Source organism: Molossus molossus, unplaced genomic scaffold, assembly GCF_014108415.1.
Source record: "Molossus molossus isolate mMolMol1 unplaced genomic scaffold, mMolMol1.p scaffold_m16_p_9, whole genome shotgun sequence".
Classification (NCBI taxonomy): Eukaryota; Metazoa; Chordata; class Mammalia; order Chiroptera; family Molossidae; genus Molossus; species Molossus molossus.
In genome coordinates, this window is record NW_023425403.1 from 41,381,985 (window position 1) to 41,454,073 (window position 72,089).

Genomic DNA, 72,089 nt, shown 5'->3' on the forward strand with positions numbered 1-72,089 from the left:
ACAACAACAGTAATGTAGTAATAAAGTATCAATGGTTCAGCATATTTTCTTCCTTGAGTTTATTTCTCTGACTGAATTAGAATTTATAAAAGTTGCTATGCAAATCAAAAGTAAAATGAAATGTTTAAAATTGATTTATCAAAATTATTACTAAATGGGTCATTTCTTTTGATAGATTCATTAAAAAGTAAAATGGAAAAGAAATGACTTGAATAAAAGTTTATCTGAAGAGTGCTCTTTATTAATTTTATTTTTTCAAAAATCTGTTTTCTCTAAGATATAATCAAAGCTTTTTTTAGAACTTTTAATTAAAGTAATGTTGAGCAGAAGTAACCTTACTAAGCATTAAGGCTTCAAATTTCAAAAGGTAGAAAAATAGAATTTATCTATACCACATAAATGCAAATGCCAGGAAAGATGACAACATTCTGTGCCTTATGCAAGAGAGAACACTGCTTAGTCAGAAGTATTGTTGGCATAAAATGCATGTCTTAACTTTCTTCTATGCTCTATGTGAAACTACATGCCAATCTATATTTTGTTGTCTAAATATTTATATACATTCTGTCCATGTATATTTGTTAATCTTTAACAATTGAACACTTTCTCTGTCATCAATGTCAAACATTAAAAAATCTCATATAATTTATTATAAATTAACTGAAAAATTAAAATGCTTGTATTGTACAATATGCATACATAAATATATATTAATATATGTATGTTAGGAAGCATAATAATAAAATGAAATCATGGAACTACTGTTCGGATTAGAATTATATTATAAAAACTATGGTTTTTAATTTGGGGCTGTACTTTACTCAATTATTTTGCCTGACTCAACAGGCAACCACTATATTAAATTTTGTACTTGTCATTATCTTCCTTTATATTTATTTATCATAATGTATGCATCTTCACACAATATAGTGTTTAGCTCAGATTATTTTTGAACTTTATATTAACCTTTTTCACATTTATGCAAATCATTTGTTCATGCAACATTAAATTTAACAGATGTGTCCACATTACTGTACAGTGTTTCATTATACAATGATCCTCCTTAACCACAGTTTCCCTTTCCATGGTTTTAGTTAGTCATAGTCAGTGTCAGTCTAAAAATATTAAGTAGCATATTCCAGAAATAAACAATTTATATATTGTAAATTGTGCTTTATTCTGAGTAGTTTGAGACACTGTCCTGTACTGTGCCACGCAGGTCTTGAATCATTTCTTTGTCCAGAGTATCCATTCATTAGTTACTTAGTAGCTTTCTTGGTCATCAGATTGACTGCCCTAGCATCTCAAGGCTAGTGTGCAACTAACCTTCATTTTAATTAATAATGAGGCCAAAATGCAAAAGAAGTGATGCTGGCAATTCAGATATGCCAAAGAGAAGCGGTAAAGTGTTTCCTTTAAAAGAAAAAGTGAATATAATACAAAAGATATTCTGAAAAAGAGAGAGACCACATTCACATAACTTTTATTACAGTATATTTTTATAATTATTCTGGTTTATTATTAGTTATTGTTGACAATCTCTTACTGTGCCTAATTTATTAATTAAACTTAATTACTGGTATGTATGCACAGGATAAGAACATAGTACATACAGGGTTTAGTAGATTGTGGTTTCAGGTATCCACTGGGAGTACTGGATGTATCTCCCATGAATAAGGGAGTCTACTGCTGTAGCTCATGCTTTCTTGGCCTGCATATTTTAAGCTCATCAGAGTTACCTCATTTATTTAGATACACCTCTAAATTTTCTCATGACATAACTACTTTTTTTTCCCCACTAGAACTTCTCAATAATAGTTTGAATAATTTAGCTTTCAGAATTTCAGCACATTTAAACACATAATCTTTTAAAATGCTTTTGGCTGTCAGCGGCATAACTATGCTTTACCAGAAATGTTGAAAATTAACTTTGATAATCATTTGTGATTACATTTTTTTCTTCCTAAAATCTTCATGTGTTTTCCCCTTGGGCTCTTCTAAAATCTTACATGTCAAGATTAGTACTACAGATATTTATTTTTCTTTTCTTAGGCCAAAGGGTTCATCTTTTTGGTTGTAAACAAACCAATAAAGTAAATCCAATATCACTCTCTAACTTCTCAGAGGTAGAAGATAAAATTATATTTGAGCAGATTCCCTCATTTTAGCTAAATGATACTTCCCTTAGCTATCTGTCTTTGGTATTGATGCCTACCAACAAGAACTCTGCATCTTATAGATTCTGTCAAAAAAAAAAAAAAAAAAATCAATCTGTTCTTCTACCTAGCTTGGAGATCAGTAAAATATCCACATAACATGGAATTTTTATTTTATCCTCTTTCATCTTCACGAAACAATTTCAAAAGGTTTCTAGAGCATGAATAGGAAGTAACACTTCTTGAGCACGGATTGAATATTATGATAACAAGACAAACTTCATAGACTATTTTAAGACAAAAAAATAAAAATTTAAAAAGACCCAACTGAGCCCTGGCTGATGTGGCTCAGTTAGTTGAAGCATCATTCCATGCACTGAAAGGTCATGGGTTCTATTTCTGGCCAGGGCACATACCCAAGGGTTGGGGTGCACATGAGAGGCAATAGATTGATTTTTTTCTCTCACATTGATGTCTCTCTCTCTCTCCCTCTCCCTTCCTCTCTCTCTAGAATCAATAAAAAGCATATCCTCAGGTGAGGATTAAAATAATAATAATAATAATAAATGAATAAAAAGACCTGACTTTACTATAGGTGAATGATTGCTTTTTATTTCTATGCACATAGGCATTTGCTGATGTTGCTCTAACACTTGAAAAAAGAGTGAATTAAGTCTCACCTTTTGCAGACTCTGCCTGCTTGTAAGTATAATCGAGAGTATTTTATTAGTTCCTCTTAATTTACTTTTTTCTGAAAGAGTTGATAATTGTTTTTAAAAAATTATTCATTAAATATGTTAGTCTGACATTCTTGGAACAAAAAGTCTTCTATAAATTTAAACTTTATTTTATTTTCATAGTGTAAATTCATCTAAAAACAATCAAATAATGTGAATACTTATAAACATTGGAATAATATATTTACATCTAAACTTTTTAATCATACTGTTTATGTCTTAAGAAAAAAAACAGGAGTAGTTTGGAAAACATTATATAAGTAAAATTTTTAAACAATATTTTTTACTAATTTTTAAAAAGTGATATTTAGAACATCGCTCATATTTTATATTTACAAATAATCAGAATAAAATGTACTGGATTTGTGACTCTCAGGTTTTTTTATGTAAACTTTCTCCATTTTTGAAGTTCAAGATGCAAAGCCTAACTAAATCCATGAAGCATTGTAGATGGCAAGTGTGAACCCAGAGGGGGAAAAACAGATGTCTATGAAGAAGGGTTTCAGTGGCTAACTGGGCTCAAATTATTTTTTAAAAAAAAAGAGAGCCTAGCCACCATTTCTGCACAAGGGTTTCTCACATAAACTGCACTTTAGGAGAAGCCTGAAACAAACTTCCTGACATTGCACTGAACTAGCAACCTGCACCGTGTTTCTGCCATCTGAGCCAGCCTTTAGAGTTCTCTGGAATAATATTTCAACCAATAAGATTGAGTCTTTTACCAACCATTCTGAGTTGGGAAGCTCTGACCAATCAGAGCAGCTCTAGTCTGAACAATCAGGTCAGGTCCTTTTGGGGCAATCATACTATGAGGATTCAGAGTCCTCATTTGCACAAGATGTGATTGCTTAATTATCAACATCAATATTTTAATTACATCTGACAATGCACAAGGCTACACAAAATTAATGTTGATAAGGAAAGAGATTGGCCATTTTCTATACATATCAGGGCAGGGCATAAATAGTTCAGCTACACTTTTTAATAAAGGCTATTGAAATGTTATTTCCAAGGGGGGGGAAAAAAAGCAACAACAAAAATCCCATCTAAACTGTTGTAATTCCAATAGAAAATTATTTTAATTGTAATTGTAATTTTATGAGGTATCACCACTTAATTTGTTGACTGTTTAATATGTTTTAAAGATATGCATAAATTCCCCAAGAGTTTGTTCTATTTGTATATACCAAATATATGTAAAATAAACAATTTTTTTGCTATTTTTCTTGTCCTTGAAACAGAATGCATATATTTATAGCTTTTTTATTCTGGTACATTTTAATATTTTCATATTATTTTACCCAATATACAGATAAATGTATTTAATATTGTGGAACTGATTTAAGTTACTAACATTGAAGGGGTATGTGCTAATTAAATATAAGGTCACACTATTATTGTGTCCTCTTACTTTATGACATATTTCATCAACTTTCCCAGGTGAAGATTGATCTGTATCCTCTTACTGCCATCTAGATTGTCAGATATATAGTTTTATTAGGATTGACCTGTCAACCATGAGATGTTGTCAGCTATAACCCTGGAAAATAAAAATAGTTTGTATTTTTTCAGAGCTCTATAAAGTGCTGAGGCAAATCTTCTAGTATGTATGCTCCATTAAAAGGAATCCTTAAATAGCCATTCATTTTAGCTCAAGGCCAAGACCCTTAAATTAAAATGATTGTTTGTGATGCATCATATTTGGCAGGTGAGCAGAAATGTGGTTAAATGTAAAAAGACTTCCTCTAGAATATAAGATGCTATATATCACTGTAGATAACTCATATGTGATAAAAGTTCCATTGTGAGAATAATTACTCTGATAATTTATAATATATATTTTTAGAAGTTTTTAGACCTTGTAGAAATCATTATTTGTATTTGATGAAAAATTCCCTAGTTCTTATATTTCCAGGCTTACCATTGGATTGCTTTACTGCTAAGGAAATTAGTTATTATATTGCTATGATATGAAAGTAGTAATGCTAGACATTGTGAGATTAAATAATTAAAGTGATAAATGAAGTAGAATCCCTGCTCATGGAGCTCATAACTTAATAAGTATGTATTTCCCCAAGGCTTCTTAAATCTATCTTGTAAGAACTGATTTTTCAAACATCTGTCCCGTGTAATGACAAGCATCAAACAAGGATATAGTGGTGTTTTTCAAAGGCTAAAACTGAATCCTATTACCTTGTCCTACCTCCTATTGTGTTTTCTAATTCCTTTCTGATATTTTTAACATCCAATTTCTTTCTATGCACAGAATGGCACATATTTGACCTATGCCTAATGCAGTTCCAATTCCTTCACTTTGATTTTTACTGAGCAGCCAGATGGTGTCAGGTCCTCAATCGTTCCTAATGCCCAAGTAAGCACAGCCCTGGTCCTCATCCAAACCCAAACTTTTGGTTGTTATGCTAAAAGGTATCATAGTAACGGAGCAAAAAGAATAGGACCCTTACAACCCATTTGATTAAAAATCAACCTTTCCTAATAATTTCCATTAGTTTTCAGGACCCTATGAGAATTATAGAATACTTTGTACTCACAAGAATATGTTACTAAAAGTTTTTTTTTCCTCCAAATTCACCAATTCTATTTATCTTCTTTCTTTTATAATTTAATCTACTGTATTTAATTCATATAAAAAAAATCCCAACTGCACTATATAATTTGTGTTCATGTATTGGGTAGGAGTCCTTTATTTTTTATCTTTACCTGAGGACATTTTTTCATTTTTTTTGTTCAGATAGAGTGGGAGGGAGAGAGAAAAAGAAACATCGACGTGAAAGGGACACATCAAGTGGTTGCCACCCGCACAACCCAACCAGGGCAGGGACACACTGCAACCAAGGTACGTGCCCTTAGAGCGAACCGAACCCAGAACTCTTCTGGATTGCAGGCCGATGCTCTAACCGCTGAACCAAACCGGCCAGGGCGGGTAGGAGTCCTTTTTAAAAGTGAATTTGGAAGTCTGCAGCATTAGGGCATCATCAGTGAAAGTCAGGTGTTTAAAAAGAAGTAATGACTGAGCAATGAGAGTTTGTTTTGCATTTATTGTTTAAAATAATTATATCTCATTTGAAGAAAGGTGGGATGTAATAGTCATGATGTAGCCTTTGCCTATTTTTCCAGCTTCTTATTTTGCTGCCTTTTACTACCTTCTACCCATCCTTACACACAAATTTGCATTCTTAGATTATCAGGTTACTAACACTCCCCCAAAGGCATTATAAAATTTCCCATCTGACTGTGATATATTTACTTTGCCACTTAACCAGGAGCTCTTCTTATTCTTTTAGTCTAAGGACCTATTTAGGCTATAAGCTTAGTTCAGAAAGCTTTTTATGCAGCTTTGTTGTTACAGTTTCCACCTTAATGCACACCCATTACAGTAACTATATATATATTATATATATAATTTATCTAGTTCTTATGCTATATTGGAGCTCCTTTGAAACCTGAAATTTTGTTTTATTTAACAATCTATCCTCACTTAATAGAAAATATGCATAAGATGCTCAATTTTATTTGATTATCAGTAACTGACTGACTGAAAAATAAATAGTTGGTAGTTCCCAGAAGTATGTTCCTATAGGTTGGAAAAATCATCATTCTTGTCTTCTACCCTATGGGACTACCATAGGTAAGGTCAAGAAGAAAGAGTAATTAAATCCTGTGTTCACCTCCTCCCATGGACACACTAAAACTATAACCAAAACCACAGAATACTAAGAATAATAAGTGAATACTACAAACAATTATACACCAACAAATTGGACAACTTAGACAAAACGGATAAATTCCTAGAATCATGCAATTATCTGAGAAGGAATCAGAAATAAATGGAAAATATAAACAGGCTGATTACTACTAACAAAATGAAATTACTTATCAAAAAACTCCCAACAAAGTGTGTAAGATCATATGGCTTCACAAGTGAATTCTACCAAATATTTAAGAAGAAATAATACCTATACTTCTTAAACTATGCCAAATAATAGAAAAGAAGGACACATTTTTAAATTAATTCTAAAAGAACAGCATTACACTGATAACAAAATAAGAAAAAGACACTACAAAAAAAATAAAATTACAGTCTAACATCCCTGATGAAAATAGAAGAAAAAATTTCAACAAAATATTAGCAAACCAAACTCAGCATTACATTGAACTGACCATACAGCATGATCAAGTGGAATTTATTCCAGGTATACAAAGATGGTTTAATAACCACAAATATACCACATTTACAAACAAGAGATAAAAATCATATGATCTCAATAGATCAAGAAAAGGCATTTGATAAAATACCTCATCCATTTATGATAAAAACTCTCGACAGAGTGAGACTACAGGGAACATATCTCAATAAAACAAAGGCCATATGAGACAAATCCATAACTAGTATCATACTCAATGGTGAAAAAGCTAAAATTTTTTCTCCTAAAATTAGAATGTGCACTCACTACTTTTATTCAATGTAGTATTAGAAGTTCTAGCCACATAAATCAGAATAATAAAAGTAAATAAAATGGATCCAAAGTGGAAATTAAAAAGTAAAATTGTTATTATTTGCACTTGATATGATACTGTATACAGAAAATACTAAAGGCTCCACCAAAATTTATTAAAACTAATAAATTCAGTAAAATTACAGAATACAAAATTAATATACAAAAACAAGTAATGCTTTTATACACTATTAACTATCAGAAAAAGAAATAAAGAAAACAATGCATTTATAATTGTATCAAAAAACATAGTATACATAAGAATACATTAACCAAGGAGACATAAGTTGTGTACTCTGTAAACTATAAAACATTGATGAAAGAAATTGAAGACAAAACAAATAAATGTAAGGATATATCATACTCATGAACTGGGAGAAATAATAAAATGCCCCTCATACTCAAATAACTGTACATTGAGCTCAATACCTATCTAAATAATAATGCCATTTTTCACTGAACTAAAACAACTAATCCTAAAATTCTTATGTAACCATACCAGACCCCAAATAGCCAAAGCAATCTTGAGAAACAAGAACAGAGCTGGAAGTATCACACTCCCTGATTTCAAACGAAACTACAATGATCTAGAACCAAAACACTATTTTAATGGTACAGGGACAGACATGTGGATCAATGAAACAGAATAGAATTCCAGAAATTAATTCACACTTATATATTTAATCTATGACAACGGAGACAGGGATAGATAATGGGAATAGACAGTCTCTTCAATATGGCATTTGAAAAACTGGACAAATACGTCCAAAAAATAAAGCTGGACCACTTTCTTACACCACATATAAAAATAAACACAAAATGGATTAGAAATTAAATGTAAGATTTGACAACATAAAAATTCTAGAAGAAAACATAGGCAGTAAACTCTCTGACTTTGGTGTTATCATATTTTTAAAAATCTGTTTCCTCAGGCAAGGGCAACTAAAGTAAATAAACAAATGGAACTACATCAAACTAAAAAGCTTTTGCACAGCAAAGGAAATCATCAGTAAAATGAAAAGACAACCTATTAAATGGGAGAAGACATTTGCAAATAATATATTTGATACAGGGTTCAAACCCAAAATATATAAAGAAAACAAACGGACATCAAAAGAAACAATCCAATTAAATAATGGTCAGAGGATCTGAGTAGACATTTCTCCAAAAAAGACATACAGATGGCCAACAGATATATTAAAAGATGCTCCACATCACTAATCATTAGGGAAATGGAAATTAAACCCATATTGAAATATCACCTCACATCTTTCAGAATGGCTACTATCAAAAGATAACAAAGAATATGTGTTGGTGAGTATGTGGAGGAAAGAAAACCCTCGTGCACAGTTTATGGAATTGTAAACTGGTCTAGCCACTATAGAAAACAGTGTGGTTTTTCTTTAAAATGTTAAAAATAGAACTACCATACAATTCAGCTATTCCATTTATGGGTATTAGCCAAAAGAAATGAAACCACTAATTTGGAGATATAAGCACTCTATGCATACTGCATCTTATTTACTATAGCCAAGATATGAAAGCAACCTGTGTGTGTGTGTGTGTGTGTGTGTGTGTGTGTGTGTGTAATAAAATATTACTCAGCCATAAATCTTACCATTTGCAACAATATAGATGGAGCTAGAGAGTATTATGCTAAGTCAAATAAATCAGAAAGACAAGGGCAAATGCTGTGATTTCACTTTTACATGGAATCTAAACAAACAAAACAAAACAGAAACAGACTCACAGATACAGAGAACAAACTGACGGCTGCCAGAGAGGAGAATGTTTGAGGGGATGGGTGAAAATGACAAAGGAGAATAAGGTACACATTTTCACTTATAAAATAAATAAATCACAGGAAATAACGTAAGCATAGATAAAACAGTCAATAATATAATAATGTGTGTGGTAAAAGAGGGTCACTAGACTTACGGTTGTGATCACATTGTTAAATATATAAATGTACAATCCCTATGTACTAAAACTAAAACTAATATAATATGGCATGTCAAAAAATAAATTTAGCCCTGATCAGTTTGGGTCAGCAATTAGAGCGTCGGCCTGAGGTCCTGAGAGACCCGGGTTCGGTTCCCGCTAAGGGCACGTACCTCGGTTGCAGTTTGTCCCCGGCCCTGGTTGGGTCATGCATGTGGCAGCCACTCAATGTGTCCCTTTCACGTCGATGTTTCTCTCTCTCTCCCTCTCTCTCCCTCCCACTCTATCTGAACAACAGCAACAACAAAAAATGGGAAAATGTCCTCAGGTGAGGATAAAAAAATAAATAAAAAATAAATTTAAAAAATACATTATAAAATGACTAGTCTTAGTTCCAAATGAAATACTTAAGATGATACCATCCTGCCCCTGAATTATGAAATTCATGTATAAATATTTATTATATATAATTTTATAAAATATACATACTTTAAGAATATTCATTTTGAAATACAGACATTGTAAAGTATATGACCATCTGACCACTATGCTATACATCTGAAACTAATTCAAATTAATATTGAGTGTGAACTGTAATTTAAAAAATAAAAATAATTTAATTAAAAAGTAAAAGGAAATGATATTAATTACTTAAAAATATTGAATCAAGTTCCGAGTCACTAGAAAAATCTTCAAATTCTACTAAGATCCTTGCAGATCAGTTAAATGGGCAAAGGTGTTGCATGCTGCATAAAATAGCTTAAGGGCTCTGTTAAAGGAAGAGTGTAGGCCCTTCTTAGAAGCACTGATATTAATAAACAAAGAAACACAATCTCCACAAACCTAAAACAAGAAGTCTTTGCATCAACTAAATCAAATCAAACTTTCAGCTAAGCAGAATAAGACAGAGGTGAGTTTCCCTGTTGATCACTGCTAGACTAAAAGCAGTAATTCTTATCCATAATGTACAACTTCTTTTACTCTCAACTTGTACCATTTGATTCTCCTTGGAATTCCTAATTCTGCACACTCTATTCCCTACACGATTATCATCTTCCTCAGTTAAAAATAAGTTTTAACAGTTTTATTGAGGTATAACTGATATATAAAAAATTACTCATAATACAATTTGATAAGTTAGGTCATGCAGATACTCATAAAACTATAACCACAATCAAGGTAATAGACATATCCATCACCTCTAAAAACTTCTTTATGTTTCTTTGTTTTTTAAATTTGGGTTTTTTTGTTTGTTTGTGGTAAGAACAAAACATGAGATCAACTTGCTTAACAAATGTTTAAGTGCACAATATGGTATTACTGACTATAGGAACCATATTGTAGAGCAGATCTCTAGATCTATTTGTCTTACATGATTGAAGCACTATACCCATTGAACAACAGCTGCTCATCTCTCCACTCCCAGCCCCAGGAAACCATGATTCTCCGTTCTGTTCTAGAAAATTGGCTATTTTTATATCTCATATAAGTCAAGTCTTACAAGATACGTTCTATTATGAGTGGCTTATTTCGCTTATCATAATGTCCTTCCAATTCATGTTGTCACAAATGGCAAAGTTTCCTTCTTTTTTAATGGCTGAATAACATACCGTTGTAGTGATATAATACATTTTCATTATCCGTTCATCCATCAGTGGACACTTAGGTTGTTCCCATGTCTTGGCTATTGTGAATAATGTTGCAGTAAACATGGATATCCTTTCTGAGATCCTGATTTCAATTTTTTTGGATATATACCCAGAGTGAGATTGTTGGATTATATGATAGATCTATTTTAACATTTTGAGGATCCTTTATACTCTGTCTTTTTCACAGCAGCTACACATTTCACATACCCACCAATAGTGTACAAGGTTTTAATTTCTCCAGACGCTTATCAACTCTTTTTTTCTATTTCTTTCTGATAATAGCCAACCTAGCAGGTGTGAGGTGATAACTCATTATAGCTTTGCTTTGCATTTCTCTAGTAATTAGTGATTTTAACCATCTTTTTATGTAATTGTTGGCCATTTGTGTTTGTGTGTGTGTGTGTGTGTGTGTGTTTGAAGAATTATCTATTCAGGTTCTTTGCTTATATTTTTAATCAGGCTATTTGTTTTTTGTTTTTTGCTATTGAGTTGCAAGAGTTTCTCATGTTTTTTATTTATTAACCCCTTATCAGATATGTGATTTACAAATGTTTCTCCTATTTTATAGGTTGCTTTTTCACTCTGTTGATTGTTTTTCTGAAATCACATAATCAATTCAATAGACACTAAGAAAGCATTTGACAAAATCCAACGCACTTTCATGATAAAAATGCTCAACAAACAAGGTAAAAGGAATGTACCTCAATGTAATAATGGATATATATGACAAGGCTACAGTCAATATCAATCTCAGTGGTGGAAATTAAAAGCTTTTTCTGCAAGATCAGAAATAAGACAAGGTTGCCCACTCTCACCACTTCTATTCAACATAGTACTGAAAGTTCTAAGCAGAGCAATTAGGAGAGAAAATTAAATAAAAGGTATCCAAATCAGAAAGTAAGAAGTAAAACTATCTCTGTCACAGATGACATTATCTTATATGTAGTACTACTTAAAGACTTTGGGGAAACAACTGTTAGAACTAATATTCAGTGAAGTTGTAGGATATAAAATAAACAAATAAAAATTTGTTGTATTTGTGTACATTAACAACAAACTAACCCCCCTTCAAAAGTAGGAAACAATCCCATTTACAATAGCATCAAAAATAATATATGTAGAAATAAACTTAACCAAATAGGTGAAAAATGTCTACAATGAAAATTATAAAATATTGATGAAAGAAATAAAACACAAATAATTGAAAGGATAACCCATGTTCATGAATCATAAAACTTAATATTGTTAAAATGTTCATACTACCCAAAGATATCTATAGATGCAATGTTATCCCCATTAAAATCCCAATGGCATTTTGTAAAGAATGAGAAAAAAAATCCTAAAATTCATATTGACCCATAAAAGACCCAGAATTGCCAAAGTGATCTTGAAAAAGAACAACAAAGCTGGAGGCATCAAAATTTCATAATTCAAAATGTATTTCACAGGTATGGTATAACACTTGACACTGGCATAAAGATAGAGATACAGACCAATGAGACAGAATACAGAGCCCAGCAATATGCCTAAGGACGTGTGGTTAAGTGACCTCTGACAGGGATGCCAAGAATATATAATGGAGAAAAGAAAGTCTGTTCAACAGACAATGTGGGAAAAACTAGATTCCCAAGTACGAAAAAATGAAATTGTATCCCCATCTTATACTTTACATGACAGTCAATTCAAGATGAACTAAAAAACTCAAACATAACACCTGAAACTATAGAAATACTAGAACAAAACATAAAACAAAATCTTCTTGATATTTTTCTTGTCAATTACTTATTGGTCAGGGCACAAAAAGCACAGAAAACAAGAGTAAAAATAAACAAGTGGGATTATATAAAACTAAAAACTTCTGCAGAGTAAAGGAAACAATCACCTCTCTTGACTTTAAATATTTCAATGTGAATTGTTAGCCTTTTGACCTCAATATTCTAGTATAGCTCAGCTCAAAAATTTCACTTTATTTTTATAAGTGTGAAAAATAATTTTCATTAGCCCTAGGCCATCAAAAGACCTCCATCTGTACTAGACCAGTCTCTCCACAGTTGTCATAGAAGAAAAGGAGAGAACACTTAAATATTTGGATATCATGAAAAAATGTTGTTAGAAGAACAACTTTATTTTTATTTATTTTTATTATTTTTTTTGGTAGGTGCCCCTAGCGGGAACTGAACCTGAGACTCTCTGGTCCACAGGTCAACGCTCCAACAGCTGAGCCAAACCGGCCAGGGCAAGAACAACTTTATTTTTAAAATTCAGGTGATTTTCTTTCAATCATTTAAGTCTGCAAGCAAATAGTAACGTCAAATTTCAGGATGTTTTTTTCATGTAGAGCTACACAAAACATTTTCTATGTTGTATAACACTGTAAATTATGTTTTTAAAAAATATTTCTACCTAATTTGCTCCATATCCTGAAAGCTCCTGATGCTTTGCTTATACGTTAGTAAAATGTCAACTGTCAACTCGCTGACAACATGTATCGTTTGGACAAAGATACCATAATATTGCCTTAAGTGAAATACAATCATATTGATATTTAGCTTTGAAAACCATTTCTTAAACAGTATTTTATATTGGGTTCATTGAATATCAGAATTGATATTGGCAAAGTATCTCTAAGGTAAAAAGTAATGTAGTTTACACAAAATTATTTCTTGAGCAAGTTACATCACAAAATTTGCCTCAACTCACTTCTTTAAAGAAAAATATTTGGCCTCAAATCACTTCTTTAAAGAAAAATATTTGCAGTCTTTTTATTGATAACATTACTGAGACATTTATTTTATACATTTAAATTATCTTGAGATGTGATCATAATATTAAGGTATGGTGTGATCCAGAAATGAAAATACACAAAATAATTTTAGGAACACTTCTATTTCTACCTGCATGTACACTTATAAATTATACAACAATACATATTTATTTGAAAATAAAGACTTAGAAAAATGACACCAATTCATCTAATATTTACCTAGGTGTGACAAGAAACCTTTTATGCAAAAGTGAAAACTGAAGTAGAAATAACACTTTCAACTTAGTTTTCTAATGTCTTAAAAATCACATCAATTTTACAAATCACTGTTTCTTAGGACAAAGCTATACTTGTTCCCCTCCCATTTCTGCCATGCTTATAACAAAACATACAAAGTACTCAAACACAGTACATTGAAGTCTTACATTTCAAGCCAGTTTAATATAAAGAATAGCAATTCAGCCCTGGCCGGTTTGGCTCAGCGGTTAGAGCGTTGGCCTGCGGTCCTGAGAGACCCGGGTTCGGTTCCGCTAAGGGCATGTACCTCGGTTGCAGTTTGTCCCCGGCCCTGGTTGGTTGTGTGGGTGGCAGCCACTCGATGTGTTCCTTTCACATCGATGTTTCTCTCTCTCTCTCTGTTCCTCTCTCTCCCTCCCACTCTACCTGAACAAAAAAAAATGGAAAAAAAAAAATGTCCTCTGGTGAGGATAAAAAAAAAAAAAGAATAGCAATTCAAATCATTTTTATATTTCTACTTAAGTTTATATTGCGCCAAAATTATTTTACATGGAAGAACTAGTTGATGATTCATGATAATACTTTAGGAACAGTTGTTGACCTATATTAATGGACATTTCACAGTCCACTTAAATAAATTTTCTAGTATGCACCAAATCATCTAACAAATCTATTTTGAGAGCAGATAGTCATTATTTTCTATTACTGCCTTTGAGAAATACACTGACTTTATAAAATGTTTAAATCAGTCACAGTACCTGGTAATAGCATTTGACTAATATCTGAAAGTTCTTTATTTATTGTTGAGTCTATATGACTATTTTTTAAATACAATGTGTATTTTTAAAAAAGACAAAGAGCCCGACTGTTGTGGCCCGTGGACTGAGTGTCCTCCCATGGACGGAGAGGTCCTGGTTCTATTCCATGCCCAGGTTGTGGCTCAATCCCGTAGTGGGCATACAGGAGGCAGCTGATGGATGTTTCTCTCTCACATCGATGTTTCTATCTCTCTCTCTCTCCCTTCCTCTCTTTCTAAAAAAAATCAATAAAAATATATATTTTTTTTAATTTAAAAAATAAATAGAATAAGTATTTGTCCTTTTAGCCAGTGGAGAAGAATTTTAAGAGAAATTATAAGAATAATATTTCAATGCTGGCTTCTAAGCTACAGTTTATATAATTTAAAAGTTCAATTCTTATTATTTTGTTGCAAAACCTGTTTGTTATAATAATAGTAACCAATATTAGAGTCTTAGAAAATCATGATTACAATTAAAAGCTTGGAACAGCATGATAAAGCTAATGACAACCTCTTGAATTCCATTTTTAGTTAGTTCTATGTCCAAATAACATTTTTAATGGTTTCAAATAACCTAACTGATTAGCCAGCATTAGTCTAGGAATCTTTTTCAGTGTTCTGTTATATAACTTTGCCATCAAAAAGTATAGTAAGCATACTGATTTGTTGTGAATAAAAAGGTCAAGTACTTAAATACTAGTGGTTCCTGTGACAGGGTAAATATCCTTCTTCAAGTAATATTCTCCCTAAAATTAAAGTAACATTTTATTTTCCCCTCTGAGAGTTTATTAAGGAAAGAAAATCACAATTTTTTTCAGTTAAGGTGAAAAAATTGCTTCATATATTCATATGTTATAAAAGTCACTGCTTGAGAGGGAATGCAGTGAATGTGATTCAAAAATAAACCACATTGCCCGGCTGGTGTGGCTCAGTGGTTGAGTGTCAACCCATGTACCAAGAGGTCGCTGGTCCTGGTCAGGGCACATGCCCAGGTTGTGGGCCTGGGTCCCAGTGAGCGGCAGGCAGGAGGTCGCCAATCAGTGTTGTCTCTCATTGATGTTTTTATATCTCTCTCATTCTCCCTTCCTCTTGCTCTAAAATCAATAAAGAAGAAAAATGTATTTATATAAAAAAGTAAAATAAAGAAAAAATAAATAAACATTATAATCATTTTCAAATTCCATGGTGTCCATAGACATGCTTCATAGTCTCCTGCATGGTAAGGATCTTTCCAGATGTGGAAGAACACTTCCTAATTGCACTCGCCTAGATGTTACATTAAATGAGTAGGATATTGTCTGTGCTATTGCTCCAGCAACACCAACACAAAGAAAGTTTATGTGAGTTCTCAAAACTAAGACATTAGGATCTTCTGATGAAGGTCTGCCAAGAAGGATGGGAGCATGGGAAAACCCAACACTCTTTAAGGAACCAAAATTAAAAAATGAAACACCTGTGTATGGAGCCTATCCTAAGACAGTGGGCATCAGGCCTCCATAGAACCCAAATGAACTGTCTTCCTCTCCTAAGTTGTTTTGAATGCTTGAATAATTCCCATGTAAGAGTGTTCCCCTTCACCTGGAATGTTAGGTGCATTCTAACCATGTCAAGAGGGTAAATACAGACAACTGCTGTTATACCTGCCATGGATCCAGCCATTAATCTGTGCACATGACCAGATTAACATTTTATAATGCTCAAGCTCCGTAAACTGGATTGCACCATCAAAATATTCGAATCAGACTTCCAGTCAAGATGGCGGGTAGGTAAACGTGGTATCGCCTCCTCCCACAACCACATCAAAATTAAAACTAAACTACAGAACAACCAACATGCAAAACAACTTGACATGGAGCTGAATGGAAGTCCTACAACTACAAAATTAAAGAAGCAGCCACACCGAGACTGGTAAGAGGGGCAGAGGTGCGGATAGGCTAGTCCCACACTCACGTGTGGCTGATAAAAATCAGGAGACACCTCGGCTGGGAAGGTCCTCCCTGAGGACTGAGGGGTCCCCGTCCCACACCAGGTGCCCCGCTCAGGGTTCCAGTGCCAGGAAAAGAAGTCCCCATCACTTCTGGCTGGAAAACGAGCGGAAACTGAGGCTCAGGGAGGCTGTGGCTGCGGAAGCCCCAGGCAGCTCCTCTTAAAGGGCCTGCACACGAACTTACTCGGACTCGCTCCTTCCAGGCTCCAGCATTGGGGAGGCAACTCGAAAGGCACCAGAGACATACGGGGAAGAACTAAGTTGTTTGGCCTTGGGTAGAGGGCTAGAGAAGCAGCTTTCTTCTGGACAGATGTGCTATCAGAGGCTTTTGTTCCTCTGGTGAGCCCGTCCCCCACAAGGCCAGCAGACAGCAGCCATATCTGGGACTCCAGCAACCCGGTTCACACTGTTTGCCTGCCCTGGTGACTCCCTGAGGCCCCACCCCACCCAACTTTCAGGCCCACTCAAACTGTTTCTAGTTGCTTTACCATAGGATTGGCCTGTCTTGGATCCTGATTTAGATTTTCCTAAATTCTCTCAAACAAGGAGTATCTGGCCTCAGTGAGCCCCAAACCTCTCCTTAAGTGGCCCCAGGCCTGGCACTAGAAGCAGCCAGTCTTACTTCACAGCTTGACTTTGCCTGGGCACCTCCAAGCCCAGCACAAGAAGAAGCCATCTGAAGACTGCTTTGTAGTTTATGCCTGGTGGCCCCGAGTAGAACACAGGCAATGGCTGACCTGGCCCCAGAGCCAGCACACCCATAGACAGCTTCAGACTAAGGTGAATCACCACCACCCAACCACCTCCACAAGTCACACACTCAATGAATGGACTCAGTAGGTACCAGAGCCTTGCTGAAGTAAGTCTTTCTCTGTGTGGTGGGCCCCTGCACAGCTGATCATCCAAGGCAGTCAAAGGTCAGTAGATAATGGGCACAGCCAGTCCTTGCAGCTGATCAGCCTGAGTAAATCCCTCTCGTTGGTGTGCAAACAGCAATCAAGACTCAATTACAACGGAAGGGTATAAAGTCCACATGAGGGGTGCACCTCGAGGGCCCAGCTGGGAGACCAGGGAGGCTGTGCCACTGGACCCTACATCAGATCTACTATTACAAGCCACCCTAGGAAGCTTAGAGACATAGAAATTCTACCTAATACATATAAACAAACACAGGGAGTCAGCCAAAATGAGGAAACAAAGAAACATGTCTCAAATGAAAGAATAGAACAAATCTTCAGGAAAGGAACTAAGTGAAATGGAGATAAGCAACCTAACAGATGCAGAGTTCAATGCTCAATGAACTTAATGAGTACTTCAGTGAACTTAGTGAGGGCCTCAAGAGTATAAAAAAGGACCAGTGAGAAATAAAAGATGCACAGTCAGAAATGAAGGAGGCACTAATTGAAATAAAGATTAATTTACAGAGATTCAATAGTAGAATAGGTAAAGCCAAGAAGGAAACCATCGATTTGGAATATAAGGAAACAAAAAACACTCAATCACAACAGCAAAAAGAAAAAAGAATCCAAAAAATGAGGATAGTGTAAGGAGCCTCTGGGACAACTTCAAGTGTACCAACATTTGCATCATGAGGGTGCCAGAAGGAGAAGAGAGAGAACAAGAAATTGAAAACCTATTTGAAACAATAATGACAGAAAAGTTCCCTAACTTGGTGAAGGAAACAGACATACAAGTCCAGGAAACACAAAGGTCCCAAACAAGATGAACCGCAAGAGGTCCACACCAAGACACATCATCATCAAAATGCAAAAGGTTCAAGACAAAGAGAGAATCTTAAAACAGCAAGAGAAAAGCAGTTAGTTACTTACAAGGGAATCCCATAAGACTGTCAGCTGATTTCTCAAAAGAAACTTTGCAGGCCAGAAGGGAGTAGCAAAAAAATATTCACAGTTGATGAAAAGCAAGAACCTACAACCAAGACGACTCTATCCTGCAAAGCTATCATTTAGAATCAATGGCTATATAAAGAGTTTCCCAGAGAAGAAAAAGCTAAATGAGTTCATCACCACCAAACCAGTATTATATGAAATGTTGAAGGGTCTTCTTGAAGAAAAAGAAGATCGAAAATATGAACAAATAAAATGGCAATAAATACATATCTATCGACAATTGAATCTACAAACAAAATGAACAAGCAGAACAGTATCATTCTCATAGATGCAGAGAAGATTTTGTTGGTTGCCAGATGGGAGAGTGGTTGGGGGAATGGGGGAAAAAGGTGAAGCAATTAAGAAGTACAAATTGGTTGTTAGACTGACAAACCTCAAAGGGAAGGGAGTACGGGGGTGGGAAGAAATAAACCAAAGAACTTATATGCATATATGCATAACCAATGGACATGGACAACCATGTGGGAAAGGCAGGAGGGGGGCAGGAGCACAGAGGAGGAGGTCAATAGGAGATAAAGAGGGAACATCTATAATACATTCAACAATAAAGTTAAAAAAAATTCGAATCATCAATTCACTATTGCCTTTATATAATCCAAGATATCCCTCCTTTTGTGGAACAGCAGGCAATGCAGAAAATACTCCTAAAGGTTTATAATGATGATTGTGAGTTTGTAGTAAAACTTTTACTCAATCCAAAGGAGCCACTGTGGCTTTAACACAGCAGCCCGCAACAGCTCTGGCCAGGAAAGAGTGCAGCCAGTATAAGTTTCTATGGGCTGTGGGCCCTCCGGCTCCTGCCTTCTGCTACATCTCCTATAGGGCATCACGGTTGTGGGGGGCGTCTGCCTGTCCAGGGCCACGACTACTGACATCAGGAGCAGGGCCCCATCAGACGCTTTAGTTGTCAATTTAAAACCCAAAGGCTGGGGCCATGGCCATTGCTGACTCTGACAGGGCGTCAACCACTGCCTGGGCGGGGCGGAGTCTCGAATCATTTCTCAATCAAAGTCTTCCTTTGGTACATCAAGATAATGTGATCAAAGTGAAAAGTTTCTAATGTCATTATTAAGTAATTAATCCCAGACTATCAAGGATAAATAGACCCTCTATTCTTCAAGTAATTCATAAAGTCCATATTCTTATGTGAAAATCAAAGAGTCTCACCACCTCTTTAACCTAGATAACGACTATTCTGTTTTGATATCAAAGTTGGGATCAAATGAACAGTTAACAGTGTACAAATAAAAATTGATGATCAAATAGTTCTTTTTCTGTGGTTCTGGAAGATAGCAAAATACTCCTCTTCCTTTCTATTTCTAGTAATCTAATTTATTTCCTTAAATTAAAAATAAAGCAGAAAACTGAGCCATTTTTAGGCAAATAAAGAAAATCTGGGTGCTTAGTATTTTTTCTGTTTTTCTTTTACAAATGTAATGCATTCACCCTTTAGTAGATGCTTTGGGATATTTCAACTTTGCGTAGTGAAATAATTAATAATTATGTATTTTTCCAAAGAGTACTCAGCATCATAATGAAGGTGAATGCCAATATCTTCATTTTCATGCATTTTGGAGGAAAGCCACTAATGTTATGAGGTGGTATGACATACCCACATAATAATTTGTTTCTTAAAGGCAAACATGGGTTTCTTTAAGCAATTAGTCAAAGGTCTTTGTAAAGTTATCTGTACTCTTGAAGAATAAATTGAATATACAAATCCTCAGCTTAAAGCCTCTATCCCCCAACCCCCCTTTTTTTGGCAGCAATCCTGCTAGCTTCTCTCTTTTTTTCCTCAAAACATTAGATTTACTTTTATTGCACAGCACACATATCAGAACAAACTGCTATACACTCAGCTTCAAATCATTTTGGGGGAAAAAAATAAACAAAATTGCAGTTGCTTTAGTTATCCAGTCCTGACGTTGGGACTCAAAGCTGGCTGGAGGAGGAGTTCTGGCCCCTGAGAGCAGCTTCCTCCAGGTGGCTGCCCAGATTTCTGCAGCCGCATGCCTGGGCCTCTGTAAGACAAGGCCTCTGCAGGGGAGGCAGCCTAGGGACCGGGAAGGCCTCTGCTTTCAGCAGGCCTGGGTGCTGGCCCCCGGGGGCAAGGAGACATTTCTAATGAATCTAGATCGGCAAAACCTTTCAGCCTTCAAGGATCTGAAAAGTACTTTACTGTTTTCCTTTTATTGTTATTTTTTAAAAGCCTCTTCCTTAGCTCTTACGCCCTGAGGCAGAGGAGGCACCAACCCCGTCTGCAGGCCTGTGTGCTGCAGGCAGACTAAGGTTGGCAGGTGCCTTCCTAGGGGGATGACATGGGGTGAAGGCCCAAATGGGCCAACGTAGCAGAAAGGAAAGGGAATGGAGAAAGCCCGGAGCAGAAAGGAGGGAAAAAATAAAAACTATTTCCATAGTTTAGAAAGAAGCATGTCCCTGTTTTACAAATTGGGCAAAGGGAAGTTGTGACTATTTCATAGTGTTCCTATAAATTTGACCAAGGAAGAGCCATACAATTACATTAAGATCTCCTGTCCTTACTAAAATTCTTGTCCTGCATCCTCTAAAGTGGCTACTAGTCTGCAGACAGGTGTATTTGTCCCCATTCCCTGACATTTGTCATCCCCAGAGCGACATCAGCGCCAGGGCCTAGGACGGCCTGAGTGGGTGAAGATTTCCACCCTCAGGCCGAGCACTCTCTGTACCACGTGTGGTTTGAGCATTTGGTTCATTATAAAAAAAAACATGAAAATATATTATTGACTTCTATGTCTGTGTATTCTATTTTTTCCTGTGCTACATTAAATAAAATATATTCTACTTTTGAGAAATTGAGGTAGCAGTAATTTTGGGAATCATTAAGATGATTACAGAAGCATTAAATGAAATGTTTCACTTACGTTGTTGCTGAACGACTATCCACACCAGTGACCCTCCCTCCAAGTTCCCCAAAATATTCTGGAGGCATAGGAAAGGAGCTTCTTTTTCAAAAAGCTTTTCTTAAACCGAAAGGTAATCATATTTGGGATTTTCCTATTTTTACTCTCGTGTATTTTTTTGTGAAAAATCATTAAGTCTGGTGTGAAATATTATCTTTTACTCAATTTTCATTTTAAGTAAGAAAATGATCTACAAGTAATATTTTACCTTCCCTCCTGTGAATATCCACAGTAACATGGTCAAACTTATATTATGATGGATAACATTTAAAAACAGTGAATGAATCTTATTTTTCAGAGATGTTTTAGATGTATAGAAATAATGAATAAAAAGTATAGGGAGTTCCCCTATAACTCTTCTCTCACGCCACAGTTTATTATTAACATCTTGTATAGTATGACATATTTGTTAATATTGATGACATAATATAGATACGTCATTATTAACGAAAGTCCAAAATTAGGGTTTACACTTATTGTTGTATTCTTTGCACTTTAACAGAAGCAAAATGTCATACATTTACCTTTATAGTATCATGCAGAACAGCTCCATTGCCCTAAATATGTTCTGTCCTCCAACTGTACATCCCATCTCCTTCCTCCCAAAATCCTGGCAACAACTAATTTTTCAAATCGTTCTATAAATTTGCCTTATCCAAAATGTCACAGTTGGAATCAGACAGCAAGTAACTTTTTCATATCAGCATCTTTCACTTAGCAAGATGCATATAATCTTCCATGTCTTGATAGCTTATTTCTTTCTATTGCTGAATAATGTTACATTATCTGGATGTTTCACAGTTTGTTTATTCGTTTACTTTTTGGTTTCTTCCAATTTGGGGCCGTTAGGAATGAAGCTGACATAAACATCCATGTGCAAGTTATGTGTGGATATAACATTTTTACTCATTTGTTACAGATTCCTAGAAACATCTGAAGTGTGATTGCTGGATTGATTAGTAAGGCACAGTTAGTTTTGTAAAAAGGTGCCAGACTATCTCATAAATCAACTGCGGCATTTCCAGGAGCAACGAGTCGAGTTCCTGTTGCTCCACATTGTTGCCAGCATTGGTGTTTTCAGCAGTGTTAAGTTTTAGTTATTCTAATAGGTACATAGTGGTATCTCTTTGTTTTAATTTATAAGTCACTCAGGATATGTGATGTCTATCATCATTTCATTTACATATTTGCCATCAGTATATGTTCTTTGGTGAAATGTGTACTCACATGAAATACCCATTTTTAAATGGGATTGTTTGTTTTCATTTTGTTTTAAGAGTTCTTTGTATATTTTGGATATAAGTCCTGTATCAGATAGGTGTTTCACAAGCATATGCTCCCAGTTTGTAGCTTACTTTTATTATCAACAGTATTTTTCCCAGAGCAGAAGTTTTTCATTTTAATTGTCAATGTTGTTTTTCATTGATCATACTTTTAGTATTGTATCTAAAAAAAATTTTTTTTTAAATCATAGCCAAACACAAAGTCACCTAGATTATCTCTTATTTTAGCTTCTAGAAGTATTACAGCTTTGTGTTGAACATTTAGGTCTATGATCCATTTTGAGTTAGTTTTATAAAGGTCATGTCATTTTTTATTATAATTTATTCCTGTTTTCTCTGCTATAGTATAAACTATAAGAGAACAGGAACTGTTCCTTACTTTAAATTATAATCCCAAATATCAATATCTGTGTTCAGGGTCAGTATGCATATTTTAAATAAATAAATGGGAGAAGTGATGGCATGTACATGAGTTAATTCCTAATTATTTAGTTGTGTCATTTCATTTTCACTCTTTAAAGTAATTTGACAAATATACCATACTATCGGAAAAGTATCATAAAGGTAAATATTTCAAACGCTATAAATAACTTAGCTCCAAGCATAATAGTAATTTTTTTCTATGTAATGCTTCTCTATTGAAAACAGGAGGGAAATAGAAGTGTGCAACAAATTGCAAAAGTACCAATTTTAGACCGGGTATTTACAATAATATTTATAATGTGAAAATCTCCATAATCTTTGAACTCAAATATTTATTACTTTTTATTTCTAAATAAAACACAAGTAAAAATACTTTTCTGAATGTAGGACATAACAATTCCTGGATATTTTAAATATGTTACTTACATTTTAAAGAACAAATAAAAATTTGTGCCAAATCTTGTACATAAATTATGTTCAAACAAGCTCAACCACAAGTTTTACAAATTATCCAGGTATACCTATCTTTGGACATGGCAAATTAAGTTATACATTTAGAGGATCAGCAGTTTTATATATCACAAACTGTATATAAACATGTAAGCTCCATATTTTAATACAGATATGGAATTTAAGCTGATCTAATAGAAACACCTTACGCTTAATAATATCATAAAATTGGTTATAGAAGGCACTTTTCGGATGTTCTGAGTAATTGAAATAGGGCTCATATGATTTAAAATGCCTCTGAACGAGACAGCAAAGGCCATTGAGAAGGACAAACAGTACATGGAGCTAAGGGATTGTGAGTAAACCTGTTTGGACTTGACTTGTAGTAAAATCTGTATGGAGTAAAGCATAAGAGAGCATTTTTATTTTGATATCTAAAAGCAACTAATAATAGAATAAAAATAAATAATGAGCATAGAATGAAAGATACTCTAAAAAGATATATATGTAAACATTGATTCAAAATCCTATTATTAATTTGTATGATAAATATATGCTAATAAGACAAGAATTTATTCAATTTTGTGTTTTATTCTAAATTGAAAAACCCAATGTGTTCATATTGGGTTTACAAATTAAATTTTACAGTAGGAATAAAAGTTGAAGATACATACAGTCAGCCCCCGTTTATCATGGTTAATCAGTTCCTGATTCTACTGCGATAAATGAATTTCCGTGAATTAGGATCCTTTACTTATACACAGTCGTCCCTCGCCACTTTGTGCTCCAATGTTTGCAGCTTCTCTCCATCGTGGTTTTAACTATATTCGAAAAAACTGCAATAGAGTGAAGCCTGAACGTTGAAGTGCGATGTGGCGAGGGACAACTGTATTATTATTTTATTTATTTATTTTTTATCATCACCCAAGGACATTTATGCATTCATTTTCAGATAGAGTGGGGGGGGGCATCAATGTGAGAGGGACACATTGACTGGTTCCCATCCACAGGACCCCAACTGGGGCCGGGGACAAACCACGACCGAGGTACGTGCCCTTAGTGGGAACCGAATCTGACACTCTCTGGTCCATGGGCCGACACTCTAACTGCTGAGCCAAACTGGCTGGGGCTTATTTTTTTTAACAGATGTCCCTTCTTTTCCCCCCATTGACACCCTCCATCCCACTCCAGTCCCCACCTTCACCATACTATTGTCTGTGTCCGCTGGGTGTACATATGTGCACATAAGTTCTGTGGTTTATCTCTTCTGCCTGCCACCCTCCTCCCATCTGAGTTTGTCAGTCTGTTTCCTACTTCCATGTCTCTGGATCTATTTTGTTCATCAGCTTATTTTGTTCATTGCATTCCACAAATAAGTAAGATTATGTAATATTTGTCTTTCTCTGATTGGCTTGTATATTCAATTTTATGTTGCATTTCAAATAGAAAAAAAAAACACAATGTATTCATGGTCAGTCTAAAGTGATATTATATTTTACAGTAGAAAAAAATGTTGAAGATACATATTTTAAAAAAAGAGATTTTCTTCTGAAACTAGTTTCATGACTGAAGAAAAGGTATTAAAATCCGGCCAGTGTGGCTTAGTGGTTGAGCACCGACCCATGTACCAAGAGGTCGCCACTTCAATTCCCAGTCAGGGCACATACCCAGGTCGTGGGCCTGATCCCCAGTGAGGGACATGCAGGAGGTGGCCAATCGATGTTCTCTTTCATCAATGTTTCTATCTCTCTCTCTCACTTTCACTTCTTCTCTCTCTAAAATCAATCAAGAAAAAAAATTTTTTTAAATAAAATAAAGAAAAGATATTAAAACAAGTAAAGACTAAAGTGCTACTTAATAAAGGAAACATCTGTACTGCTTGGGAGGCTAAAGTATAAAAATGTTTAGGGTCTTACCTTTTGTTTTTATTTTTTTGTTACAGATGTTTCTCCTTTTCCCCCCATTGACACCCTCCTCCCCCACCCTCCCCGCCCTGTCCCCAGCTTTGTTGTCCATGTCCATTGGTTATGCGTATATGCATAGAAATTCTGTGGTTTATCCCTCCCGCCCCCACTCCCTCTTCTGGGGATTGTCAGTCTGTACAGGATCTTACCTTTTAAAATTAATTTGTTCATTGTATGTTCCTTTTTAGGGATATGTTTCCTACATAAAAACCATTCAGTTACTTGTATTAATTTTCATTTTCCAAGTAAATATATTATATCAATAACATTAAAATATTATCTCTTGACACAGTTATACCATTTCTAGAGTTATCATTTATAGGTATGAAGGGATGTTCATTTATAGTTTGTGAAAACTGAATAAGTATAAATGTCTACTGATAGTGAAATGACTAAATATATTATGGCACTTTTATATTTTACAATATTTTTTACTGTTAAAATGAGTTAGTCCTATTAATTACTGATCTGTACAGAAATAATATTATCTTGTCAAACCCAAAAGGTAACATATAAAATATGTATGTTATGATTCTCTTTTATAATAAAAGATTGCATACAAACACATGCACATCTATACGTATATGTAAATATATAAATATAACACTTGAAATGAATATTCAGGCATCAAAATCATGTTGTTTTACTTTTGAGCATCAAATGTGTACTTTGTAAATATTGAAATTGTCTTATTTAAATTTTTCCTATTATTGTTAATTATCAGAAGGCAAAATTTTTTATTTTTGTTTTTTGTTTATTTTTAATTTTTTATTTATTAATTTGTTTTTGTTACAGCTATTTCTCATTTTTCCCCCATTGACACCCTGTTCCTCTCCCCCCCGCCCCATCCCTAGCTTTGTTTTCTGTTCATTGGTCATGCATACATGCATGTAAGTTCTCTGGCTTATCTCTTCTCCCACAAACCTCCCCCTCCTGTGAGGCTTGTCAGCCTGTACCCACCTCCATGTCTCTGGGTTAATTTTGTTCAGCAGTTTGTTTAGTTCATTATATTCCACAAATAATTTTTTAAAGAACAACAAATTTTGATAAGTAAAATGGTTCATATATAAATCTAGCCCAAGAATCATCTATGTTTTGTATATCAATTACAGCAATCAGATAATCATTGCTTTGCAAGAACAAATTCCTTATGGGACTAGCTCTAGGATAAATATGGCCAAAGTCTTCCAGATATTTATACCAATCGGTCCTAGTTATCTCTTCTGTGTTGTAGTACATTTACTCCTTTCAAATAAGAAGTATTCAAATATCTGAAGAGAGAAGAAATTCTCAGTCTCTTTCCAGTTCATTCATTCACTGCCTACTCCCTTCTTGCCCCACCCAATGCACAAACACATTGTCTACTCTTCTTCAGGCAGACCACACAGTTTCTGCCTTCATTTCGCTTCAAATGTGGTTTGAGTTCCTAGTTTATAACAAGTGCTCCATTTCCAGTTTTCAAACCTTTTTTAATGTGTCTCCATAAAACTGACAAACCACTCTCCAGATACTGTCTGTCTAAATTAGTCTGAGGTAGCGTCCTGACCTCTCTCCCTAGCTAAACTTACTGTTACCAAGAAAAATATAACCATAAAACTGCTGGATTATCATGATTTTACATCAACTAACAATTCTATGTATAACTGATGCTCTTAAGCCATGACCTTCCAACACTAAGAAGCTCAGTTTAAACCTTTCATTTTAATTTGGGCCTTTACCGTTGTTCCTATCTATTACAGACTTGGCTGACATGGTTTCATTGAGCCCTTAGGAACTGTGATTCTGAATAATCCTTACATCTTCATTTTCAGGAAAAATTTTATTATCAAGTCATCATGTTTCATCTTTAATCAAATAATTTACAAAAAATATTGAAAAGTACAGGTCCTAAAATACAACCCAGGCATTGTGCAGTTCTCTTTCACATGAACAGTGGTTGTTTTACAATAATCTTCATTAATTCAATTAGCTGTAATTAACTTATATTTATGCTAATGTCTTTTGTTTGCAAAAAATAAATTTTTTCCTAATAAACAATGTTTTTGTGATTTTATTAGAGGAATATACGTGGAATGGTATAGGGGCTGAGCTGTGCTAGTAGCCACTGGCCACCTGTAAATACTGAGCACTTCAAATACAGCTAGTTTGAACTGAGATATGCTTTAAGTAATACTCATTTGTTTTTCAAAAAACAAAGAAATGTAAAATATCTCAATACACTTTATGTTGATTATTTATTGATATGATAATATTTTAGATAAGTAGGTTAAATAAAATATGTTATTAAAATAAATATTACTTGTTTTCATTTACTTTATTCAACATGGCTAGAAAAATTGAAATGGTATATGTGACTTTCATTCTATTTCTAGTTCAAAGCTTTTTTGGTGGATAACTATTTCAAAGTCCATAGATAGTGTATACAAGTCATGGGCCCTGGAAGATTTAAGGCAGTTCTAGGCCGATAAATAACTGCAGCAGTTAATAAATCTTTCCACTAATGTTCCACTGTTGCTATCTGTCTGCTTCTTTTTGTCATGCAGCTATAAACAGTCTCCTACATCTTCAAAGTTTTTCTCTCCCCCCTGGTTTTATGCATCACGTAGTATTCATTCTTCCCGTTACATCTTTATGCATAATTTTGGAAAATCATAATCTCCCTGCTTTCATATCTGAGCTCACTGACATTTTGAAACACGTGATTATTTTTATTTCAAGTTTCCAAGGAAAGAAACTGGAATCTGTTTGACATAACAATGTCTTTTAAGGGGACATCAAAAGTTCTTGGACACTTGAAACATTAAGATATCATGAGACATGTGGTAAACTTGTTTGTTTTAATTATAGTTAGTGGCATTACACTTTTCATGTTTACACATTGCTCAAGAAATTTAGATACACTACATTTTATATAGTGTATTTTTTCAATACACTATATTAAATTTAAAACCTTACACATACACACAATTGCTGTGTAACAAATTAAGAACAATAAGAAAAAGAGACTGTGAAAGATAGATATAGAGACAAAGAAAAAGAAAAAAGATGTGTGAAAATATACCTATTTATTCAAATATAAAATACCTAGACTGTCCATAATATATATATATATATATATATATATATATATATATATATATATATAATACTGTGGATTATTTTTATTTACGAAGAAGGAAAATTTAATAAATGTGATACTAATAACTGATTTAAATGAAGTATTCTTCTAGATACTTTTATATGCTATTTATTTTATGTATTACCTAATAAAAAGTCTAATTATTCATGTGTTTCACAGAGGAACATAGTCAAATCAGTCAAATATGTGTTAAGCTGAACCACTGTCAAGAAACTCAAAGTAGAATTTGACTATAAAACAATTTTTCATGCACCGTACTACCCCAGCATGCAAACTTTCTGGTTTAACCAGAGATTTATTTTAAATATAATAAGTGACATGAGCCCTGGCCGGTTTGGCTCAGCGGTTAGAGCGTCGGCCTGCGGTCTGGAGAGACCCGGGTTCGGTTCCTGCTAAGGGCACGTACCTCAGTTGCAGTTTGTCCCCGGCCCTGGTTGGTCGTGCGGGTGGCAGCCACTCGATGTGTTCCTTTCGCATCGATGTTTCTCTCTCTCTGTTCCTCTCTCTCCCTCCCACTCTTCCTGAACAAAAAATGGAAAAATGTCCTCGGGTGAGGATAAAAACAAAACAAAACAAAACAAAAAAAGTGACATGAATGGTTTTGCACCAATGATATAAGTTAAGACATAACATATTAAAAGTTTATTAGGATTACTGAACATCTTTAGTGCACTGGATATTTATTGAGTTTATTGCAAAATTTCTAATTTCTTCAAATTCCTTTAATCCATTAATTACATCTCTTCAATTTCACTGTATTAAGTTCAGTATTAGGAGGTTATATTACTAGCCTTTTTTTTCAGGAAGTAACTCTGATTCCTAGTTTATTGTAAAACAGAGATGATTAAAAAAAACAAAAATAAACTTTTAGTGACTTTTTAAAACTTTATTTAATCTACTATAAATTATTTGTTAGTCTCCCTTTAAAATTTGAGAGTATAGTATATTTTGGCAGTACTATATTCCAAACAAAGATTGTGGTTTTAAGGTGTTAGATTATTTTAATTAACTTCCTGAAAAAGTAAATAATTTAGAAGACTCTATATACTCCTAATAGGTTTTAGAGGAACATCATAAACCTCACCACTGGTTAAGTTCAGAAATTTCTCGTATGTAAATAGAACCATAGTAATGTGACTCTTGATGGTTCCTCAGAATCTTTTGTAGTTATACTAAATCCTCAATCAAGCATTATATTTCTCCAAATATCTTTTTTTTTTTTTCTTTATTGATTTTAGAGAGAAAGGGAGAAAGAAGGAGAGAGAGATAGAAACATCGATGAGAGAGAACATCGATTGGCCTCCTCCTGCATGCCCCCCACTGGAGATTGGGCCCACAACCTGGGCATGTGCCCTGACTAACACTTGAACCAGTGACCTTTTGGTGCATGGATCGGCACTCAGCCACTGAGCCACACCAGCCAGGCTCTCAAAATATCTTAAATGAACATGTTGATTTTCATTTTAATGGGGGTTAAGGTTAACTCTTGGACCTAAAATACATTTAATTAAACTGTACTTGGAAAATTTAGAAATTATTCCTTAAGATAAATTTTGGTCCATGGTTATTGATATCCAAGTTTCTGTCTCAAAGATAATTTTTACACAAAATACAACTGTCAATATCTATTGGGTTATACCAATATATTATCACAAAATTATTTTCTGGATACCTTAAAAGCTGACGTTCTCTCCTGGCTTCTACTAACTAGTAATCTATTTAAAACTTCTGAACTAATTAATCATCATTTTACAATAAAGTGTGATTATAATTCTTCTAGGAATTACTCATATCTATGCTGCTGATATTGACTATTTCTATAACATCTTTTTTTTTAATCCTCACTCTAGGATGTTTTTTCCATCTATCATTATATAGAGTGGAAGGGAGAGAGAGACATAGATGTGAGAGACACATCCATTGCTTGCCTCCCGCACGACCCTAACCAGGGCCAGGGATGAATCGCAATGGAGGTATGTGCCCATGGCCGAATCAAACCCTCGACTCTTTGATCTGTGGGCTGATGCTCTAACTGCTGAGCCAAACCAGCCAGGGCTTCAATAACATCTTATATCCTGCCGCTTACCACAACAATGGACAACAAACTGGTTATGCAGTTATATAACAATGCCAGATACCAAATCAAAGACATTCTAAAACATTTTGGGGTCAAGTTTCCATAGCACCCCCAAACTTGGTTTTAATTTACAAAATGATACTTTCTGTTCTATGCGAAGAATAGACAATGTTCGTATTACTTAACCATGGCACTCTAGATGTCATTAAATCAAGTGTTTTATTACCCACATATTAATTTTTAATTTCTGCATATCAAAATTAACACATACTAAGTGGTCTAAAAACACTCTTTTATTTTTAAAAGTTTTTTAGAGAAGAATTCTGGTGGGCTTAGCTGAGTACTTTGCTTAGGAGCTCACAGGCTTAAAGCCAAGGGGTTATCAGACAGCTCTATTCTGGAGTCTCAGAGTAGAAATTTTGTCAATTATACCCCAAGAAGGCTGGGAAAATAAACAATTTTTAATAGATTTTGCATAGCTGAGTTTCAAAATTGCTCAGGAATGGTGACTTTATTTGTCCTTCAATTTTCTCCTATTTATTAATTTTTAATCCTCACCCAACAATATGTTTTCGCTGATTCTTAGGAGGAAAGAGAGAGAAACATTGATGTGAGAGAGAAACATCAATTGGTTACCTCCTGTACCTGCCCCGCCAAGGATCGAATGCTCCAACCAATTGAGACACCCGGCCAGAATCATTTCTGTCTATTTTTAATGGGTTTTTCTATAATTATTGTCCCACATTCCACCACTGTATTTTTTAAGTTAATGACTCATTTTCTAAGTTTACAGGTCCACAGATACAGAACATTTAGCCTCAGGATGGTTTATATCCATAACTTGCTCCAAACATGAAGTCATTTGTTTAGATGACAAAATTTGAAACTTCTGAGCTGATAAAATGAGATTTGGGGCACAGATGGTTTAGGGAGCTGAGACTTTGGAGAGATTTGGGGCTAGGATGAATGCACTATGCATTTGGGTGGATGTGAATCTTTAGGGGCCAGAAGTAAATTGTTTGTAGGCTGAATAATAGCCCCAACCACAAAATACATCCGTGTTTTAATCTCTGGAAATGAACATTACCTTACATGAGAAAAGAGACAATGCAAATTTGATTAGCTCCAGGCTTTTGGAAGGATGATTATCTTGGATAAGCCATATGGACCCAATGTGGTCCGAGAGTGTGTCATTCGAAGTTGCTACACTGCTGGCTTTGAAGATAGCAGATGGACCCCGGGACATGGGAGGCTGTCAGCTTCCAGACTGAAAAGGGCAGAGGATCACATTAACTTTCTGGAAGGAACACAGTCCTGTCTACACCTTGATTTCAGGGCTTCCGATATCCAGACAGTAAGGTAAACATGTTGTGTTTTAAGTCACAAAGTTTGTGGTAATTTGTTTATAGCAGGAATAAGAATTTATACTGTTTGCATCCTGCCAGTGGACTCTAGGGGAGGGAGTTCGAAAGTTTCTTTCATTCTGTCCTCACTCTGACCTTTTCAGACCAAGGTAGCTTACAGTGATACAATGTTCACAAGACTCTTGTGAGGTTTGCATAGAGTTCATGTGAGTTTACTTCAGTCAGAAGAAAATCTTACCCAAAGATATTTCTAAATTAATACCTTCTCTATTTTTGGCTTCTTCTGTTAGATGGACAAAAATCAATACCTTTAGCTTCTCAGAAGTCCTCTGGTTTGAGTGAGATGTCGGGCACATCCTTCATCTCTTGTGAATGGCTGTGGGTTTTTGTTTGTTTTTGTTTCCTTTTAATCTTTCAGTAGTTTCAATTTGTACAGGAATACACTTGATATATATTTTCTTCTCTACACCACACTTGTGGAAACAGTTTCTTAATTTTGTCATGCTTTGCCATCTGGGAAGGTTTAGAATTTCCACAATCATCCAGTCCTCATTTTGTTTTGTTTTGTTTGTTTTTAGTTCAACAATTATTCTCTCAATTTCTCTCTCCCCTCTCATATTTTACTGTAAGCAGCAAGAAGAAACCAGATCACATCTATAACACTTTGCAGCAAAATATCGAAGTTAATTGTTATAAATTATGCTTTCCACACTAATGGATGAGAGAGTTGTTGCAAGGTTTCCTCCATTACATAACAAGGATCGTCCTCCCTCTAATTTCCAATAACATGCCACTTATTTTATTCTGAGTCCTCAGCAATGTCTTTAATGACCATATGTCTCAGTTTGTTTGAGGAAATCTAAGGTTTTTATCATGGTCATTAAATTCTCTCAATCTCCACCCAAAGAAACTCCCATAGGTATTTGTTAAGACAATACCTATTTCCAGGCACCAAAATTAGTTCATCTCCTATAGTGTGCAACAAGTTCCCACAAACTTATCAGTTTGCAACAAAACTGATTTATTATCTTTTAGTTCTATAGATCATAAATCTGATGGAGTTGGCCAGGTTCTCTGCTTACCATTTACAGAAGGCTAAAATAAAATTATTGTCTCTGCTAGGCTCTTACCTGGAATCATCTTCCAAGCTCATTGTGGTTGCTGGAGTAATCCAGTTCCTTGTGGTTGAAGGCATGAAATATTATTTCTTGTCTGGTTGTCAGTTCCGATCTGCTCTCTGCATCTGTGAACTGCCTGCATTTGTTATTGTGAGACCACATCTCTTTTCAAACTAGCAAGGGTTCATTGGATCCTTGGCACACCTCTAACTTCTCTGACTCCTTCTGTCACCAACCAGAGAAAACTCTGCACTTCTAAAGGAATCATGTAATTAGATTAGACTTACTGACAAAATCTACCTTTTGTCATATAATACAATATAAGCACAGAAGTGATACAGGGCAAAGTCATGGGGGCCATCTTGAAATTCCACCTGTCACATCCACTAATTTTTAATTCAATTATTTGTTTAGTGACTACCTCTTGGAAAGCATAATTTTAACTATATTGAAGTTAACATTTTAGGATGACTGATCTTCATGATCTGTCTCTAGAATCAATTAACATATTCTTGAGTGAGGATAAAGGGGGGGGAAAAAAGAAAATTCATATATCCACACAGAAGCCTGCCCACAGATGTCATAGGTTTATTTATAATTTCTAAAAATCGGAAGCAACCAAAATGGCCTTCAGTAAGTAAATGGATAAATCAGCTGTAGTAAATCTAAACAATGAAATATTGATCAGTACTAGAGAGAAATGAGCTATCCAGCCAATGAAAGACAGAAGCCATCTTCCATGCGTGGTACTAAATGAAAGGAGCCAGTCTGAAAGGCTACAGGCTGTATGATTCCAGCTATGGGACATTTTGGAAATAGCGAAGCTGCGGAGAGAGAAAAAGATCAGTGGCTGCTAGGGTGGGGGCAGATCACAGAAGAGTTTTGAGGGTAGTAAAATTATTCTGTATGGTACAGCACAAGAATGAATTGTAGTTTAAACAATGGACTTTGGTGATTACGATATGTCAATTGAACAAAGGTACCACTGTGATAGAGGAAGTGCATAGTGGAGGATAGTATGCATTTGTGGGGCAAGGGCTTTATGGGCAATTTCTACACCTTTCTTCCTCTCAATTTTGTGGTGAACTTAAAACTGCTCTAAAAGAATAAATTCTTAAAAAAAAAGGAAATTCATGGCCTGCTTCTGTATGGTCCCAACATCAAGTTTATTCTTAAGCTAACTGGTATAATTTCGATATAATATTAACTTTCCAAATAAATAGAATTGTATTCTATAAAAAATAAATAAATAAATAAAACAAAACCAAAAAAAAAGCAACACTTATTTTCTTGTGTATGCTTAAGCAATGGTATCTAGAAACATCAGAAACTAGTTATGGTAAGAATTGACTACATCCTTAACAGAATTCCTAGAGATCTCAAAAACTGGTCAAATAGCTTCAAATTCAGGATCACTTGTAAAGGCCTGTGGAGGAATGTATATAGCAAGTGCTGAATTTGCTGTCATACAAGTCTGTGTTTGGTTTCTAACTCCTTATTCTGTCTTTTGCATAGCGTTGCACACTGATCTCATCTGAGTGAGGTTTATAAGTAAAATTAAGGGTTAATAGTGGAATTTCTATGAAAATATATAGTCTATTTCAATGATATTCTCTCTCTTTCATAATCTATTTATAACGGATTGATTTACCATTTAGGAAATTGAGAACCCTGGCAAGGAATGAAATAATTATGTCATGATTGATACCTGCTTTGTATTGCATTCCTGTTTCTTATATTCTGATTCATGATTCTGGTTAAGTGATGGTATAATATTGAATTTCAGTGACTGAATTGGAATGAGATTTTTCCTAAGAGGAAACTGTAATGTGCTCTTATGATCTGAGGTCACCCTGAAAGAACTGTGAAATACCTTTTTATTTCTTTTGTGAGAGGACAGCCTTAGATTAACTTCTAATTCACACACACACACACACACACACACACGTTTCCACAATATTAAATTTTAAAAGCATAAAATATATGTTATTAGAGCCTGAATTAAAGTGGATTGAGAGATGAAGAATTTGCTTATTACTTGTCTTCTTATGAGAAAAGAATAAAATAAAATGTATTTCACAACCACAAAGATTTTAGTCTATAAGAAAACAGAAACTCTCGATTCCTCAGAAGAAATCTGAAATGGGACATGCTTTTTAAAATATCAGAAGGAAGTGTTAGAAATTTTGAAAGTAGTGGAAATTGATAGGGTCGAGTCTTTTGTGAAATTGAGCAACGCATATTCCTCAGCTCACAAGAAAGAAAAAAATAGATCAATATCAGTTTGAACCTAAGGTCTGCACTACTGTCTGGCGAGAAGAATAAGCACAATGTTATGCTGCTGCAACGTGAACGAGTTCCTCTTGGTTATGAGTTTTTTTTTGGGTAACAAAAATTCAACTAGAAATAATAAATGAACAAATGTAATCATCAAGGTGGAAGAGAATTACTAGATACAGGTATTCATTTGAAGGAATTTAGTTTCAATTTGGATTTTGTAAGTATTGCAACTTAAAGCCTTGAGATTTCATAGAAACTAAAGAAACTAAACCACTTCGGGCCGTTCGTGGATAATTTTCTTATATAGAAGAGAAATGTCAAAGTCTGAATACTTTTTAGGCAAGTCATGCATGAAAACTCCTCTTCAGAAACCACATTTACACTCTTGCTAAAATAATAACATAACTCCACATGTTCTTTATTAGAATTCATCTCTTCAAAGGATACAGTTTAGGGAATGGAAATGCAAGCCCCTAAAGGTGAGATAATGTGTGTAAAACATATAACTAATAACGTTCTAATATTCAATATATGTACAATGATTGTGTATAAATCAAGAAAGGCAGACGCTTAATTGAAAAATGAACCAGGGACTAGAAGCCTTAGCCAAAGAATAAATGGACAGGTACTCAACTACATTAACAATCTTGTGAATGTACACTCAGAAACAATGAGACACAGCTACACACTCACTTGGAGAGTAATAAGGAGAAAACTGGCCAAGCTAAGTGTATTTATGCTGTACAGTATTATACATCAAAGAAAAATAAACGAACTACAGATATAAACAGCATAAGTAACAAACTAAGATAATGCTTAGTTAATGAAGCCAAATTCAAAGAAATGTACATTACATAATTTCATTTTATAAAGTCCTAAATCAAACAAAATATATCTAGGAATGGAAGTCAGCACAAGAGTACCTTGGAAAAAATAAAATTGTTGTTGGGAAGAAACATCAGAGAGGGTTCTGAGATGCAGGTGATATTTTAATTCAGGACCTGGATAAAGGTTACATAGGTTCAAATTACATTAATGCATCGAGATGGAGGTTTATAATATTTGCATTTATCTCTATTTTAAAATATTAATTATAAATAAATTCTCAGCATCATGAAAGAACTCAGGGTCCCTTTATTTATTTCTCTCATTGCAGGAAAGCATACAACCAATTAACCTCAAGAAAATAACATTTTATGGCTATTGCATATACTGCAAATAAATAAATATACATTAGAAATATCTTCTAAATGTTATCTAGAATGCTCACTGGGATGTACCAGTGAAATAATACATAGACTATAAGTCAAAACACTGATACACCCTTCAGATTTTATTTTTCTTCTTAGGTTAACTTATCCATTCCACCAGAAGAGAAAACAAATATCTTTTAATATCAACTTGGCAAATACCAGCTATTCTACCGAAATTTAATGACTTCTAGAATAGTGCTCATAATTTTATATTTTGAGAGTCTGTGTTACATAATAGTTGAAAACATGGATTTTCAGTCAAGGAGGGAAAATCAACTTCAAGTCCTGGCTCTGGCCCTTTAACCTCAGCTAGGTTGCCTCACCAGCATATATTTCGTGTCTTTACTGGCAAATAACTCGTTGTGTTAGTACAAATCTTGTACGGTTTCTGTGTGACCCATGCAATAATGCAAATAAAGCCATCTCAATCTCCAGATTCATGGTTCATTGAAAATGCTCAATAAATATATTCACATTGACTTAAAATAATAATGTATCATTCATTACAAAAGCACTAAATAGAAATAGTGTAAATCTGCTTATCTCAAAATTATACTATACTACATAAAATTGGTTTGTACTTCTTTCTTGAGTAGATCAAAGGTTTTAGGTTCCTTTTTAAGGATTCCATTATATTAAATCTCTTTTTTATTAAATCACATTGAATTAGAGGTGATACCTGAGTGACTCAGTAATCAGTACCAGACATCATTACAAACAGCTCACCCTCAAGGATGAGATTCTGGAATTAGCTCTCTGGCCTGCATTAGGTTTAAAGGCAATGAGGCTGAAACTAACATAAGAGAAAAGAACTACAGCTAAATAAGACATATAGTGTCAAAACTGTCACTGAAATCATTACCTGTGGTTGTCTGGAATAAAATGTCTATGGAAGTCGCAGCTATGAAGGACCAAGTACCAGCTGATATAACTCCTGTGCTTGGCATGAAAATGACAAAGGTTTCAGAGTGGGTTAAATGCTCCTCATGGCACTGAAAAATTGAAGAAAGAAAACACAGCCTTTTTTCAATTCAATGCACAAGATATATGGAGAGAGCCAGTAAGTTTCTACAAAAAGGATATCAGACCACTAAAAACCATACAAAGAATATGCCACTGGTGGGTGATGAATTATTAGGTAGGTTGAATTCCCAGACTTCCCAGATTTCTTTGCTTATTCACTGGGAAAAAATGGGACTTTACAGTTGGCATGATGACATTTAGATAACTCTGTGGACCACAAGCTCCAACTGTTGAGGCTTTGTAGTGAGCAGAAACAACGCCTCGTCCCTGTCTGATGATCTCTATTTGCATTAATTGGAAATCCATTAAGACCTTATTTAGGTATTTATCTTTCAAGGGCCAGTCAATTTACCATTCTAGAGTGAATTTTGATCTATAATTATATTTAGAACCCAGCCTGTTCCAGGGGAATTTAAAAAATGCTGCATGGTTTTCAAATTATGTCTTTAAAACCATAGTTATTTTATAAAAGAGTTTGCTTAACTAAGAGAAAAATGGACCAAGTTCCAAATATTACATCTAGCACTTAGGAAACTCTCTCTCTCTGTTTGTTTTTTGTTTTGTTTTTTCTCTTTCAGTTAGATCTCTGAAACAAACTCAGTGGTAGTACATGTAGCATTAGATTAAATTACCACGTATTTCTGACTATAGTTAAGAACTCTTGTGTCTGATACAGTATCCACTAGCCAAATGAACCTATCAAGCAATTGAAATGTGACTACCCAAATCAGAATGTGTTTTAAGTGTAAAACACACACCAGATTTTGAAGACATTTTACAAAAAAGCAAAAACAAAAAACTTATGATTATTACATTTTATATTGATTACATTTTGAGGTGATAATATTTTTGATATATTGGATTAAATAAAATAGCAATTTGCCTGTTTTTTTTTTTTAATGTGGGTACTAGATAATTTAAAATTACATATGTGGCTAATATATTATTTGGATTAAATATTACACATCTAGAAGAAAAGAACTAAAGACATGAAATTGGGGATTTGAAGAAGATTTTCCATGTATGTCTGGTTCATGCAAAGTCACTTTCTTGGAACAATAGTTAGTGAAGAGATGGCCAAGACCTTCAAAAAAAAAAAGGGCTCTGGACAGTTTGGCTCAGCAGTTAGACCATCAGCCTGTGGTCCAGAGAGACCCGGGTTCGGTTCCTGCTAAGGGCACGTATCTCGGTTGCAGTTTGTCCCCGGCCCTGGTTGGGTCGTGCAGGTGGCAACCACTCGATGTGTCCCTTTCACGTCAATGTTTCTCTCTCTCTCTCTCTCTTCCTCTCTCTCCCTCACACTCTATCTGGACAAAAAAATGGGAAAATGTCATTGGGTGAGGATAAAAAAAAAAAAAAATGTAGTTTGGAATCACTTGTTACAGGTGGCAGGGAAAAGGGAGACATCTTATAGCTATTGAATAATACCTGAATCCTCAATGAGAATGATAGAATCCAGCCTTTTCACATCATCAGCCAGTGCTCACAGGTGCTGTTGTAATGGACAGCAAGGCCAAGTGCAGATCACTGTTCCTGAGGCTCTGGGATGGTGCGTAGGATGCAGTATTTGTTCTAAACCAGTCATCAGAAAATAATTATGATTCTTCCATATTCATAATGTTTAGATCAGGTAGATAAAGGAGAACCACAAAAATTTTGTTTTCTGTTCATGTATCTTAGTATTTTTTTTATTTAATCCTCACCGGAAGATATTTTTCTGTTTATCTTCAGATGGGGGGGGGGAGAAAGAGAGAAATATCGACTGGTTGCCTCCTGCACAACCCCTACCAGGGCCAGGGATTGACCGCAACCGAGGTAGTACGTGTCCTTGACTAGAATCGAACCTGAGAGACTCGGTCTGCAGGCTGATGCTCTAACCACTGAGCAAATCAGCCAGGGCTATGGGTCTTAGTATTTAATGTAAAAATGATTCTACCAGGAGTGATCAAGATTGTCTTGACATTCCCCAGGTAAACTACACTTTAGATAGGCCGCTTCTTTACTCTACATTCCCTTCCCTTAGTGCATTTACTTTAGAAAGCTTGTAATTATTCATTCTTAAGCTGCCCCTTTGAGACATAATTCTTAAAAAAATAAAACATTTGGAAGTTTTGTTTTTACTTTGTTATAGTGGAGGTATACATTTTTTCTTCTTTACTAAGTTTATTGGGGCACCATTGGTTGATAAGATTATATGGGTTTCCAGTGTACATTTCTGTGATACATGGTCTGTATATTACATTGTATGCCCACCACCCAAAGTCAAATCATCTTCTGTTACCACATATTTGACCCTCTTTACCTTTTTTGCTCCTCATCATCCTTCCCCCTGGTAATCACCATACTATTGTCTGTGTCTATGAGTTTCTGATGTTACTTTTTCTTGTTTGTTCATTTGTTATTTCAGTTTTATATCCCTAATATGATTGAAATAATAGTTGGTTCTTAAGTTTTTCTGACTTACTTCACTTGACAGAGTATTCTTTTTTTATTATTGATTTTTTAAAAATCCTCACCTGAGGATATTTTTTTTCCATTTATCTTGAGATAGAATGAGAAGGAGAGAGGGAGAAAGAGAGGCGGGGGAGAGAAAGAGAGAGAAACCGATGTGAGAGTGAGACATTGACTGGGTGCCTCCCAGATGACCTCAGCCACAACCAGGGCAGGGGACCCAACTGCAACTGAGGTTTGTGCCCTTGACTGGAATCAAAGCTGCTACTGTTTGGTCTGTTGGCCGATACTCTAACTGCTGAGCCAAACTGGCCAGGGATTAACATAATATCCTCAAGGTCCATCTATGTTGTCTCAAATGGCAGCATTTCATCTGTTCTTATGTCTGAGTAGTATTCCACTGTATGTATGTATCACATCTTCTTTATCCCGTCATCCAACAAAAGATACTCCTGTTGTTTCCATGTCTTGGCCACCGTGAATAATGCTGCAATGAACACAAGGCTGCATATATCACTGTGAACAAATGTTTTCAAATTTTTCAGAGAGATACCCTGAAGAGAGGTTGCCGGGTCATATGGTAAATCTATTTTTAATTTTTTGAGGAAACTCCATACTGTTTCCCATAGTGGCTGTACCAGTTTGCATTCCCACCAGTAGTGAATGAGGGTCTTTTTTTCTCCACAACCTCTCCAACACTAGCTATTACTTGTCTTGTTAATAATAGCCCTTCTAACAGGTGTGAGGTGGTATCAAATTGTGGTTTTGATTTGCATTTCCCTAATAGTGAGTAAAGATGAGCTTCTAACCCAGGAATGACTTTCTCAAGGACATGGGAGCCATCTCTTCGATATACAGTCGTCAAGGGAGATAGCGCCCTTATGCCCTTATCTTCCCATATCTGTGAGACTGTAGGGCTGGCATCTTGCCACAAGCTGCAACTACTTCTTGTTATAAGGATACCAGAAACTTGACTTTTCCTCTGGGCAAAGCCAGTTAACAAATGCAGATGGCCTGTGATTTCCCCTCCTCCAGCTCTTAAAACCTCTCTAATCCCTTTTTATTTAGTGGAGTTAAACCTAGGCTGAATTATGAATTTTTCCCTCCTGTTGCAATAATTTTAAAAAAGTATCCTTTGCTTTATTTAAATTTTTTTTTTCTTTATTGATTTTCAGAGAGAGAGGAAGGAAGAGGAAAAAAGAGATAGAAACATCAGTGAGAGAGAACATGGATTGGCCACCTCCTGCATGCCCCCCACTGGGGATAGGGCACACAACCTGGGCATGTGCCCCAACCCGGAATCAAACCAGTGACCTCTTGGTGCATGGATCAATGCTCAACCACTGAGTCACACTGGTTGGGCAGTATCCCTTGTTTTTAAACTTTGTTTAGTATAATTTTTGCTTTGACAGGAGATTCGAGAGCACTTCCACTGTTCTAGAAGCTTAGATTGACTGTCAGCCATTAACCAGTCTTATGTTATGGGACTAATAGACAAGTAAGGGAAGATGATGTGGACTGAAATGGTTGTTTTTGTTATAAAAATGTGTTACATGTGGGTGTGAAGAAGATTATGTCAGGAACTTGTGGGGTATTTTGCTGGTCCTTATATTCAGCCATTCCAGTCATAGTTAATAAAAAACAGAACATCCCCAGGTAAGCAGAACCACTGAAGCCTAAGATTACTCCTAAATGAGGATGTGAGCCGTGCCACAAGGTATAACACATCGACAACCCAAGGTGCATTGGGTAATTAACTAGAACAGCTGAGAACAGAAGATGCATAAACAGAAAAAATGAATATGCGAAGAGTAACGAAGGACGGTTTTTGCTCATTTTAACTACAGTTCAGTGACAAGATAAAGAAATAAGGGCAGTTAGCTACCCATAATTTTTCCCCTGCTCTGTGGGTCTCAGATTTGCATTCATCCTTCTATAGCAGTTAGTTTTGAGTTAGTTCTGCCTATGGGAGACATTCATGTGAGATTGAAAGAAGGAGAAAGAGAGAAATCATAGGTTTTCTGTCTTGTTTCTTGTTCTGGCTGGGGCTGTGTTTATAAAAAGCAGGAACTGAAAGTATGTATAAATGATCTCACACAAAATTATGAACATATCTTAACCAAAGATAGTTTTTTAAATGCTACCAAATAAAATACTACTAAGTTAAACAATTAAACATGGAAACAAATTAAGTGATTAATAAAATCCGATCATGTGTGATTCATGCAGAAAATCTAGTCATGTTACAACAATAATATAGTCTGTGATTTTTTATATAACTATTTCTTTCTTTTTTTGCTTTTCTTGTCTTTATTATTGACAGTATCACAGATTCTCCTCTCCCATTTTCTCCCACTGACCTCCTACTGCCCCACTCCCTACCCCCTATTTGGAGACATATTTATTATGTTAGCAGGTGATGCTAAATTGCTCTCTAAGAAGTGAAAGAGTATCATTTCAAAGAAAATTGCTATTTAATTACCTGAGATACAAGATGAATTCGCAAGAGCTTGGGTGTGTGTAGAACTACAAGGTACCAGGAAAGGGAGACAATTACCAAAGCTCGAAAGCTATCCCGGGTGAGATTTCAGTTCAGAAAGACTTGCTTCAGAGTCAGAGAAAAGAGTTAAATTGGTGGCCCTCGGGAAGTCTCCAAAACTCTGGCCCCTCTGACACTGTGGTATTGCATGGGATTCAAGTCCACCCTACTCCATGTTTCTGGGCCAAGTTTATATCTGGTCTACACATTCCCTTAGCTGATCCCAAGTCAGTTGAACAAAGGTGCAATTACCAGCCACACCTCATATTAAATCAAAACTCCGGAAATGCTGGAAGCAGAGGGTGATGATAAATAGATGTGAAACATCTTAAGTCTGAAGAAATTTGTACAATCTCCTTTTAGATCAGTCCAATTGGCTTGGGGGTAAGTGTTCTTGCATGCACACATATAATACAAAACTGTGGGTATACAAATGTGTGGACTACGAACAGTTGGAGAGTGTTCATTTTAGACAAAAGCTAGGAATGTTTACTATAGAAAAATGCTTTTAAATTAATATTCAAATATATATCAAAGAATACATTTTCAACATTTTGTAGAGGCAAAATAATGTGCAAATCAGATATGCTTGGGTGGTTTGAATATCCTACCCCCTTCCACTGCCAAGATGAAATCACCTGGAGATCTGGATCCAACTCTGTGATTGGTGAGTACACAGAAACCGTTTATCTTTCAAGGCTACAATATGTCAGAAACTAGCAATATTCTTGGAAAGCGCAATGTCAGGGAATAGGAGGAGAGTTTTCAATCATGGTTCAACATGCAATAATAGAGAAATTTAACTCCTGGAGGCAAAATCGTGAATGAAAGAGATTAATAAAGAGTTTCTGGCCCTGCCACTAGTTGTGAATGTTGTTTTAAGGTTGCCTGTGGCTCAGAATCCTGTTAGATTGCCCCATAAAAGTTTTGGGTCTTTTCTACGATGGAAAGGCAGAGTCCATTTTTTCATCATGAAAAAACACTTAGGAGAAATGGTATCTGGATACATGAGATTAGACATAACTTTACAACAAACAACAAATAGCATCCTTTTAAATACAGTATGGCAGAGCAGACTGGTTACAAGTTACTGAATACTGGAGCAGTGTGTACTAGACTTTATAACAGAAACTCAGCTTTCCTGAGAGACGTGAGAAGCTCCTAACTTCTCAGTGTTATCAAAATCATTTTAGTATTAGGAAAAGAGCAGTCTTCTTGTAGTGAACCAATGGACTCCCTTGCATCTCAGTTCTGAGAAAATGACATTGAGCTTGAGATCTAACACAAGAGAAGTTGCTGGCCTGAGATAAGTAGAAAACAAGTGTAATGTCTCCCAGGTAGACAAACTGGTCATATTTGAGATTTTGGAAGACAACTGGTATGTCAGCCAGGACAACAAATACTTCTTAAGGTGAAAGGAATTCATTTGAATATGTCATTCTGAAATAAGCTTGGAAATTGTCTTTCCTGACATGGCAGTGGCTAATCGACATGTATCCTCAGAAATGAATGTGCAATTTTAAAAGAATAATTATAATATAACTAATTTCCAGTGGCAAATAAAGGAATGCCACACTAGGAAAAAAATATGCTTAGTTAAATCAATCATATAACAATGCCAACAGACAAAATTAAAATTACTAAACTTGCAGCACATTTAAAGTAGCTTCATTCTAGCTGTGGAACAAAATTTTAGTTGTTAACACTTCTCTCATTTTTTTTATTTAGTTAATTTATTTATTTTTGTTACAGATGTTTCTCCACCCCCCCCCCCATTGATTCCCTCTCCCCCACCTTCCTCGCCCTGTCCCCAGCTTTGTTGTTTATATCCATTGTTCAGGCATACATGCACACAAGTTCTGTGGTTTATCTCTCCCCCACCAGCCCCTCTTCTGGGGATTGTCAGGATGTATCCCACTTCCACATCTCTGGGACTACCCCATTCCTCAGACTGTTATGTTCATTATATTCCACAAATAAGTGAGATCATATGATACTTGTCTTTCTCTGTTTGGCTTGTTTTGCTTAGGACGACACTTTCCAGGTCCCTCCATGTCATCTCAAAGAATAAGAGATCTTTCTTTCTTACAGCTGTATAGTACTCCATTGTGTATATGTACCACTGCTTTTTTATCCATTTGTCTACTGATGTACATTTGGGCTGTTTCCAGATCTTAGCTATTGTAAATAGTGCTGCTATGAACATGGGGGTGCATATATTCTTTCTGATTGGTGTTTCAGGGTTCTTAAGGTATATTCCTAGAAGTGGGATCACTGGGTCAAATGGAAGTTCAATTATTAATTTTTTGAGGTAACACACCATATTGTTTTCCATAGTGGCTGCACCAGTCTACATTCCCACCAGCAGTGTACTAGAGTTTCCATTTCTCCACACCCTCACCAACACGTGTTGTTTGATGCTTTGTTGATGGCGGCCATTCTGACAGGTATGAGGTGATACCTCATTGTTGTTTTAATTTGCATCTCTCTGATGATTAGTGATGCTGAGCATTTCTTCATATGTCTCTCAGTCATTTGTATTTTCTGTTTGGAGAGGTGTCTATTTAGTTATTCTGCCCATTTTTTAATTGGGTTCTTTTCTTCCTTTTGTTGAGTTGTAAGAGCACTCTATAAATATAGGAAATTAACCCGTTATCTAATATATCATTGGCAATTATGCGCTCCCATACAGTGGGTAGCCTTTCCATTTTCATGATTGTATCTTTCGCTGTGCAGAAACTTTTTAGTTTGATGTAGTCCCATGTGTTCATTTTGTCCTTTTTTTCTGTTGCCTTAGGTAATGTATCAGTGAAAATTCTGCTGCGTATGATGTCTGAAATTTTGTTGCCTACAGTTACTTATAGGATTTTTATGAATTCATGAGTCACATTTAAGTCTTTTATCCATTTTGAGTTTATTCTTGTGTAGGGTGTAAGTTGATGGTCTAGTTTCATTTTTTTGCATGTAGCTGTCCTGTTTTCCCAACGCCATTTATTAAAGAGGCTGTCTTTACTCCACTGTATGCTCTTGCCACCTTTGTCAAATATTAATTGAGCATAGTGCCTTGGGTCCATTTTTGGGTTCTCTGTTCTGTTCCACTGGTCTATATGTCTGTTCTTGTGATTGTACCAGGCTGTTTTGATTACAGTGGCTTTGTCGTGTAATCTGAAATTTGGTAATGTGATCCCTCCTACTTTGGTCTTCTTTTTCAAGATTGCTGTGGCTATTCGAGGTCTTTTTTTTGGTTCCATGTGAACTTTTGAAGTATTTGTTCTAGTTCTGTGAAATATGTCATTGGTATTTTGATGGGGATTGCATTGAATCTATAGATTGCTTTGGGTAGTATGGACATTTTAATGATGTTAATTCTTCCAGTCCATGAACAAGGTATGTGCATCCACTTTTTTATATCTTCCTCTATTTCTTTTTTCAATGACCTGGTGTTTTCTGCAAATAGGTCCTTTACTCCTTTGGTTAAGTTTATTCCTAGGTATATTAATTTTTTGCCACGATGGTAAATGGGATTGTTTTTTTAGTTTCTCTTTCTCTGAGTTCATCATTGGTGTATGAGAATGCCGTCGATTTCTTGACGTTAATTTTGTATCGTGCTACTTTGCCAAATTTATTTATTAAGTTTAGTAAATTTTTGATGGAGTCTTTGGGGTTTTCTACATATAGTATCGTGCCATCTGCAAATAATGACAGTTTCACTTCCTTCTTCCAATTTGAATCCCTTTTATTTTTTCTTCCTAATTGCTGTGACTAAGACTTCCAGTCCTATGTTAAATAAGAGTGGCAAAAGTGGCATTCGTGTCTTGTTCCTGTTCCTAATGGAAATGCTTTTAGTTATTGCCATTGAGTATAATGTTAGCTGTAGGTCTTTCATATATGGCCTTTATTATGTCTAGATATGATCCCTCTATACCCATATTGCTGAATGTTTTTATCAGAAATGGATGTTGGATTTAGTCCAATGCTTTTTCAGTGTCTATTGATATGATATGATTTTTATCTTTCATTTTGTTTATGTGGTGTATCACATTTATTGATTTATGAATATTTTACCAGCTTGCATCCCTGAGATGAATCCCTCTTGGTCATGGTGAATAATTTTTTTGATGTATTGTTGAATTTTATTTGCTAGTATTTTGTTCAGGATTTTGGTATCTATGTTCATCAGGAATATTGGCCTGTAGTTTTCTGTCTTTGTAGTGTCTTTTTCTGGTTTTGAAATTAGAATTATGCTGGCCTCATAAAACAAGTTTGGAAGTCTTCCTTCTTCTTGAATTTTTTAAATTAGTTTGAGGAGAATGGGTATTAGTGTTTTTTTTTTTTTTTTTTTTTTAATGTTTGGTAAAATTCCCCTGTTAAGCCATCTGGGCTTGGGTTTTTGTTTGCTGGGAGAGTCTTTATTACTTCCTCAATTTTCTTCATTGTTATTGGTCTGTTCAAATTTTCTCTCTCTTTCTGGGCCAGTTTTGGGAGACTATGTGTTTCTAGAAAGTTGCCCATTTTGTTTAAATTGTCCAATTTTGCCATTTAATTGTTCACAGTATTTATTAACAATCCTTTGTAGTTCTGTGGTGTCAGTTATTATTTCTCCTCTTTCATTTCTGATTTTGTGTATTTGGGTTTTCCCCTCTTTGTTTCTTGGTGAGTTTAGCTAAGGGTCCATCAATCTCGCTTATCTTTACAAAGAACTAGCTCTTTGTTCATTGATCCTTTGAATTGATTTTTCGTCTCCATGTCATTTATATCTGCTCTGACCTTTGCTACTTCCTTTCTTGTACTTGCTCTGGGGTTTTCTTTTTGTTTGCTTTCTAATTCTTTAAATTTTGAGGTTAGATAATCTATTAGAAATTTTTCTTGTTTCTTGACGTCGGCATGTAGTGCTATGAAATTCCCTCTCAGAACTGCTCTTGTTGGATCCCATAGATTTTGTGTTGTTGTGTGTTCATTTTCGTTGGTTTCCAGGAAGATTTTAATTTCTTACTTGATCTCCATGGTAACCCATTTATTATTCAATAACATCCTATTTAGCCTCCATGTGTTCAAATATCTTTGCATGTATGTTGCAATTGGTTTCTAGTTTCATGCCATTTTGATCTGAGAAGATGCTTGATATGATTTCAATCTTTTTGAACTTGTAGGAACTTAGTTTGTGCCCTAACATGTGGTGTATATTTCAGAATGCCCCATGTGCACTTGTGAAGAATGTGAATTCTGCCATTTTGAGGTGTAATTCTCAGTAGATATCTATTAAATCCATTTGATCTAGCGTTTCATTTAGAGTATGTCTTTTCTTGTTATTTATTTTTTGTCTAAATGATATATCCCGTGATGTCAGCGGGGTGTTGAAGACTCCTTCTATGATTGTATTGAAGTTGATTTCTCTCCTTTGAAGTCCTCCAGAAGATTTTTAATATATGTTAGTACTCCTATATTTGGTGCATATATGTTTACCAAGGTTATATCTTTCTTTCAGTATTATTTAATGGTCTTCTTTGGCTCTAGTTATGGCCTTCATTTTGAAATCTACTTTATCAGATATGAGTACTGCTATGCCAGCTTTTTTTGGCTTTCCATTTGCTTGAAAGATTTTTTTCCATCCCTTCACTTTCAACCTATGTCAGTCTTTTATTGTGAGGTGGGTCTCTTGTAAACAACCTATATGTGAGTCATGCTTTCTTATCCAGTAAGCTATTCTGTGTCTTTTTTATCGGAGCATTCAAGTCATTCACATTTAAGGCGATAATTGATATGTACTTATTTATTGCCACTTTTGTTTACTGTGGTTCTATTTTTCTTCCTATTTCTTCTACTAATTACAGCAGTCCTTTTAGCATATCTTGCAGTGCTGATTTGGTGTTAATATATTCCCTTAGCCTTTTTTTTTTCTGGGAAGCTCCTTATTTGACCTTCTATTTTGAATGATAGCCTTGCTGAATAGAGTAGTCTTGGATTCAGATTCCTGTTTTTCATGACTTGATTACTTCATGCCACTCCCTTCTGGCCTGTAGTGTTTCTGTTGAGAATCAGCTGAGAGCCTTATGGGGTTTCCTCTGTAGGTAACCTGTTGCTTATCTCTTGCTGCCTTTAGGATTGTCTCTTTGTCTTTAAATTTTGGCATTTTAATTACTATGTGTCTTGGTGTGGGCCTGTTTGGGTTCTTCTTACTTGGGGCTCTCTGTGCTTCTTGAATTGAATGCCTTCTTCCTTTATCAAGTTAGGAAAGTTTTTGGTCACTATTTCTTTCAATATATTCTCTAACCATTGCTCAGTTTCTTCCTCTTTGGGGACTTCAATGATGTGAATGTCATTACGTTTCCAGTTGTCCCACTGTTCTCTGAAGCTATCTTCCTGTTTTTTAATTGTTTTTTCCTTTTGGTTTTCTGATTGGTTGATTTTTTCTACCCTGTCTTCTAATTCACTGATCTGGTCCTGAACTTCCTCTACTCTGCTGGTTAGTCCTTCCAATGTGTTATTAATTTCTGCTATATCATTCTTCATTTCCACTTGGTTGGTTTTCTATGTTTCTATATCTTTACTTATGGTACTGATGTCTTTACTCATGCTATTGAGCTTCCTCAAGATCATGGCTCTGAACTCTACCTCTGAAAATTTGCTTAACTGCATTTTTTATCTTATCTTCGATAGAGTTCTCTTGTTCTTTCATTTGTGATTTGTTTCTTTATTTCCCCATTTTGGCTATCTCAGTGGGTTTTGGAACCTGCCAAATTTTCTGTGTGGGTGTTGGTTGGTATTCTGCTCCCTCTACTGTTTTTGCATGAGCCTGGGTGGGCCCACATTAAACACCATTGTCAAGTCTTACTAGCCCTGGTGTTCTGCATAAGAGGATTTCCAGAGGATGCTGGTTATTAATGAGCATCAATTTGCATTTCTTTGCTACACCTGGGAAAGGCTGAATCTCCTTGGGGGGGCGGGCACTGCTGCTTTTCCCCGTAGCTTGGGGAAGGAGCACACTGGCCACCATCCTTTGTGTCCACAACTCAGCAAAAATTCTGAGTTCCCTTCAAATCCTGGGTGTCCCCACAGAGTTCCAGCCCAGTCTGCCCTCCCTCTGCCATAGCCCCCAGGTGAGTTGCTGTGGCTATTTTAGCACTCTGTCTGGGCTCTCTGTTCTGTGGAGATGGCTTGGTCTTTATTCCCCAAGGGCACTACTCACTTCTAAGACTGCTGCTGTCCCTGGGTTCCCAGCCTGCCACCCTCTCGTGCCTCCACAGATCTTACCAGTGTCCCTAGTTATATGGTCCTGTGGTGTTCCTTTTCTGTTGCTTTTTTCTGAGGATTTGTCTTTATTGTAGTTGTACTTCCCATTTGGTCCTGGGAGATCGTCTGTGTAGCTTCCATTCACTCCACCTCTATTTTCACATCCTCCCTGATTTATGTTTAATCAAGGATTAATGATTGGTTTAATTAAAATACTTTAATTAACATAATTAATTGGGAATTTTATGGTGTACTAAAAATCCCCAAGATTCAAATTCTGGGCAGCCAAAATTTAATAGAAATGAATCTTTTTGTAGAGGGGCTGCACCTGAGGATTCCATTAATTCTTTGGGGTCCATATCTGTCCAAAACTCTTCTACCTAAGGGTGTGATAAAGCCTCCATTACATGCTTTGATTTGTTCCTCCAGTGTGTTTTATTACTCTAGCATCAATTTCAGCATTGCAATTAGTAGAAGTACACTGAGGTCCCTTACGAGATACAGGAATTAAAACAGATGATCAAGCATACTATAACATCTATTTGTTATCATACCTTCAAAAAATTTTCTCATTCTGTCTGTCTTTTAAAATTTCTGGTGAAATAAATGATCGGTACATTAAGAATTTCTTAGTAATGTTATTTTACTGTGGTTTATTGCTTGGCATGTCCTGCTTATGAAAAGAGATTTTAAAAGCTTTGTGTCACAAATGATTATTTTTAACAACTGGCTTCATGCACTTTTCAAAAAAATCAACACACACACACACATATTCTCATCTAAATAGATAGCCATAATATCATTCTTGTTTCTCGTTGGAAATTTCCAAATCATTAATTCCTCCTTTTTGAAAAATTGCTCCTTTAGAAAAACATCTGCTCCACCTGAAAAATGCCACTCTACCATCTTCTCCACCCCTTTCTTGCTGCCATATGTTAAATTCGTGGTGATTTACTATCCTTGAATAAAAACTTTTGTACTTCAAATATTTTTCTCTTTTCTTCAATTAGGTATATTAGTGCTTTTATACACTAAGTAAAATGAACATAATAAATCATGCAAAATCCTGGACTCTGATTCTTCCCTCCTCACTACTGCCCCCTCTCTGATGACCATATTCCATGACTGTGCATCCATTCAATCCCTCCCCTTCCTAAAAACCTCAACCGGTTTAGCTCCAAACCATTTGATGTCACCTTTGTGAGCACTATTCAGCAACCCCTTTCTGGCTTCAGAACTTCTGGTCTACACTTGATTCATTGCTCATCATAAAACACGCTCCCCAGCCAATGCTCTCAAGTCACTTGTGTATCTTAAACTTCCTTTTACTACATGGAAAAAACTTCTGGATGGGTCACCACATATGCCTCTCTCTTCTGCATCCAAACTTTTGAATATTGCTTAGGAAAACCAACACAAAAGATGAGGCTATTTTTCTCTTTCATTTCATGAGAAACTCTGTTACTTTACTTTTGGCTATATTTTCTAGTCTTTATATGAAAACTGTTTGAATGCTCTTCTGTTCTCTTACCTCCCATTCTCTGTGCTCTATTCCCATCTCAGAGGACACCATCTTCTCTAGGAAAGAAGGGCTTATTTTTGACTTCCTTATCTCCCCACAGTCAAACCTTGTATATTCATTTTCTACAGCTAACAAATTACCACTTTATGGCTTAAAACAACACACGTTTGTTCTCTTACAGTTCTGGAGGTTAGAATTCCAAAACTGTGGCATAAGGGACTAAAATTAAAGTGTCAGCAAGGCTGCACTCTTTCTCAAGTCTCTAGGGGCCAATCTGTTTTCTTGCCTTTTTCACTACCAGAGGCTGCCTGCATTCCTTGGTTCATACAAAGTTTGATGTGAAAATAACTCTCCCCCCCAATGCCAACACCAACAATAAACCTCAGCCACACACCCCATATCAGCTACTGCCCCTCTAATCCACTCCCTTTGCTGGGGTTTTTTTCTTCTTTATTGCCCACTCACTCTAACTCACCTCAGACTGACTTATGTTCCCCACTTTTCTATTGATACTGTTCATGTTACAGTCAACAAAGTCCACTGTTTATTTAATTATATTAAAGTAAAATAAAAGAAATTCTGTCATTGTTCTTTGATTTTAAGATAGTACTTCCTACTTGTTTCTTTTAGAACTCACTGCTCGCTCTACCTTCACTTACGTTTCCAGACTCCTCCTTTTCTGCTTGATAGTAAATGTCAGCATCCTCTAGTGCCTTGCCCATTTGGCTCTATTTTATACCTGCTACACCTGCACTTGGTCTCCAGGCATGTCATCCAGACCCAGGGCGAAGGTCTTTCCAATTATAATCTCTATCCTTATCACAATTTTTATATTATAGCCCTCCAGACTTCAATATGAAACTTGTTACTTGGCATCTCTATTTGTTTTTCATCAATGTCCAACAAGCCAGAAAAACTTGTAGAGATTCTTTCAAAATAGTTGCAACATTTTAATTTTCTTTTCTTTATTGATTTTAGAAAGAGGAAGGGAGAGGGGGAGAGAGAGAGAGAGAGAGAGAGAGAGAGAGAAACATCTATGAGAGAGAACATCAAGTGGCCGCCTCCTGCATGCCCCACAGTGGGGATTTGGCCCACAACCTGGACATGTGCCCTGATTGGGAATCAAATTGGCGACCTCTTGCTGCATGGGTCACTGCTCAACCACTGAGCCATACCAGCCAGGCAATAGTTGCAAGTTTTTAAACAGCTCCACCACTATGCTTTTCATTCATGCAGACATATTTTGTCTCCTAGACAATTAGCCTTAGCCTCTTATTTGGCCTCCCTTCTTATATTTTCACCCTTTCTTTAGTACAACTTCTACCAATAGTCAGCAGAGTGCACTTTTTAAAATGTAAGCCATGGTGTGTCCCTTCTTTGATCAAAATTGTCCAGTGGGCTTCTCTGTGAGACAACACATCAGGTACCAACTAGAGTCTGTAAGATTAGACCACACACTGTCTTGTGCCTCTTCTAATCTAAACCTATCACATCAGAGTTTTAGTGCCGACCTCTTAGCCTCCTAACTTTTTCTTGAACATGCTTGCTAATTACTCTGCAGCAGATGTTTCTCCTTCAGGTGACTGTAAACCTTATTTCTTTAATTCCTTAGCTTCTCTTTACTTTTTTTTTCTGACTATCCACCATAACTTGATATATTAACTATTAATCACTGTGCCCTATGATTCCTCCAATAGCATGTACAATCAATGGTGGATGGAGTTTGTATCCTCTGTGTCCTGACAACTGCATAGCGCATTTGTGGAATACATGAATATATTCAAATCCCAAACCTCTGGTGTTTACTTCCTATATTGTTAGATAAAGCAGTTAGTTATTAACAAAAGGGAAGAGGGCAAATTAGGCACGACTAAGTCAGGGCAACAGCAGTTTCATGGTCACCCTGGGAGTAACCCACATCTTTCTGGACAGTATCTTGCCTAGTAGACTAGGCAGGAAAGACAGCCTTACAGCCATTTTAGGGGGGTAACTGGCACTATTCAGCCTAACTAGCAAGAGGAAGGAGAAGTTAGCAAGGTGGAATTCCTTTCACTGAGTTCACGCTCAGTAGAAGCCAAATGACAGAGCAGACATACGAGGCAAGCACAGTAAAAGCACAAATGGAGACCAAAAATGCGGAGGAGACTACCCTGGGGAAATCTGGGAAAAGACACAGATTGGAGAAAGGTAAAAGCCTCTAGAAAATTCAATAAAGAGATTGTATAGTTTAAAAGAAAGCCTGTTCTTTTCCAAACCCAAGAATGAATAGGGAGGCTTAGCAAGGACCTCAGGGAAGCTGCTATCCTAGCCTGCCTGCTCTCTCTGCCTGTCTAAGAAGGTACAGTCTCTAGTCACTTTCTGCTCCAACCATTCTCGCTAAACTCCTCTGCATGTGTTCCTGAAATTCTTTGCCTGCGACACCATTGAAGGAATGCAGCCTCTGGTAACATTTTGACTTTACATAGTAATTACCATGCATAACCCCTGCAATATTACTTTTCAAATTTAAATAATAGTAGAGTCTAGTATCATAGTGTTACTGGAGGGAAGAGGCAGCCAGATGCCTCTGACATTTGTGGTCAGGAGGTTCTTAGAACATCTGTAAAAAGTGAATTTTCCAAGACATAAAAGGGAGAATAGAAGGTTTGATTGGTGTGGAATTACATGTGTGGGTTTGTAAAGTTTCATGTTCCTTGGTCCAATCCTGGAAGGGGGGCAGTTGGGGATTTAGTGAGGCCAGAAATAAGGCCAAAGTCCAGAGTGTCCGTTCCATAATGTAGCTGGGTTCATTAGGACTGGGCTAGATTTAGTCTATCAGTCCATTGTATGGGTCCCACATGACTGTAGGCCACATGACAGATACAGCACATGGGAGCCCTGCAAACCAGGAGTCTAGCTTGACCAGCAAGAGAGCGAGGGGAAGGGAGCCAAGTGTTTGCAGTGGTCACATCTATTTGGGCCACTGACTCCCTCCTAGGTGTGATGGAAAGGTAGGCACCTCCCACATCATTCAGACCCCATTGAGCACGTGTCTAAGATGCCTTTGTCCAGACCCTTCTTCCATGAGGGGGATAAACCATGCAGGGATTAGCTAATATTAAATTAGTTAATCTTCCCTTTTTTTCTTTCCTGTTAAATAATAAGCAAATTATTGTGCTGGTAACAAGAGCATTGCAAAAGGAATTATACAATATAAAGCATGAACTCAGTTAATAAATTTTAGCTTGAATTACTTAATCCCTTCTTTCTGGTCTACTCCAAACATGCATAATATTGTTACCTATCATTTACAGAAAAACAAATATTATACTTTCTTATGTGAATTCCTTCTACCCAAATCAATGCATTTAGGTCTCCTAATCTAGTTGCAACAGCGGAAAATTGTAACTCACCTCCCCATTCTTCTGACATTGTTTCTGTAAATGTTGACTGTGACTAATATGTAGCTTATAGATAAACAGCACTTTTGTATATGAGTCCTAGGAACTAAATTCAGAAGATACAGACTCCAACCTTCAGATTTGCTGATCTTCAAACAAAAACCAGGAGGATACACACCAGACCATTGCTTGACCAGTTTCAAGGTCCTTATCAGAATAGACTGTGCTGGCCTGCACATAGAGAATTTTTCAACTCCCTCCTGTTGATTTCTTTGTTCTACTTTTTCTCTCTCTTCTTATAAAAACCTCTGTCTGCTCTGAGAGTGAGAGAAATGGGCTCTGGGACAAGAGTCCCTCATCTTATCAGGTGGCTGACACTTGAATAAAGATCTTTCATTTCTCACCAGCACCTGTCTCATGAGTTTTGGCTATAATTGTAGCAGGCAGCCAAACCTGGGTTTTGGTTACATAGTCTCAAGGAATTTAGAATAGCCATTGAAGATAATACACATGGTTAAAACTCAAAGAGTTCATCCTTCTTTTCTGTCATTCATTCTCTTTCTCCTTGATGTGCATACGAAGCCTATAAATGTAGTTATGTGTGTATAAAACATATAAAAACCTTAAGAAAGGAAATTCTTATTCTAATACTTTTTAGAATTCCACATGAACATAAGGTAACTAAGATTTTCATTTTTACCTTCGAAGTTTAAATTATTCTCTCAATATGACTTGTCACCTGAAACTTGCAGATGTCTGACATCTGCTTATGTCTTTTTAAAAGACTGCTTGAAAATGATAGATGAGCAGCAACTAAGGTAATTCTATTATAATGTGCATATTGCAAAATCAAGCATTTGAGCTGATTTTCTTCTCACTTGACAACTAATGTAATTTGTGGCAGCATGATGGAGGTAAAGATTGATTGCTTATATCCCGAATTTATGAGAGAAAAAAATATATAGTCAAATTAAAATTTTCATAACATAACTACAAACAAAAGTAAGTAGAGAAAGATAACTAGAGATTCATGAAAGACCAAATAGAATAAGTATTCCTTAAACTGTATAAATGCAAAATGAAGTCAAGTTAAAATAATGTTTACAACTCTTTATTTGTCAGAAGAAAATTTCATAAATTTTAGAGCTGATAAAAAATTACCATTTTATTATTAAATACCTCACTCCATATTCTTAATTTATTTCTACACATAAAAAATCAGTTTGCAATTAGAATATCAATTAAAGAATACTCATGATAGGTTGAAACAAGAAAGATAACTAGTTGATTAGTACCACAGACTTTCTATATTGTCCTAGTCAAATGTATATATTCTTTTTTTTTTTAAATCCTCACCCGAGGACATTTTTTGATATTTTGTTCAGATAGAGTGGGAGGGAGAGAGAGAGAAAGAAACATCAACGTGAAAGGGACACATCGAGTAACTGCCACCCACACAACCCAACCAGGGCTGGTGACAAACTGCAACCAAGTCATGTGCCCTTAGCGGTAACCGAACCCGGGTCTCTTCGGACCGCCGGCAGACACTCTAACCGCTGAGCCAAACCGGCCAGGGCTCAAATGGTATATATTCTTGAGAGCCTAGTTAAAGGTTTCACTTCAACCTAATATATAACCAGAAACTTCGTTCAGGCTTCAAGGTTGAATATCTACTATACGAACATATTTTGAATGTGTTTTTTTTCCATATACCTATATCTATATAATTGTTCTTTTAGGTGTAAAATTATGAAGTTATTAGCAAATTATTTAATCATGCCAAGGGAATGTTGCCAGTTTAGTAACAGAGAAAAACTGCAGGTATTTGGTATCACTAGTGCCATATTTCATATAAGTAAATATTTTAGATAGAAAGTGCTTCCCGTTTTAAACAAAATAATTAATGCTCTTGGACACTTGTATAAAAATATTTCCCAAATGTAAATAATTCTGCCGAGTTTCTTAAATGGGCTAAACAAATTTGAGCTTTTATGTTAATTTTACCTTTTCTATGTTCTACTACTCCATACTCATTATAGATATTATAAAAATACCATAAGATTTACACATGAGTACTAAAAGTTTGCTCATGACTCAAGGGTTTGATTCTTTGGAATTTAACCCTTGGCCCCAGGAAGACTATCAGGCTTTTAGTTTCTACCTGTCACAACTCCTTCTGCATCAGAACTTTCTCTTTATAATCTTGTATACCTAAATCTCTGTGGTTCAAGAAAATCAAACCATAAAAAATTATTAATGAAGTAAGGATCAATACATTCTTCTATGAATAAAGAATGTAAAATTGACTAAATATACTTCATTTCTTTATTTGTTTTCTCTATGTACATGTTTTCAGTTCATTTCTAGGTAGTTAGCATCTAGTAGGTGACAGCTGGTTATGTGAGATGACCCTTTTACATAATAATTTTATGCAATAATTAAAAAGAAGGTTGGGTGGGTAGATTAACGGTGGTCAAATGATGTCTGCATCCTAATCCCACATATCTGTAAATATGTAGTTTTTCACAGTAAAGGGGTTTATCAGATATAATTGAGTTAATGATTTTAGGCTGAAAAAATTATCCAGATTGTTTGGATTGGTCTGATGTAATTACAAGGGTTCTTATTAAAGGGAGACAGACTGTAGGGTTGCAGTCAGAAAAGATGTATTGATGAAAGTAAGGGTGGGGAGACAGAGAGAGAAGGAGAGAGAGAGAGAGAGAGAGAGAGAGAGAGAGAGAGAGAGAGAGAAAGCCTCCATAATAAATACATTCTTATGAATTTTAGGACTTACGACGTCCAAAACAGTAAAGTACTAAATTTATGTTATTTTAGGTCACTAAGTTTGTGGCCATTTGTTTAGCAGCAATGGAAAGCTAATACAGAAGTTGTGGGTGAGGTAAAAATGAAATAAATTATAATATATAAACATGTCATATTTTTTTTTCACTTTTAACCATACCCTTTAATAATAACAAGTAATTAAGTTAAGCATTTAATTAATTTATTTTATCACTAATATTATGAGAAGTGATTAGCAAGGAAATTAAACAATGTAGAAGGAAATAAAAGAGAAGTGTAGTACCTTAGGATCTGGTTTCAAGAAAAGAAAATAGAGAAGTATCATATAATGGTATTTTGTTGAAGTAGGGCTTGGACCATGAACAAAGCTAAACCTTGATTTTTCCCTAAGAAATTATTTATAAATTTTTCCCTAGTTGTGAGAGAAGAGGAAGCATCACACACAGAAATTTCTGTGTGAAAGTAGCATCACACACAGAAAATACATATTTTAATATGTTTATATATTTTTTATTTCTTTAAATAAAACTCTCAAGTCAGAGGAAAATAGAATGTATGTTTCATAATATCTTAAGCAATCTTATTTTCTGACTTCAAGAAAGTATCTGGTATAGAGATACTCATTCTATCTCAAATAGAATAGTTTTCTCTTGCATCTAGAGGATAAAATGAGAGCTGATATTCATGACACCAACTTATAGTGAGTAAGGAATTTTATGATAAAAATTTATAGATATTTTACAGAAACAAGTTAAGCAATTTATAACTTCTTTTCATATTTTCATAAATAAAATAAGTTCTACAAAGTTGACTTTTGACAATTCATGACCTGATCACTTGTTTTTTAAGGCACTACAGCTGTTCTGAAAATTTTTGGCATCAGGAATTTTGAGTCGGTTTTGGCTCTGGCCCTTGTGCCTTAGGATGATAGACTGTGGGTGATCATCCAACTGCGTCGGCAACATCTGGAGCCCAAGTCCCTACTGAGAAAAATCAGCAGGGCAGGACCAGCAGAAATGCTGCCAGATGTGCTATAATTATTTTATTTGTGAAAGAAGTTGGTTTCATTTACTTCATCACTTTTAATACTTTATAAAAATCTGGTAAAAATTTTGGTGCTTTAGTGAGTGTCTTTGGCAGGATTTAAAATCGATATGAATTCATAGGTAATAAAAAAAAAAACTTTGCTATCAGTGTCTACATTTGTAAGGGAAGCCTGACAAATAAATAGATTGTTAGACATCGTTTAACTGAACAAACGATTCAGAATCACCGCTAAGAAGGACTGACGGTATGGTTTCCTTGTTCCTTTGTTTTAAATCAATCATTGTTAGGGCCTAAGAGCACAACAGGATGGTCATTTTTAAGATAAATCACAGAAAAGATCATCCAATTTAATTCTATTTCAAACTATTCAACAGTGCTTGGCACAGTCTTGCGAAGATAAATTAAAGTGCCAAAGTCCTCACAGAGCTCAGGAGCTAGAAATACCAATACAGGCATAGAAGACACCAGGGTGGCACAGCCTATCGCCAGGGGGGTTTACAACCTCCCTTTCTCCCCTGACTTTGTTCATGGGGAAGATACATCCAGCTCCAGCCAGAAAAACTTAAGAGCAAGTCTGTTAGGAAACTGATGGCAAAACTTTTACTTCTTTGAAAAGGTGCAAGAGAAAGGCTTTATCTTGCTACCCTTGCCTGAAATACAGATTTGATAGTAAAGATTGTGGTAGTGCTATTGTAATCATGAGGAGACAAAATGAGAACAAAACAGCAAAGGCTACGGGTGTAGAGAATGACAGGAAAGAACAGTTCCGGGAAGATTTTGTTGAGCAAATTGATGCCAGCAACCACTCCCCTCTTACTTCTTGGTAAGTGAAATAATATATCTCTGTGTAGTTAAGCTCCTATTAATTATATTTTTGTTACTTGCAGCTGACAGTTTTTCAAGTTGGAAAAAAAGAAAAACATAAATATCACGTAGCAAAACAAGGACTAAAGCAATTTAATAAGTAGTAGTGAGGGTTATATAAAGTGATTAAAGAATCTGAAATATATGTATGTATACATATATGTAAATATTTCACATATATAAATGTTAGGATGTGGTATTAGGAAGAATACGCAATCATACAAAAATAAAGAATGACAAGAGATGCCACTTTAGATGGGAAGTTAGTGGAGATTTTTCTAGAGGAGATAATGTTATAGTCACGTGGATAAACAAGATATTTATGCTGTTTTCTAAATTAGTTGTACTATTCCTCATTTAATCTATAGATGAAGGAATGAATTATGAAGCAGGGAGTAGAATATTTTTCAGAAAAAGGAAAGAAAAAGAAAATGCAGAGAATATGAAAAGAAGCAACAGGATATAAAAGCTATTGAGTAAAGAAAAAGTGATAAAACTGAAAAAAAGAATCATGGCATCTTTAAAGAATATATTGAAAATAAAATTTAATATTACATTGACTACTTTGCATTATAATGGGTATTATTTACCAGCAAATATCTTATGAAATCTCATTAATAGTAATAATAATCTGGATACAAATATAAACATAAATATAAGTAAACATTTAAATGTAAATATTTATTTCTGGATGATCTAAACCCAATGGCACACAAATTTGCATTTTATATTATTTATGTGCAAAACAAATGTTTGCACTGAGTAATCTTTACTTATTTTATCTTTTAAACTTTGTTTTGTATGTATTAAGCTATTTCTGACCAGGAAACAATTTAATAGTGTATATATGTTATAGTGTCTACAATTTTCTTCAATCAGGTAAAAAAGAAATGTTATAATTTCCATACTTCTTGCGTATACAATAAACTTACTCTTCATTGAATGTTGGTATTCCTGGAGCTAGAACCCCATGTACTTATAAACATTTATTTGAATGAAATGATTCAAATATATTTTTGTCAGTAATTATACAACTAATAATATAAATAATTATCAAAATAGAGCTTTGATGTGTGCCTAATAACTCACTCGCATTTTATATTCAAGACCTTTTAGCAATGACTCAAGAATAATTATTATAATGTTCATTACAGAATAAAACTAAGTTATGAAATATTAATGAATACACGGTATATAGTTCTAATCCATATACTATTTGTTTCTTTGTTTTAATATACTTCCACCGAATCTGCCATTGGAGATAAGTGCATACTCCCATCTAAGCCGTGAGGCTCGGAGTTCCTTCCTCTTACCTTTTTTTGTAGCATCTTTGTGCTTCCTGACTAGGGTCTACTTTAACGCATTTTCAAAACAAGCCACTGCTCAAGGTCTTTGTTTCCCCCTTGCTCCCTTCCTCACAACAAAGCTCCTATCTTTCCCTCTCTTAGTTCCCTGCATTTTGCTAGAAAACCAATGAATAACATGATTTTAAATAATATTTATATTACATAGAATACATTACAATTGTATTTTCAGAAATTTTGGAGAGAATATATGCACTTTAAGAGGGAAAGGAATGCTAGAAAATATGGCAAACCAAATGCAGAACATTTATTATGGCAAGATATAAATATGCTTATGCCCTGGCCGGTTTCGCTCAGTGGTTGGAACATCAGCCTGCGGAACAGAGAGTCCGGGTTCAGTTCCTGTTAGGAGCATGTACCAAAAAAAAAAAAGAAAGCTTAAATGTATACCTCATATCAAAGAAACATTTTCTAGAGGATTCCAAAATGGCGGTGGAGAGAACAGAAGCTACACAGACCGTCCCCCAGAACCAAACTAGAATTACAACTAAAACACAGACAAATCGATGGGAAAAACCAACAGAAAAGCAGCTCTCGAGGACCATACAACGAGGGACACTGACTCCATCCCGGTAGGCTTGCGAAGGCGCGAGACGGGGGCTGGGAGCCCACGGTCGGCAGCTCGGCAGCGGCCTTAGATGGGAACAGGGCCCTCGAGTCACACTCCCAGGCGGCTCTACAGCGGAGCCGGGACAGAGGCTGAAACGGCCACAGCCACTCACCTTGGGCTCCAGCAGAGGGAGGGCGGACTGGACTGGAGCTGTGTGGGGACACTCGGGGTTTGGAGGGCGCTCAGAGCTTTGGCTGAGGGCAGCCACGCAGGACGGTGGCCATATTGCTCCTTCCCAGGGCTCTGAGAGAGGCAGCAGCCCCTCCCTCGGAGATCCAACCCCAACCTGTGGGCCACTGAAGTGCTAATTGAGGCTCATTAACAACCAGCATCTGCCCCACCCTGGTGAAATCACCTTATGCTGAGCACCTGAGGGAGTTTTCCAATCAACTGACAACCCAAAACCCATCAAGTAACCTCAACTGCTGGATCCAGGCAAAAAGCTAGAGGATAACAGTACCTTTCCTGGGCTGGCAACTCTAACCAGGAAAGTAAGACTTGACAGTGGTGTTTAACATGGGTCCTCCCTCGCTCATCTAAACACAGGAGAGGGAGCCACAAACAGCAGAACACCAACACCCACAGGGAGAACTTCACAGGCTCCAAAGGCCACTGTGAGAACCAAATTGTGAAACACAGAAACAGAAGCCAAATGAAAGAGCAAGACACCTCCACCAAAGATGAGATCAATGTGGAGCAATTAGGCATGTTAACAGAGCTAGAATTCAGAGCCATGATCTTCAGAAAGCTCAACAGCATGAGTAAGGACATAGAGACACTAAAAATAAACCAATTGGAAATTAGAAACCATCAAGAAGAGATAAAAAATTAAATATCAGAAATGAAAAACACATTGGAAGGTTTAAAAAGCAGAGTAGAGGAAGCTGAGGACCGGATCAGTAAATTAGAAGACAGGGTAGAAAAAATCAAACAATCAGAAAACCAAAAGGAAAAAACGATTAAAAAACAGGAAGACAGCTTAAGAGAACTGTAGGACAACTGGAAATGTAATAATATTTGCATCATAGGAGTCCCCGAAGAAGAAGAAAATGAGCAAGGGATAGAGAATATATTCAAAAAAAATAGTGACAGAAAACTTCCCTAATTTGGTGAAGGAAGAAGCCATTCAAGTCAAGAAGCACAGAGAGTCCCAAGTAAGAAGAACCCAAAGAGGCCCACACCAAGACACATAGCAATTAAAATGCTAAAAATTAAAGACAGAGAGAATCCTAAAAACAACAAGAAATAAGCAACAGATTACCTACAAAGGAAACTCCATAAGGCTCTCAGCTGACTTCTCACAAGAAACACTACAGGCCGGAAGGGAATGGCATGAAGTAATCAAGGTCATGAAAAACAAGGATCTGAGTCCAAGACTACAATACCCAGCAAGGCTATCACTCAAAATAGAAGGTCAAATAAAGAGCTTCCCAGATAAAAAAAAAAAAAAGGCTAAGGGAATACATTAGCACTAAACCAGCACTGCAAGAAATGTTAAAAGGACTGCTGTAATTAGCAGTAGAAATGGGAAGAAAAATAGAACCACACTAAACAAAAATGGCAATAAATAAGTACATATCAATAATCACCTTAAATGTAAATGGACTGAATGCTCCCATAAAAAGACACAGAGTAGCTGATTGGATAAGAAAGCATGACTCATATAGGGTATATTCCTAGAAGTGGGATCACTGGGTCAAATGGAAGTTCAATTTTTAATATTTTGAGGTAACACCATATTGTTTTCCATAGTGGCTGCACCAGTCTGCATTCCCACCAGCAGTGTACTAAAGTCCCCATGGCAGGTGTGAGGTGATACCTCATTGTTGTTTTAATTTGCATCTCTCTGATGATTAGTGATGTTGAGCATTTCTTCATATGTCTCTTAGCCATTTGTATGTCCTGTTTGGAGAGGTGTCTATTTATTTTCTTAGCACATTTTTAATTGGGTTCTTTGTCTTCCTTTTGTTGAGTTGTATGAGCACTCTATATATATTGGAAATGAACCCCTTATCTGATATATCATTGGCAATTATGCTCTCCCATACAGTGGGTAGCCTTTCCAGTTTCATGACTGTATCTTTAGCTGTGCAGAAGCTTTTGAGTTTGATGTAGTCCCATGTGTTCATTTTCTCCTTTGTTTGTATTGCCTTAGGTGATGTGTCAGTGACAATTCTGCTGCATATGATATCTGATATTTTGCTGCCTACATTTTCTTCTAGGATTTTTATGGATTCATGAGTCACATTTAAGTCTTTTATCCATTTTGGGTTTATTCTTGTGTAGGGTGTAAGTTGATGGTCTAGTTTCATTTTTTTGCACGTAGCTGTCCAATTTTACCAACACCATTTATTAAAGAGACTGTCTTTACTCCACTGTATGCTCTTGCCACCTTTGTCAAATATTAATTGAGCATATTGCCTTGGGTCCATTTCTGGGTTCTCTGTTCTGTTCCACTGGATTATAGGCCTATTCTTGTGCCAGTACCAGCCTGTTTTGATTACAGTGGCATTGTAGTATAAACGGAAATCTGGTAATGTGATCCCTCCGACTTTGGTCTTCTTTTTGAAGATTGCTGTGGCTATTCGAGGTCTTTTTTGGTTCCAAATGAACTTTTGAAGTATTTGTTCTAGTTCTGTGAAATACGTCACTGGTATTTTGATGAGGATTGCATTGAATCTATAAATTGCTTTGGGTAGTATGGACATTTTAATGATGTTAATTCTTCCAATCCATGAACAAGGTATGTGCTTCCACTTTTTTATATCTTCCTCTATTTCTTTTTTCAATGACCTGTAGTTTTCTGCAAATAGGTTCTTTATTTCTTTGGTTAAGTTTATTCCTAGGTATCTTAATTTTTTCATCACAATGGTAAATAGGATTCTTTTCTTAGTTTCTCTTTCTGTTAGTTCATCATTGGTGTATGAGAATGCTGTCGATTTCTTGACGTTAATTTTATATCCTGCAACTTTGCCAAATTCATTTATTAAGTCTAGTAAATTTTTGATGGAGTCTTTGGGGTTTTCTATGTATAGTATCATGTCATCTGTGAATAATTACAGTTTCACTTCCTCCTTTCCAATTTGGATGCCTTTTATTTTTTCTTCCTGTCTGATTGCTATGGTTAAAACTTCCAGTACTATGTTAAATAAGAGTGGAGAAAGTGGGCATCCCTGTCTCGTTCCTGTTCTTAAGGGAAACGCTTTTAGTTTCTGCCCATTGAGTATGATGTTGGATGTATTTCTTTCATATATGGCCTTTATTATGTCTAGATATGATCCCTCTATTCCCACACTGCTGAGCATTTTTATCAGAAATGGATGCTGGATTTTGTCAAAGGCTTTTTTGGCCTTTATTGATATGATCATGTGGTTTTTATTCTTCCTGTTGTTTATGTGGTGTATCACATTTATTGATTTGCCAATATTGTACCAGCCTTGCATCCCTGGGATGAATCTCACTTGGTCATGGTGAACAATTTTTTTGATGTGTTGCTGGATCTGATTTGCTAATATTTTGTTCAGGATTTTGGCGTCTATGTTCATCAGGGATATTGGCCTGTAGTTTTCTTTTCTTTGTAGTGTCTTTTCCTGGTTTTGGAATTAGAATTATGCTGGCCTCATATAAAAAGTTTGGAAGTCTTCCTTCTTCTTGAATTTTTTGAAATATTTTGAGGAGAATGGGTGTTAGTTCTTCTTTTGAATGTTTGGTAAAACTCCCCCGTGAAGCCATCCGGGCCTGGGCTTTTGTTTGCTGGGAGAGTCTTGATTACATCTTCAATTTCTTCTGTTGTTGTCTGTTCAAGTTTTCTATCTCTTCCCGGTCCAGTTTTGGGAGACTATGTGTTTCTGGAAAGTTGCCCATTTCACTTAGATTGTCGAATTTGTTGCCATATAATTGTTCATAGTTGTTGTTGATGATGTTGTGTATTTCTGTGGTGTCAGTTGTTACTTCTCTTTCATTTCAGATTTTGTGTATTTTGGGTTCTCTCTCTTTGTTCCTTGGTGAGTCTAGCTAAGGGTCCATCAGTCTTGTTTATCTTTTGGAAAAACCAGCTCTTTGTTTCATTGATCCTTTGAAGTTTTTTTGTTTTTTGTTTGTTTGTTTGTTTGTTTTGACTCTATGTCATTTATTTCTGCTTTGATCTTTAATATTTTCTTTCTTCTACTTGCTCTAGTGTTTTATTTTTGTTTGCTTTCCAGTTCCTTAAGTTGTGAGGTTAGGTAGTCTATTAGAGATTTTTCTTGCTTTTTGAGGAAGGCCTGTAGTGCTATGAACTACCCTCTCAGAACTGCTTTCACTGCATCCCATAGGTTTTGTGTTGTTGTGTGTTCATTTTCATTGGATTCCAGAAAGTTTTTAATTTCTTCCTTGATCTCTCAATCATTATTTAATAACATGCTATTTAGCTTCCATGTGTTCAAATGTCGTTGCATGTCCTTGTTGCAATTGATTTCTAGTTTCATGCCATTGTGATCTGAGAAGATGCTTGATATGATTTCCATCTTCTTGAACTTGTAGAGACTTTCTTTGTGTGCTAACATGTGGTCTATCTTTGAGAATATCCCATGTGCACTTGAGAAGAATGTGAATTCTGTAGTTTTGGGGTGTAATTTCCCGTAGATATCTATTAAATCCATTTGGTCTAGTTCTTCATTTAGAGTCTCTGTTTCTTTGCTAATATTTTCTCTAGAGGATCTATCCAGTGTTGTCAGCGGGGTGTTGAATTCCCCTGCTATGACTGAATTGCTATCAATTTCTCCTTCAAAGTCTTCCAGAATATTTGTTATATATTTTGGTGCTCCTATATTGGGTGCATATATGTTTGTCAAGGTTATATCTTTCTGTTGGCTAGATTCTTTCAATATTATGTAGTGGCCTTCTTTGTCTCTAGTTATGGTCTTCATTTTGAAATCTAATTTGTCATATATGAGTATTGCTATCCCAGCTTTTTTTTCATTTCCGTTTGCTTGGATGATTTTTTTCCATCCCTTTACTTTCAACCTATGTGAGTCTTTTGTTGTGAGGTGGGTCTCTTGGAAACAACATATAGATGAGTCATGCTTTCTTATCCAAGCAGCTACTCTGTGTCTTTTTATGGGAGCATTCAGTCCATTTACATTTAAGGTGATTATTAATATGTACTTATTTATTGCCATTTTTGTTTAGTGTGGCTTTAGGTTTCTTCCCATTTCTCCTGGTAATTACAGCAGTCCTTTTAACATTTCTTGCAGTGCTGGTTTGGTGCTAATGTATTCCCTTAGCGTTTTTTTTCTGTGAAGTTCTTTATTTGACCTTCTATTTTGAATGATAGCCTTGCTGAGTAGAGTAGTCTTGGATTCAGATTCCTGTTTTTTATGACCTTGATTACCTCATGCCATTCCCTTCTGGCCTGTAGTGTTTCTTGTGAGAAGTCAGCTGAGAGCCTTATGGGGTTTCCTTCGTAGGTAACCTGTTCCTTATCTCTTGCTGCTTTTAGGATTCTCTCTTTGTCTTTAATTTTTGGCATTTTGATTACTATGTGTCTTGGTGTGGGCCTGTTTGGGTTCTTCTTACTTGGGGCTCTCTGTGCTTCTTGAACTTGAATGGCTTCTTCCTTGACCAAATTAGGGAAGTTTTCTGTTACTATTTTTTCAAATATATTCTCTAACCCTTGCTCATTTTCTCCTTCTTCAGGGACTCCTATGATGCATATGTTATAACATTTCCAGTTGTCCCACAGTTCTCTTAAGCTGTCTTCATATTCTTTAATTTTTTTTTCCTTTTGGTTCTGATTGGTTGAATTTTTCTGCCCTATCTTTTAATTCACTTATTTGGTCCTCAGCTTTCTCTACTCTGCTATTTAGACCTTCCAATGTGTTCTTTATTTCTGATATGTCATTCTTCATTTCTTTTGGTGGTTTTTAATTTTCAACTGGTTGATTTTCAACATTTCTATGTCTTTACTCATGGTGCTCATGCCCTTACACATGCTGTTGAGCTTCCTCAAGATCATGGCTCTGAATTCTAGTTCTGTTAACTTGCTTGACTGCACCTCATTTATCTCATCTTCAGTAGATGTCTCTTGTTCTTTCATTTGGCTTTTGTTTCTGTTTTTCACCATTTTGGCTATCACAGTGGGCTTTGGAGCCTTCCAAATTTTCCCTGTGGGTGTAGGTGTTCTGCTATTTGTGGCTCCCTCTCCTAGTTTTGGATGAAGCAGGGTGGATCCACATTAGACTCCACTGTCAAGTCTTACTTTCCTGGTTAGAGTTGCTGGCCCAGGGAATGATCTAGTTATCCTCTAGCTTTTTGCCTGGAGGCTATTAGTATCAGTCACCTGAAGAACCTTGGTTTCTGAGTTGAATGAAAAACTCCCACCCTTGCCAGTTAGCTCAGCGGTTAGAGTGTCAGTCTTTGGTCCAGAGAGACCCAGGTTTGGTTCCCGCTAAGTGCACGTACCTCAGTTGCAATTTGTCCCCAGCCCTGGTTGGTTTTGCGGGTGGCAGCCACTTAATGTGTCCCTTTCATGTCGATGTTTCTCTCTCTCTCTCCCTTTCCCTCCCTCCCACTCTATCTGAACAAAAAATGAAAAAATGTCCTAGGGTGAAGATAAAAAAAAACAAGCAAACAAAATACTCCCTTAGGTGCTCAGTGTAAGAGGATTTCCCGAGGGTGGGGCAGATGCTGGTTGTTAATGGGCTTCAATTAGCATTTCAATGGCCATCAGGTGGGGTTGAATCTCCGAGGGAGGGGCTGCTGCCTCTCCCCAGAGCTCTGGGAAGGAGTAAGATGACCACAGTCCTGTGTGGCTGCTACTCAGCAAAAGCTCTGAGTGCCCTCCAAATCCCGAGTGTCCTCACACAGTTCCAGTCCAGTCTGCCCTCCTTCTGCCGGAGCCCAAGGTGAGTGGCTGCTGCTATTTTAGCCTCTGTCCTGGCTCTGCACTGTGGAGCCACTTGGGAGTTTAACCCGTGGGAGCCGCACCCAGCTAAGGCCGTTGCTCCCAGCTGAGGCCACAGCTCCCAGCCTAGGCCACAGCTCCCAGCCTAGGCCGCTGCCTACTGTGGGCTCCCAACCTCGTCTCGCATCTCTGCAAGCCTACCAGGATTGAATCAGTGTCCCTGGTTATGTGGTCCTCCAAGCTGCTTTTCGGTTACCTTTTCATGACGATTTGCCTTTATTTTTGTTGTAATTCCAGTTTGGTCCTGGAAGATGATCTGTGTAGCTTCCATTCACTCCACCGCCATTTTCCCTCTCTGAGGTTTTATTTTGCATTGAGCATAAGAAAGTATATTATTCATGTTATGCCTTATTTGCAATTTTCAGTGTTCGGTTTTATTAGCATTACCTTATGAGTGAGCACCTAACTAAGTGTGAATGGATGTTTATATTGCTCTTTCCCATTCCTTATTATACTCTAGGTTCAATATATTGATGAATTGGCTGAGTGATACCATCTACTTTGGGGCATAAAATGAGGCACATTTTAATTCAGAATTCAGAATGAAAATTTAAAATGATTACAAGAACAATTCCCCAGTGATGTGGTTGTGTTCTCCTATGAAAGCAGGAAAATGCCAAAATCAGATCCATTGGTTGAAGAAAGGGAGTATAATTCTCTTTCCTCTTTTTTCTGTCTTTTCCATATGAAAACAAAATCAGTCAGTGGACTCATCATAACACAAGGATTCAGATGCTCTGAGTATAGGTTTACAGGATTGATATGCTCTGATACTGAGCCAAGGATAAAGTTGACAAATGATTGCTTATATACCTACACTGTATATAAGGACAAAACAAAATAAAAATAAAAACAAAACAACAACAATGTTCTGTACTCACTAGGTGAGTTTTGGGAGACAGGGAAACATTAGGCTAAGAAGCAATCACCAGAATTATGCATTTGAAATCCATAAAAATAATACTTAAACAACAGATTGCAATCTTGAAGTCTCATCTCTATGGCACATTGACACACACACACACACACACACACACTTACTTATGTTGGCCTTAGTACTGAGTCCCTTCCTTAATCTAGGTTTGTTAATTTATTCATTACTAACTGCTTGCTAAGACTGAAATAGTACAACTTACATACATTCTTTCTAGAGGTCCTATTACCTTTTCAAATATCTGTGGTATAGGACAAATTTCTAAGTCATTTTTAGAGCTGCTTTACTATAATCCAATAAAGCTTTCTTGTTACAACAAATATTATTCTAGAAGATTATACTTTTTGTGTCATTTTTAAAAAACTTTTAAGAGCATCTAATCACCTAGATCAGCAATTTTTAACCAATGTGTCACACTGTTGGATCCAAAACATTTTAAAACATGTAATAGCTGACTATTCAGGTGCACTGACCCCTTTTCCCTAAACTATAAATTAAAACAGTGATAACAGCCAACATAACAATTGGTAGGGGTTTGGTGTGAATGAACCAAAATTAAATATATTTTTTTTGTCAGATTAAAAAAAGTTATATTTTTTGTTGTGCTGCAGAATTTTAGTAATTAATTTATGTGTGTCAGGAGAGAAAAAAGGTTGAAAATTGCTGCTCTGCAAACTCTTCAGCTTCCTATAATAATTTGTTAGAGGTGGACAGAGGTGGTCTCTGTGCAAAAGATGGTCTCTACACCCCTGTTTCTTGTCTTCTTGTAGGAACATATTCAAACAAGAGACAACACCAAATAGTAGCAAAGCACTTAAGAGTTTATTCGCAAAAAAAGAAAATACACTCAGATATAGTCTGAGTGGGCAGCTTGGTTGGCCAAAGTCAAGCCAGGAGCACCACTTAGTTGGGGGTTCAGAAAATTTGTACCCGTGGGCTGGAAAGTCCCTAATCAAGGAGCAAGTCACCTTCTCCCTCATGTCTCAAAAAAAAAAAAATCTCTTTAATCTTCAAGGTTGCCATCAACAAAATAAAAAGAGAACCTACTGTATGGGAGAAAATATTTGCCAATGATACATTTGATAAGGGGTTACATTTCCAAAATATATGAAGAATTTATACAACCGAACACCAGAAAGACAAACAATCCAGTTTTAAAAAATAGGTAAAGGACCTGAATAGACACTTCTCCAAAGAGGACATACAGATGGCCAATATATATACAAAAATGTGTTCAACGTCAGTAATCATCAGAGACATGCAAATTAAAACCACAATGAACTATCGCCACAGATCTGTCAGAATGGCTGCCATCAATAAATCAACCAACAACTGGTGCTGGAGGGGATGTGGAGAAAAGGGAACCCTAGAGCACTGTTGGTGGGTATGCAGACTGGTGCAGCCACTGTGGAAAACAGTATGGAGTTTCTTCAAGAAATTATAAGTGGAACTACCTTTTGACCCAGCAAGCCCACTTCTGGGAATATATCCAAAGAGTCCTGAATTACCAATTCAGAATATACATGCACTCCTATGTTCATTGCAGCATTATTTACCATAGACAAGATTTGGAAACAGCCCAAGTGCCCATCAGTAGTTTAGTGGGTAAAAAAACTGTGGCACATTTACACAATGGAATGCTGCATGACTGTAAAAAAAAAAAGGGAATTTTACCTTTTGCTACAGCATGGATGGAGCTGGAGATTATTATGCTGGGTGAAATAAACCAGTAAGAGAAAGACAAATGCCATATGATCTCACTAATATGTAGAATCTAATGAACAAAAGAAACTGACAGACAAAATAGAAAAAGGAGCATGGATAATTGGAACAGACTGACTGCTGTCAGAAGGGAGGGGGAGTGAGATATTAGATGAAAGAAGGTGAAGGGATTAGCCCAAGAACATATATGTATGTATGACCCACAGAGACAACAGAATGGTGGTGGCCAGAGGGAAGATGGGGTGGGGGCTGGTGGAGGTGGGCAAAGAAGGGGAAATGGGGACATCTGTAATAGTGTCAACAGTAAAAGTAAAGTTAAAACAAAGATAGTCAAATTGTCAAAATCAAAAGAAACAAAAATAAAAATATTAAAATATTTATCTATGAATTTTGTATTTAAAATATTGTGGTTTCTAAATAATCCTTAAACATTGCGCTAAGTACAGGAATAATTGGCAGATTACTCTTATACATTTTTACAATTTGACCTACAATTATACTTTGAAAAATATTTTTAACATAACAGAACTTTATTGATTTAAATTATTATTTATTGTGACATTCTGTATATTGAACTTGCTTACATTATTCTGTATTACCAATGAGTCATCCTTTAGCACTTCTATCACAAGTACCTTTTTTTTTTTTAAGTAGAGGCTATGAAGCATCTG

The 72,089-nt window shown here is 35.9% G+C and overlaps 1 pseudogene; it reads right to left on the reverse strand.

Moving 5' to 3' along the window:
* Nucleotides 1-15,614: 15,614 nt before the first annotated feature.
* Nucleotides 15,615-52,474, reverse strand: LOC118622363 (annotated as a pseudogene).
* Between the last annotated feature and the right edge of the window lie 19,615 nt (nt 52,475-72,089).